Source organism: Lissotriton vulgaris, chromosome 1_1 (assembly GCF_964263255.1).
Source record: "Lissotriton vulgaris chromosome 1_1, aLisVul1.2, whole genome shotgun sequence".
Taxonomy (NCBI): Eukaryota; Metazoa; Chordata; class Amphibia; order Caudata; family Salamandridae; genus Lissotriton; species Lissotriton vulgaris.
The window spans coordinates 1,195,583,298-1,195,655,386 of record NC_141685.1 but is presented as its reverse complement, the minus strand read 5'-3'; the positions used below and the strand labels follow the sequence as shown (position 1 = coordinate 1,195,655,386).

At 47.0% G+C, this 72,089-nt stretch overlaps 1 protein-coding gene across 1 annotated transcript; it reads right to left on the bottom strand.

Annotated features, from left to right (window-relative positions):
• Positions 1–30,232: 30,232 nt before the first annotated feature.
• Positions 30,233–46,448, bottom strand: LOC147748897 (E-selectin-like). Its single transcript, XM_086964457.1, has 14 exons — positions 46,323–46,448; positions 45,326–45,404; positions 44,395–44,781; positions 43,608–43,715; positions 41,891–42,076; positions 41,598–41,783; positions 41,190–41,375; positions 40,708–40,893; positions 39,322–39,507; positions 38,377–38,562; positions 38,160–38,270; positions 37,139–37,160; positions 36,955–37,027; positions 30,233–31,426 (listed from the first exon to the last, which is right to left on the bottom strand). The coding sequence occupies exons 2-13, from the start codon at positions 45,360–45,362 to the stop codon at positions 36,970–36,972; spliced, it is 1,839 nt and encodes a 612-aa protein (XP_086820583.1). The 5' UTR covers positions 45,363–45,404; positions 46,323–46,448; the 3' UTR covers positions 30,233–31,426; positions 36,955–36,969.
• Between the last annotated feature and the right edge of the window lie 25,641 nt (positions 46,449–72,089).

Sequence of the window (72,089 nt, the reverse complement as noted above, 5' to 3'; positions counted from 1 at the left end):
CACCACCCCCTTTTCTGAATCGTGTTGTCCACCATAAGCGTGGAAGGGTATGCTCACATGTGAGTCCGTTGCTCACTGCACCATCAGGATTCAAGGAAGCCGGGCCGAAGAGGGCTGTAATGCCAGAAACCGGTCCCCGGAAGCTGGTTTCCTTTCCAGTAAAAGAATTGGCTTGGTAGTTTGGTCTGCCCTGTTCCCATGATGCACTGGGCCAGGGACAGACTAATTTGCATGTAGCCAGGTTCTGAGCTGGGATGGTGCAGTGAGCTAAAAAACGGTGATGGATCAATCCCTGATCTTTGGACTGGGTAGGAGTGTTCTGCTTAATTCAGATACTCTGTCCATCACCACCCCCTTTTCTGAATCGTTTTGTCCACGTTAGCGTGGAAGGGTATGCTCAGATGTGAGTCCCTTGCTCACTGCACCATCAGGATTCAAGCAAGCCGGGCCGAAGACGGCTGTAATGCCAGAAACCGGTCCCCGGAAGCTTGTTTCCTTTCCAGTAAAAGAATTTGCTTGGTAGTTTGGTCTGCCCTGTTCCCATGATGCACTGGGCCAGGGACAGACTAATTTGCATGTAGCCAGGTTCTGAGCTGGGATGGTGCAGTGAGCTAAAAAACGGTGATGGATCAAGCCCTGATCTTTGGACTGGGTAGGAGTGTTCTGCTTAATTCAGATACTCTGTCCATCACCACCCCCTTTTCTGAATTGTTTTGTCCACCATAAGCGTGGAAGGGTATGCTCAGATGTGAGTCCCTTGCTCATTGCACCATCAGGATTCAAGCAAGCCGGGCAGAAGACGGCTGTAATGCCAGAAACCGGTCCCCGGAAGCTTGTTTCCTTTCCAGTAAAAGAATTGGCTTGCTAGTTTGGTCTGCCCTGTTCCCATGATGCACTGGGCTAGGGACAGACTAATTTGCATGTAGCCAGGTTCTGAGCTGGGATGGTGCAGTGAGCTAAAAAACAGTGATGGATCAAGCCCTGATCTTTGGACTGGGTAGGAGTTTTCTGCTTCATTCAGATACTCTGTTCATCACCACCCCCTTTTCTGAATCGTTTTGTCCACCATAAGCGTGGAAGGGTATGCTCAGATGTGAGTCCCTTGCTCACTGCACCATCAGGATTCAAGCAAGCCGGGCCGAAGACGGCTGTAATGCCAGAAACCAGTCCCCGGAAGCTTGTTTCCTTTCCAGTAAAAGAATTGGCTTGGTAGTTTGGTCTGCCCTGTTCCCATGATGCACTGGGCCAGGGACAGACTCATTTGCATGTCTCCAGGTTCTGAGCTGGGATGGTGCAGTTAGCTAAAAAACGGTGATGGATCAAGCCCTGATCTTTGGACTGGGTAGGAGTGGTCTGCTGAATTCAGATACTCTGTCCATCACCACCCCCTTTTCTGAATCGTTTTGTCCACCATAAGCGTGGAAGGGTAAGCTCAGATGTGAGTCCCTTGCTAACTGCACCATCAGGATTCAAGCAAGCTGGGCCGAAGACGGCTGTAATGCCAGAAACCGGTCCCCGGAAGCTTGTTTCCTTTCCAGTAAAAGAATTGGCTTGGTAGTTTGGTCTGCCCTGTTCCCATGATGCACTGGGCCAGGGACAGACTAATGTGCATGTAGCCAGGTTCTGAGCTGGGATGGTGCAGTGAGCTAAAAACGGTGATGGATCAAGCCCTGATCTTTGGACTGGGTAGGAGTGTTCTGCTGAATTCAGATACTCTGTCCATCACCACCCCCTTTTCTGAATCGTTTTGTCCACCATAAGCGTGGAAGGGTATGCTCAGATGTGAGTCACTTGCTCACTGCACCATCAGGATTCAAGCAAGCCGGGCCGAAGGCGGCTGTAATGCCAGAAACCGGTCCCCGGAAGCTTGTTTCCTTTCCAGTAAAATAATTGGCTTGGTAGTTTGGTCTGCCCTGTTCCCATGATGCACTGGGCCAGGGACAGACTAATTTGCATGTAGCCAGGTTCTGAGCTGGGATTGTGCAGTGAGCTAAAAAACGGTGATGGATCAAGCCCTGATCTTTGGACTGGATAGGAGTGTTCTGCTTAATTCAGATACTCTGTCCATCACCACCCCCTTTTCTGAATCGTTTTGTCCACCATAAGTGTGGAAGGGTATGCTCAGATGTGAATCCCTTGCTCACTGCACCATCAGGATTCAAGCAAGCCGGGCCGAAGATGGCAGTAATGCCAGAAACCGGTCCCCGGAAGCTTGTTTCCTTTCCAGTAAAAAAATTGGCTTGGTAGATTGGTCTGCCCTGTTCCCATGATGTAGTGGGCCAGGGACAGACTAATTTGCATGTAGCCAGGTTCTGAGCTGGGATGGTGCAGTGAGCTAAAAAACGGTGATGGATCAAGCCCTGATCTTTGGACTGGGTAGGAGTGTTCTGCCTAATTCATATACTCTGTCCATCACCACCCCCTTTTCTGAATCGTTTTGTCCACCATAAGCGTGGAAGGGTATGCTCAGATGTGAGTCCCTTGCTCACTGCACCATCAGGATTCAAGCAAGCCGGGCCGAAGACGGCTGTAATGCCTGAAACCGGTCCCCGGAAGCTTGTTTCCTTTCCAGTAAAAGAATTGGCTTGGTAGTTTGGTCTGCCCTGTTCCCATAATGCACTGGGCCAGGGACAGACTAATTTGCATGTAGCCAGATTCTGAGCTGGGATGGTGCAGTGAGCTAAAAAACGGTGATGGATCAAGCCCTGATCTTTGGACTGGGTAGGTGTCAGGGCCCGCCTCGCAGGATTCAAATGATGAACAAAGGGGTCCATCTCCCGATGTTACCAACACCCTGAATGGACTCACAGGGGGTTCGAACCATCAGGCGAGGGATAATAACAGAGAAAGACTGGGGAAGGGAAAGGGTCAGCAGGGACAAGGGATCTGAAATGACAAAGCGTAAAACAATATATACGTTTTACTACAATCAAGGCTATTCTCAAGAATTCTCGCTAGAACTGTAATACCTTATAAGGCTGTACTCATTCCTCCAACCAATATAAGAGAGATATATTCCTGTTTCCTGTAACCAAAAACACACTGGTTAACCACTTCATACAACCACGAAATTCCTCTTTATCTCAACACCTCTACATGTACACACCATATAATGAGGAACTGGACTTTGTCATGACCCTTAAATATCCTGTAAGTTACTTCACTTAGACCATTGCATAGTTTATCCCCGAATTCCTTCACAACCTAATTTAGAGTTAGAGAGAAATCTCTCTGTCTTCACTCAGATCAGGTGTCTCTTGTTCCACTCTCAGGGCGCCCTGTATAGCTCCACCTCTTTGGAAGTCACCAATGTTTATATCCTCCCTTAATCCTTATAGTGAGAAAACAAGATATAATAAATCGGCAACGTGTGGTTGCGACCACCACTACGCTCCGCTTATCGTACAGAGCAATCAAAACCACCTATCCGGTAGCAGGTAGTTGCGTCCACCACACTGCTCCGGTTACAATCATTAGCATAGCACACGGTAACGTGTAGAGCCCTACAACGCTCCGCTGCTCTTGAGTCCCCAAAAATGCCTTTAGTATAAACAATAGATAAACGGCAACAAGCAGCGACCTGCCACTTAGTTCCGCGGGACACGCCACACTGCCCCAAATATAGTCAAGCATCAGCCGATGCTTTTCCTTCGATAAAGTCTTAGAATGTCTACCAAAATAAAGATACAAACCCGCAAGCTACGGCTCCCAGCGGAACTCCTGTGAGCAACAATACCTCTAAGTTGAGCGGGTATTTCTGCAGCCGAAGAATCTCCCCCGCGTTCAGCAGCGCGACGCTAACGGCAGCCAGCCCTTCCTCAATAGACATAAATGAAGGACTCAAAATTACGTGCAACTTCCCCCCTGTCTCTTACAATCTTATGCTTCCTGCAGCTAAGGCTCATGGAAGTTGTAGTCCTTTAAAGTTTAGGTAGGCGCGGCAAAGGCAAAACCTGACAGTATGCCCTCCCCCCTAGCGCCTCCTAGGCCCGGGTTTAGCAGGGAACCGCCGATGAAAGGACCGGACAGCAGCGGGTGCATGCACATTGAAGGAAGGCTGCCAGGAGTCGTCTTCAGCCGTATACCCCTTCCAAGCCACCAGATACCACAGCGCACCCCTACTACGCTTGGAGTCTTTAATGCAGCGAACCACATATTCCAAACCTCCATCACACAACACCGGAGGAGGTGTCCTCTGTCTAGCAGAAAAAGCAGGCTTCAACAAGCTAACATGGAAAACAGGATGGATACGAAGTGAAGCCGGAAGCCTCAGCTTATATGCCACAGGGTTTATTCGTTTCAAGACAACGTACGGACCGATGTATCTGGGGTGAAACACCGAACGGAGCTTAAAACGGATGTTCTTTGTGGACAGCCATACCCTGTCCCCCACCTGGTACGACGGATCGTCGCCCCGATGTGTATCCTCCCACTTCTTGTATGTAACCTTTGCCTGGATCAACTGCTTAGACACCTTTTTCTGTACCGAATGTAGATGGCGAACCTGACTCAGTACAGAGGGCTGACTACTCACTTCACCAGGGATGGTGATGGGCAAAACCCGGGCGTCATAACCGTAATTGGCAAAAAAGGGGGACACCCCCAATGAGCTGTGCCAAGCATTGCTATAAGCCTACTCCGCAAGCCATAACATTGATACCCAAGAGTCATGAGCCTCTGCAGCGTAACATCGCAGGTATTTTTTCAAAGTCTGATTGAGCCGTTCCGTTTGACCATCCGTTTGAGGATGGAAACTGGTTGACAACGAAGCTTTGATGTGCAATGCCAAACACCATGATTTCCAAAAACTAGCAATGAACTGAGGGCCCCTATCAGAAATGATAACTTCCGGTATCCCATGGTAACGGAAGACGTTAGACAAGAGCAACTGAGCAGTCTGACCCGCTGTGGGAAGGTTTCTGCACGGGATAAAGTGTCCCATTTTAGTGAGACTGTCCACCACTACAAGCACAGCCGTGTGTCCTTGATCTAAAGGTAATCCGGTAATGAAGTCCAAGCTGATGCTTTGCCATGGCTTCTTTGGTGTGGGCATGGGCATCAGTTTACCCTTACTCTGGCATTGTAGGTTTTTAGCCCGGGCACACACCTCACACTTCCCCACCCACAAAGACACGTCTCTGGACAAGGTGTTCCACCAGAATTGTCTCTGCACAAGACACACCGTTTTCCTGATTCCTTGATGACCAGACAAAGGTGAAGAATGGCACCATTCGAAAGCCTTTTTCCTACTTTCTGCAGACGGCAGAAACAGTTTGTTTTGAACAAAAGGCAGACCCTTCTTAAGTGAACGACTGGTGTCTCTGTCACACCAAATCCTCCATCCCGCTTCGGTCTTTTGGCTTTTGATTGATTCAAGGAACGTATTTGAATTAAGAGCACAAATCACCTTGCTCGGTTCTACAATGGCGTCCATTGGAATGTCTATCTTCTCCGTCACAGTGTCCCCCAAGCGAGACAAGGTGTCCGCCTTCCTGTTCTCAATGCCAGGACGGAAGGTGATAATAAAGTCTTATTCAGCAAAAAACAACATCCACCTCATCTGTTTCTGAGACAGATGTCTGGCTGTTCTCATATATTGCAAGTTGCGGTGGTCTGAATACACAGTTACAGGATGAGAGGCCCCCCACAAGTGTTGTCTCCATTCTTGAAAGGTCTTTTTTATAGCAAGTAGCTCTTTTTCCGCAATAGAATAATTCTTTTCAGCCTTACTCAGCTTTTTTGATAGATATGTCACTGGATGCAACTGTCCTGTCTGTGCATCTCTTTGGGACAAAATAGCCCCCACAGCGTCGTCTGAGGCGTCAGCTTCCACAATGAATGGTAAGGTAGGTTGTGGGTGCGCCAGTATGGGAGCAGACACGAACGCCCATTTCAAACAATCAAAAGCAACATCAGCTTCATGTGACCAACTAAACCCCACCCCTTTTCTAAGAAGGCGAGAAAGAGGAGCTGCAATACGAGAAAAACCATCAATGAATCACCTATAGTAGTTTGCAAAGCCCCAGGAAACATTGGACCTCTTTCACTGTCTTTGGTGCGGGCCAAGTCTGCACAGCTTGCACCTTTCTTTCGGCCATCTGTAAACCCTCAGGACAAAGCATAACTCCCAGAAACTCCACCTTCTCAACCCCAAACTCGCATTTACTGATCTTACAAAACAGTTTATTCTCTCTCAGCCTGTTTGACATTCTCCTGGTGGATAATAACATCTTCTGAATAGATGAGAATGTCGTCAATGTAGACTACCACACTAATATCCACAAAATCTCTCAGTACATCGTTCAGGAAGTATTGGAACGCTGCCGGGGCGTTACATAGCCCAAAGGACATGACTGTGTACTCATACAGACCGTAACGAGTTTTAAAAGCAGTTTTCCACTCATCCCCCTCTCTCATCCTCACCAGGTGATAGGCTCCTCGGAGGTCAAGCTTGGTGTACACGCTAGCATTCCTGACTTGGTCTAACAGTACCGGAATGAGGGGGAGAGGATATTTGTTACGGATAGTGTTCTTATTTAGCATCCTGTAATCCACACACACCCGTAACTCCCCATTCGCCTTAGAAATGAAAAATAAAGGAGAGGCAGCGGGCGATTTAGAAAGTCTGATGAAACCTATTGCCTGGTAATATTCCAGATAATCTTTCAAATGTTTTGTTTCTGGTATCGCTAGAGCATACACCCGACACGTGGGTAGGACTGCTCCCTCCGCTAGATCGATACAGCAATCATAGGTTCTATGCGGGGGTATTTCATTGGCCAATTGTTCACTAAATACGTCCTCAAAGGAGTGATACTCAGAGGGTAATACCACCTCTTTTTCTGCCGCAGTAGCAACTATATAAGGAGTAGACAACCCCGCAGCTTGGGTGACCCCACGCAGAGTCATATGTGATTTACATACTTCTGACTGGAAACGTATCGTTTTCTCTTTCCAATCTACCTCAGGATTGTGATAAGAAATCCAAGGCATGCCCAAAATGACCTCATATTGAGGTGCCTCAATTATGTTCAAAATCAGACTATCTTGATGTTCCCCTTCTGGTACCTCAACCGTTAGTAACACTTCTTCTGTCTGTTCAGTGATCAACCCTGACTTTAATGGTTTCCCATCCACAGCCCACACTTCCTCAGGATGTATTCTAGGTATGCGTTTTAATGACAACAAGGACACCAGACCGCTATCTATTAAATTGCCTGTGGCACCTGTATCAATCATTACCAACACCTGATGCATCACCTGTTGGCTCTCCAAACCCATGGACAAAACAATGTGCGAGACTGAATCCTGTATAACCTCGCAAACCAAGGAGGGAAGTTTCAAAGGTGCATGATCGTTTCTCTCTCCTGAATGCTCACTGCTGGGCTCGGTATTGGACACTGCCAATCTTTTCTTAACCCAACTTCCTGTGGTCTTGGGCTTCAAAGGACATTCCCTTACATAATGTCCTTTTTTCCCGCAGTACATGCACAAGCCTTGTGTTCTGCGGGTTTCCCTTTCTTCTCTGGTTAATGGAGCCCTCACCACTCCGATCTCCATGGGTTTGTGAGCTTCGGTAACCCCCTGTAGCCCTTTTCGTATCGCGTAATCTGGCCTGGAAAACCTTCTATCCCATTTCTTCCTGTCTCCACTTCGTTCTGTCATCCAACCTTAAAGAAAGGCTGACCATTCCTGCACAGGTAGTGGGCTGGGGATCTATTTGGGCAATTATATCCTTAAGTCCCTCTCTCAGACCTTGATAATATATGGACATTTGCTTTTCCTCAGGCCATGAAGACTCCGCCACTAACCTATTAAAGGTTGTCAAGTAAGTTACCAGCTCGTTCCGCCCTTGTCTCAATTCAAGCAGTTCTTTATCTGCACTAAATGTAGTAGCACGTCTATCGAATACTCTCTCGAACTCCGCTCTAAAAGCCCCCCAATCCGACAGTATAGCATCATCCTTCCTTACCAGAGGAACGGCCCAATTCACAGCATCTCCTATCATATATGAGATGGCAAATGCCACTCTAGAATGGTGATTGGGGAAAGACGCAGGTTTGCATGAAAAATGCATCATTATTTGAGTGAGAAACACCTGCGTCTTAGAGGGATCCCCGGAATATCTTTCAGGACTTGCCAGGGGTATAGGAGGAGGTACAGTGACCTGTATACGGGGATTTTGAGTAGCAGCATCAAAAGGGTTACCAGCCAACCTATCTACCCTATCCCTTAAGGCAGTGGTTTCTGCTCTAGAGGCTATCAATTCCTGTTGTACCAGCACAAGAGCCTGTAACACATCCTCAAGGGTAGCCATGTTTGTTCATCGAATTAAACCGGGCGAGGCTTTTAACTTGGGCGTGTAATTCTGTCAGGGCCCGCCTCGCAGGATTCAAATGATGAACAAAGGGGTCCACCTTCCGATGTTACCAACACCCTGAATGTACTCACAGGGGGTTCGAACCATCAGGCGAGGGATAATAACAGAGAAAGGCCGGGGAAGGGAAAGGGTCAGCAGGGACAAGGGATCTGAAATGACAAAGCGTAAAACATTATATACGTTGTATTACAATCAAGGCTACTTTCAAGAATTCTTGCTAGAACTGTAATACCTTATAAGGCTGTACTCATTCCTCCAACCAATATAAGAGAGATATATTCCTGTTTCCTGTAACCAAAAACACACTGGTTAACCACTTCATACACCCACGTAATTTCTCTTTATCTCAACACCTCTACATGTACACACCATATAATGAGGAACTGGACTTTGTCATGACCCTTATATATCCTGTAAGTTACTTCACTTAGACCATTGCATAGTTTATCCCCGAATTCCTTCACAACCTAATTTAGAGTTAGAGATAAATCTCTCTGTCTTCACTCAGATCAGGTGTCTCTAGTTCCACTCTCAGGGCGCCCTGTATAGCTCCACCTCTTTGGAAGTCACCAATGTTTATATCCTCCCTTAATCCTTATAGTGAGAAAACAAGATATGATAAATCGGCAACGTGTGGTTGCGACCACCACTATGCTCCGCTTATCGTACAGAGCAATCAAAACCACCTATCCGGTAGCAGGTAGTTGCGTCCACCACACTGCTCCGGTTACAATCATTAGCATAGCACACGGTAACGTGTAGAGCCCTACAACGCTCCGCTGCTCTTGAGTCCCCAAAAACGCCTTTAGTATAAACAATAGATAAACGGCAACAAGCAGCGATCTGCCGCTTAGTTCCGCGGGACACTCCACACTGCCCCAAATATAGTCAAGCATCAGCCGATGCTTTTCCCTTGATAAAGTCTTAAAATGTGTACCAAAATAAAGATACAAACCCGTGAGCTACGGCTCCCATCGGAACTCCTGTGAGCAACAATACCTCTAAGTTGAGCGGGTATTTCTGCAGCCGAAGAATCTCCCCCACGTTCAGCAGCGCGACGCTAACGGAAGCCAGCGCTTCCTCAATAGACATAAACGAAGGACTCAAAATTACGCGCAACTTCCCCCCTGTCTCTTACAATCTTATACTTCCTGCAGCTAGGGCTCATGGAAGTTGTAGTCCTTTAAAGTTTAGGTAGGCGCGGCAAAGGCAAAACCTGACAGTAGGAGTGTTCTGCTTAATTCAGATACTCTGTTCATCACCGCCCCCTTTTCTGAATCGTTTTGTCCACCATAAGCGTGGAAGGGTATGCTCAGATGTGAGTCCCTTGCTCACTGCACCATCAGGATTCAAGCAAGCCGGGCCGAAGACGGCTGTAATGCCAGAAACCGGTCCCCGGAAGCTTGTTTCCTTTCCAGTAAAAGAATTGGCTTGGTAGTTTGGTCTGCCCTGTTCCCATGATGCACTGGGCCAGGGACAGACTAATTTGCATGTAGCCAGGTTCTGAGCTGGGATTGTGCAGTGAGCTAAAAAACGGTGATGGATCAAGCCCTGATCTTTAGACTGGGTAGGAGTGTTCTGCTTAATTCAGATACTCTGTCCATCACCACCCCCTTTTCTGAATCGTTTTGTCCACCATAAGCGTGGAAGGGTATGCTCAGATGTGAGTCCCTTGCTCACTGCACCATCAGGATTCAAGCAAGCCGGGCCGCAGACGGCTGTAATGCCAGAAACCGGTCCCCGGAAGCTTGTTTCCTTTCCAGTAAAAGAATTGGCTTGGTCGTTTGGTCTGCCCTGTTCCCATGATGCACTGGGCCAGGGACAGACTAATTTGCATGTAGCCAGGTTCTGAGCTGGGATGGTGCAGTGAGCTAAAAAACGGTGATGGATCAAGCCCTGATCTTTGGACTGGGTAGGATTGTTCTGCCTAATTCATATACTCTGTCCATCACCACCCCATTTTCTGAATCAAAACAATTATGAAACACCAATTCTTCAACTAAGTACAATAAGAGATAGTACAGATTAACAGTGGGCTTGGGGTCAGCTCCCTCAAGACTCTGGATTTAGATGGAGAGGATACTGTCTTGAAAGGTTTCTTAAGAGCTATCAGGAGTTGTCTATCACCTGCTGGTTGAGTGCCAGCCGTCTTATTGTCATACACCTTAATGCATCTTACCCCACACAATGTGGGATTGTCACTAAAAGCAGGATGGGATACCAACCTGATATTCATCTTTGTCCTCCTATAAATGGTAAAAATAACACCCCCCTGTATGAAAATGTTAGTGGAGAGGTCCAATGCTCTCACATCCGACACTCTCTTGCATGAAATCAAGCATAGCAAGGTAGACAGCTGCATAAAAAGCTCTTCTCTGGACTGATACTGATTACCCTGAAAGAATTCACTGTGCAATAGGCCAGGCCCAATTGTGCCATTCTTTTCCAAAATATTAGGATATGAGCAAATTTTGCCCCCATGGGATCCAGATGCCTCTCCAAACATCAACAAGCCCATATTCTCCATGCCAATCGATACCTCTTAATGGTTCACTTAGCCCATGATTGTTGGATAAGGTTTTCAGCATCTTCTAAAAGTGGTTGTCTTTCCAGCATCACCAGCTATCCTCCATGCTATGAGATTGAGGTGGACCTGCAGGACTAGCAGATGGTGGCATCGTCTGGGGATCCCAGAGGATTGAAGAGAAGAAGGGCAACTCTATCGGGGGCTCCCAAGAAAGTTCCATCAGTATCTGGAACTATGCCTGCAACTTCCAAATCGGTGTCAATAACACCAGTGATGCTTTCTGTTGGCTGACTTGAGCCACTGCTCTGTGAATCATCATGAAAGGTGGTAAAAGCATAGGGTTGGCGGTTTGACCAGTCCTAGAAGAAAACTTCCACCTCTGCCGCTTCCAGATCTGAGGGTCAACTCATGTACAGGGGTAACTGAAAATTCACATTGGATGCAAGCATATCTAAGTTGCATGCACCCCATCTGTCCATCAAGGCCAGGAAGGCAACAGGCTAGGGGAGATGGCTTGGATTGACAATGATAGAAGTTCCCCAATCCTGGACAGCTAGCAGGGAGATATTCTGTCTTTCCTTTAGACTTTAATGAGTTCCTTCAGAACCTTGGAGATCTTCGGTTCTGGTAAGCTCAGGAAGCTGAGGTTGAGTCTCCGAGACACCCCAGGAGGGTCTGCATTTGGAATGGGTTTAATTCCAATTTCTGGCCTTTGATGACACATCCCAACTCCTCCACAAGCGCATTGGTCATGTTCAAATTTTGCATAAGCTGAATGTCGTCCAAGTATATGTCCAACCAGATTCCCCTTGTTCGGAGAACCTTCATTGCCGGACAAAGGAGCTAAGTGAAGCACCATGGAGATTATGAGAGGCCGAAAGAAGGGGCCCAGATCCCAAAAATCTGTCCCTTCCAACCGATTTTAAGGAATCATTGGTGAGGAAGAGAAATTAGGACTGTGAGGTACGCATCCTTGAAATCTAGTACCACCATCAAGTCCCCCGTCGGAAGGATAACTCATAAAAGATGGATACCTTCCATACTCTGCCAACTCCATCATTGGGGCCAGAATCCCCATCTAGAGAATTAGATGCGTTAGACTCCAGGTGCCTTGGTCAGCCCGATTTTCGCTTCTCATCTGGGAGACGTCCCCATCAGAATCATTCTCCCATTTATCGGGGGACCCAGTATGAGGGTCATAAATTGGTATGACTATGTCGCAGCTTCCCCGGGAATCTCTTACTCCCGGAGGGGTGTCTGCGTTAATGTCTGCGCACTCTTACGGAAGACTTCACACAATCTATTGGAGCCTTCCAGGTGCCCCGTGCCACATTTAGAAGCCTTTTTAGCCCAAGAAGAAGAAAGTTTGCTAGGACCTGCGCCTAAAGCCTTAGGATTGCTAAAAACACCTGGGATCTAGGCTGACAGTTGATCAATGTGGTCCTGAAGGGGGCGTGAGCCTTACTAATCATCTGGGTCAGTATCTGTTAGACCTCGCACCATTGGCGTGGGTCTCCCTTCCATTTTTGCTGTTGCCTCATGTGTTTTTCTGGTGTTAGATGCTTTGGACACTGTGCCACTGCTGTCCAGTGCCACAGTGCAAGTGCTCCCTACTGTAAATTGATGTATTGATTAATGATTCAATGATTGGATATTTGGTTTACTTGTCAGACCCTAGTACAGTGCAGTGAGTGTGCCCAGGGCGTGTAAATCCAAATGCTGCTAGTGGGCTTGCAGCACTGGTTGTGCCACCCACAGAAGCAGCCTTGTAAAATGTGTCTAAGGTCTGCCATTAGAGAGCCTGCATGCAGTCTGGTACTGTCATGCTGACTGGGCCAGTGCACCCACTTGCCAGTCCCTAAACCTTCCCTTGTCTTCATATCAGTCACCCCTATGGTAGGCCCAAGGGCGGGGTGCATTGTAAGTGTAAGGTAGGACAAGCCCTTATGTGTGTGTCATGTCCTAATAGTGAATTACAGCCATTTTCATTTTTCACTATTGCAAGGCTACCTGTTCCCCATAGGATAGAATGGTCTGCTGGATTGTTACATGTTTATAATCCTAGCAGACTCAGGGAACATGGTAGAAATTCGAGTTTAGTATGCCTTGTCTCAGAATAATAAAATACATCTTTTAGTAAAGTTTATTTTAATATTCTATGTTTGCAAATACCACTTTTAGAAAGTAGGTATTTGCTTGCCTAACCATTTGAGCCCGCCTGTGCTAGGTTGTGCATTCCTTGTCTGGGTTTATGTGTGACAGGACTGGGGAATTCCAGGAGACAGGCTGGGGCTGCCCGGTGGTGAATAGGGAGATCTGCATCCAAGATGGGAGGGAGGAGTTTCACCTGGGACCTGAATAGGGCTGGGCCTTCCCTCTACAATGCTAGCTCCACCCCCTGTGGTGTGTCTGATGTCTCTGCCCTGCACACTGAAAGAAGAGAAGAAAGACTGTGAACAAAGTGCTCCTGGCCTGTACTTGCCTTCCACAATGCTGACTCCACCTCCTGTGGGGCGTCTGATGTGCCTGCCCTGTGCTGTGAAAGGAAAGGAGAAGTCTGGTAAACAGAGTGCTTCAGATCTGGCTTGAACTGGGCACAGGCCCTCTCCCCTCAGAGAACAAAGGATTTTGGGGTATAAGTATTGGTAACCTGTGCCCATGAAATTAGATCACTCCTGGAACTGACAAGAATAAACCTCTGCTGAGGAGAAGGAACCTGAAGAAACTGAGGAGAGACTATTCCCAAGCTGGAGTTCTGCTTTGGGGATTGGCCTGCAGTGGTTTCCTGGCTGTCAAAGAGGAGAAAGGACTTTGTGGATTTTACCTTTGCTTTCAACTTGTGCTAAAAAGATCTCCAAGGGCTTGGAAGAGAGCTTGCCCCCTGACCGAAGTATAGCAGCATTTTGGGGCGGCATTACGCCCCAACCCAAAGGCATAGCGTGCAGCTACTTTGTAACTTTGTCATTTAAACCCTGTTTGTCAACGTTTATACCATGTAATCATTCACTTATTCCATTTTATCATGTTCATCCAGTTTGATCCACACGCACGGAGTCATGCCATTTTTCCAGGTTTCTCACGTTATTGATGTGTGCATCCGGACCTCTTTTTATAAACGCGTACAGACGCAGTTGTTCATCCAAAAGCAGCATTTATTAAGAACCCAATGCATTTCGGGCCTCTGGGGCCCTTCGTCAGGGGTCACTACAAACAACAGATAAAAAAATGTGTTGTTCAACCATTGTATATGCTCAATACAGTGTGCAAAAAATGTTTAATCAGCTTCTAATTAGTTACACCCCACCTCATAATTACCACATTCCAAAAAATCTAGTGTCTAACTCGTTATCAAATCCAGCAACCCCCTCTAACACAAAATACTCTTTTCCCCTCAGTCATTTGTAAAACAAACATGTTCCTCTACCGATGGTACCCTTTCAAATGTAACTTCACTCTGAACACCTCCTTCTTTAAACTGAATCGCCGAACCTGTCAAACCTGACTGTTCACACCAAATTTACTCCCAGTTCAATCACCCTTCGACACTACTATTCCCACAGTGCAGTAATATAAACCCATTTGACGTCGCAATACACGTTTTGACAATGAAAATAATTATTATCAATTTGTAGGATGAACCGCTGTAAATAATTGTATTAGCCTAGTAGATCACTGCTGTATATCACGCTGCTGAGCAAAATGTCCTTTTCTGAATTGCTTGTCCCCTTCATGAAAACATGCTACTAGGACGTGGTGTTCCGCCGTGCTACAAATTGATAATAATTATTTTCATTGTCAAAACGTTTATTGCAACGTCAAATTGGTTTATATTACTGCACTGTGGGAATTGTAGTGTCGATTGATTGAAGGCAGGGCGCCTGAATCAAAGAAACAGATCAGGTGGTTAATCAAATCACTGACAACGAGGGAGGGGTCAGAGCACATGGGTAGGTTTAAATCGGAAGGTAGAAAGAGATGAGTAACACTTCGTAAAGCTTGAGGAAGATGGATTGAATATGGCAGGTACGTGAGGAAATGTGCATCTCAGTCATTTGTTAGGAACAGTAACAGGGGGGAAATCAGGCGCATTCAACAAGTTTAAAAGTGTTAAAAATGGTGTTTAGGTTATTTAACAGCCAGTAGTTGTCAGTGGTGGCATGGAGGTGCGTAATATATGGAGTAGACTTAGAATGTGAGAAAATGACGAAGAAGAGTGGGGGGAGTTAGTGCGCTTGAGAAGGGTGATTGAACTGGGAGTACATTTGGTGTGAACAGTCAGGTTTGACAGGTTCAGCGAATCAGTTTAAAGAAGGAGAAGGAGGTGTTCAGAGTGAAGTTACATTTGAAAGGGTACCATCGGTAGAGGAACATGTTTGTTTTACAAATGATTGAGGGAAAAGAGTATTTTGTGGTAGAGGGGGTTTCTGGATTTGATAACGAGTTAGACACTAGCAGCCTGATTCATGAAGTAAAATTGCGCCCGCAATCGCTGCAAAAATGCAAATGCGGGCGCAATTTCCGTAATCGGCATTCAACATCAAAATAGCGAATTCGCAAACACAGATTTGCGAATTCGCTAATATATTCGCAGAATCCCGGCAGGTGAGCATTAGCGAATCGGAAATAGCGACACACCACTGATTCTGCAAAAATAATAGCGAATTCGCTATATAATCGCAATCGGTATTCAAGAAAAATCGCAATTAGCGAAAAACCCAAAAATCGCTTTTTGCACCGCGCAAAATAAGGACAACTCAAAGCAGGTGGTAACCATGAAAGCCATGCAAAAAAAACATTCAAAAAAACGTTGTCCTATCACCAACAGGTACTGGCCTGACCAATCACACATAAGGACCATCATCATCAGCAGCATTAGGAGTCCCACAATGCCAGGAATGTACATGGTGGTGAGGCGTCGAAGGCTAGAGCGATTAGCACGGAGGAGACGCAGGATCCAGGACAGGATATTCCGCCAGCGGGTCACCTTGCTGGGCCAAACCAGAGAGCAGATATATGCTAAATACAGGCTGAATGGGGAAATGATAATGCAGCTAATACAGGACCTTGACCCCCTGATGCAGCACCCAACAAGCCGTACCAATGCTGTGCCTACACATGTGCAGGTATTGTGTAGCCTGCACCTCCTGGCCTCCGGGAGTTTCCAGGGGATAGTAGCGGCTGCTGGGGGGATATCCAAGCCCACCATGTCACGCTGCCTCCACACTTTTGTTGACGCCATGCTCACCCAGCTACACCGTCACATCAAATTCCCCGCCAGCCAACAGGAATTGGACATGACCAAGCTACAATTCTACAATGTAGCCCATTTTCCACATGTGCTCGGATGCATAGACTGTACCCACGTCGCCATCTGCCCACCAGCTGGCATGGAGTATATGTTCCGCAATAGAAAGTCCTACCACTCCCTCAACATCCAGATGGTCTGCAATGCTAAGACATACATCACTGACATTGTCGCACAGTACCCAGGGAGTACCCATGACTCCTTCATTTTCCGGCACAGCGGCCTCCACACACGACTGGTCAGGGGAGAGTTTGGGGAAGGACACCTACTTGGTAAGTACACTTTGTTGGAAATGTCACATTGCTAAGATGTAACAGCGCAGCACAGGCAATCACCATCTGCTCCTCTCATTCAGGTGACAGTGGCTACGCCCTCCGTGAATACCTCCTGACCCCATACCTCAACCCTGCTACACCCCAGCAACGGCGCTACAATATTGCACACATACGGAAAAGGAATTGCATAGAAAGGACATTTGGCCTGCTCAAGAGCAGGTTCCGCATACTGCACAAGACAGGTGGGGCCATGTATTACAGTCCTGAAAAGTGCTGCCGCATTGTGGCTGTCTGCGCAATACTACATAACATTGCAACCAAGCGCCGGATACCTGTTGACATCTCTGGCAGTGAATCTGAGGGGGACAACCGGCCACCTGCACATGCGCGCCATGCACATGGGGAGAACCCAGCAGAAGGGCACAGACATCGCAACCACATCACAGTGAACAGTTTCTAGTACAACCACTTCCATCACCCCACAAATCACCAATGCATGCAAAATGTAATGATGACACAACGCTAATGTGTGTAGCAAAATAAATGTATTTGTTCAATTCACAAGAATAAAAATAAGGTTCCAGTCCAAATAACTACAACAAACAGTATTACGGCATACTGCTGTGTATCACTACATGGCAGGCTTAACGTCAGCCTGTGCCATTGATAGTCTGAAGTTCTCAGGAGCGCCTACTGCGCGTTGCGCCATAGCGCCTCTGAGGGGCATCCTCCTCCGGGGCTTCAGGCAATGGCGTGGGCCTGGTGCTGCGGCTGTGTGGTGGGACCTGTGAGGCAGAGTGAGAGCTGACGCTGGACGCCCCCTCACTAGCATCATCACCCCCCACAGTGGATGGAATTGCTGGAGGGTGAAGTGCAATGACGGCCGTGGTGAGGTGCTCCAGCACCCTAGTCATGTCCTCGCTGCACTGTATTAGTTGGTGCTGCTGGGTCAGGGAGCGCCGCGCCAACAGAGAAGTAGCATTTGCTGCTACATAACTTGCCCTGCTGTAAGAGGCCAGCCGGGTCATAAGTTGGCGGTGGCGGTGGCGCTGGCGTGCTCCACTGCGCTGTCTCGACATGGCAGCGGTGTTGGCCTCCATGGCTGCAGCCATGCGGGCCATTCCCTCACCCACACCTGCCATGGCTGCAGTCATGTTGTCTAATCGTTCTCCCACACCTGCCATGGCTGCCCTCATGCCGTCCATGTGGCCTGCAACTGTGGCCACATTGCGCCCTATCATATGGAGCTGCAGCTGTATAGCTCCTTGCTGCTGTGCCTGGCGCTGGTGAATCCGAAGCATGCGTCTCTCAACGCTGAGCCGCACCAGTCCCTGATCATTGGCCCGCCTGCTTGCTGGAGTGGAGTGCTGGCGTGACCTGCCACACCTGCCCTGCTGGCCGCTGTGTGGAAACTGGCGCAGCCCCGGATGTAGAGGCCACAGCTGCTGGGGGTATGACCGCAGGTGTTGCAGGTACGCCAGATGCAGGGGGTGTGACTGCTGGTGTGGCTGGTGTAGAAGATGCAGGGGGCACAGTGGTGACTGCCCTGGCTGCGGCTCTAGGTGGAGCAGCGGTAGCAGGAGGCACAATTGTGGCTGGCCTGGCAGCGGCTGTGGGTGCTGCACCAGTCGCAGGGGGGACACTGCAGGTGGTTCTTGCTGCTGGTGTTGATGCAGCGGCAGGGGCTGGTGCCTGGGTTGGTGGTGGCACCTCCTCCTCCTGGACCCCCTCATCGATTTGCAGCCTTTCGCTGTCGCTGCTATCGCCACCTGTGGGGGTAAGTGGTGGATAATTAGTTGCATGTATCTGGCAGACGTGCAGTTGCTACATGCATGCTGGGTGACATTCCCTGAATGGCAGTGGCTTTGTGTGCTTTGGGACCTGTCTGGCTGCATTGTGGTACTACAACATTGTGGCCAGACTACATCTCCCACAATGCTTCAGGACATTTCTTGATGTGCAACTATGGCATGCCTATGGGACATTGGGGGAGCCTATTTGGTCATGGACATCCATAGGGGGCAGGGTCGCAGTCGCATGCCACTTACCTTGGGTGTCTTGGGTGGTTCGGGATGAGTCTAGTTGTGTAAATCCTACACAGGCCTCCTTCTCCAGGGTGTCCTCCACCTGGTCCTCCATGGCAGTATTGGGTGGGACAGTTGGTCCTCCTCCTCCAGTGCCCGAGGACTCCCCAAGGCGCGCTGCCACCTTCTCCTTGGCACGGCCTCGGAGGTCGTACCAGTGCTTCTTTAACTCCTCGAGGGACCTGTCCGCCACTCCCATGGAGTTCACAGTCGAGGCTATCCCCTGCCATATCCTGCGCTTCTCCTGTTCAGGGACCCTCCTTGAATCTTTGCCAAACAGTCTCTCATGGTTTGCCACCACCCCCTCTATCAGGTGTTCTAGCTCCTGCTCCGAAAATTTTAATTTTCTTTTGCGCCCAGACGAGCTGCTGGTGCCAGGTGCAGGTTCCTCAGCCATTGTAGCAGGGTTGTTGTTCTGTGGTTTTCTCCTGAATAGCTGCAGCTCTCCAAATTGCTCCCTCTCTGTCAGCCTCACTGTGGAGAATGGTGGTGGGAACCGGCAGCTTCCTGGTTGTGATGTCATCACTGTGCTCGAAATGCGACTTCCCGTTTTCCCGATCTCGCGAGTTTGTGATCTCGCAAATAGCGATATCGCAAATAGCGATATCGCTATTTGCGAGCTCGCAGTCCAGGCGCGGGTAGCCGAAAATAGCGATTATTCTGCGATTATCGGTCATCGCTAACGGAAATTGCGATCGCGTGCGAATCGCTTTTTTTTATCGCAATTCTTCATGAATTCGGATTTGCGATTTCTGAATAGCGATTCGCTTTTTTTCGCTATTACAGAATCGCAAATTCCGATTTTCATGAATATGGTGGTAGATCCTTTGGAATGTGGTAATTATGAGGTGGGGTGTAACTAATTACATGCTGATTAAACATTTTTTGCACACTGTATTGAGCATATACAATGGTTGAACAACAATTTTTTTTATCTGTTGTTTGTTGTGACCCCTGACGAAGGGCCCCAGAGGCCCGAAATACATTGGGTTTTTAATAAATGCCGCCTTTGGATGAATAACTGCGTCTGTACGCGTTTTTGAAAAGAGGTCCGGATGGACACATCAATAACATGAGAAACCTGGAAAATGGCATGACTCCGTGCGTGTGGATCTAACTGGATGAACATGATAAAATGGAATAAGTGAATGATTACATGGTATAAACGTTGACAAACAGGGTTTAAATGACAAAGTTACAAAGTAGCTACACGCTGTGCCTTTGGGTTGGGGCGTAATGCCGCCCCAAAAATGCTGCTATTCTAATCTCAAGTGCCGCCTGGGCAAGGCGCTTTTCCGAGGAGCACGCAAGAGTAAAGTATCTGGATTAACATTGGCTGATATTCAAAATCAAAGGTGTGCATTCCCTATCTCTAAAAAATGCAACATTTACCCCTGACCGAAGTCCCAGGACCAGTGGACTTCACCAGCCTTTGTGAATTGCTGCTGTTATAGTGGCTACAGAGGCAGGGAGCTGTGACCGACTCTCACGACCGGCCCAGTGTGCTGTTGGCACAGCACTGAGCAACGTCCGCCTCAAACAACGCAAGCTCTGCGCTCACCGACTCTGTCTTGCTGCTGTCAACGAGCCGTAGCCTGCACCGCAACTGGAAGGCCACCACAACGTGCAACACCTTGCTACACCAACTCGAACTGGTCTGACCGACGCGTCACTGCTGCTGACTTCGAGTCCTGTGACCGCACCGAAGTTGGGCACCGCCTCAAACACTTCGTGACGCACCGCCCAACTCGTACCGCTGTCCAGACTGACAGACGCCAAGTCCCGAAGTCCGGCTCGAATGCCGCACCATAAAGCTGGTAGCACCGCAAAGAGCAACGTCTGCCCCGAACAACGCCAGATCTGAGCTCACGACAGCGTCAACGAGACGTAGCCTGCACCATGACAGAAGGGACACCGTGACCTCCAACGCTTTCTTTTTGTACACCGCGACAATCCCCGGAACCGGCTCGCACATCCGTGCCGGCCGCCTCAAGGAAAAGGTACTGTGTTTGAGTCTGTTGACATTTGAGTGGGCCCGGACCGTCGCGGTCCGCTGGATTTGTTAGACTCTGTAATCTTTCAGCACGCCGTAGCCGGACAAGGCTACCGACTCGCACTGAACTTTGATTTACACCTTTTTAACGAGAACTCTTGGAATGTAATAGTACTGTGGATTCTTTTTGTCGTTTATTGGTCTTGTGATAATTCTATATAAAGTATACCTATTTTTTTATATAAAACCTTGTGTGGAGTCCATTTGTAGTGTTGTCACTGGGTTACTGTATGTGGTCACAAATGCTTAACTTACATCGCCACTGAACTAGCCTTGACTACTCGCGCCATGCCGCATAGAGGGTGAGCAGGGATTATTTTAAGAGGGTAATTCCCTTGCCCTGACTAGAGGAGAGGGTCCCTGCTTGTCACAAGTACCTACCTGTGCCAATCAGAGACCCCCAATTCTAACAGTATCATATTCATCCCAGTAGGTAGGCGTTGTCCTTGAGAGGGCCATTCCTCTTCAGCCTCAAAAAATGAATAATATTCATGATCCTTGAAGGACTTCAAAATGCTGGGAGTGAGAGCATACTAACAATAAAAGGGCAATATAAAAAGGGCAGCCCCTTCACCGGTCCTCTAACTGTCAGTATCCCATGAAAAGGGTGCACTTACCCACTATCGTCACCAGATGGCATTGCCAGCCATTCAGGTGAAAAAATCACAGTATGGGAGTTGGGGGGATTAGACTGCTGTAGTGGTGTAGGAAGCAGCGAGGGTCGGCAGGAAAGCCCAGAGGGAATCCCACTGAGAAAAGCTCAACTTTTCTTTCCCAATGTGTGCACGAGCACAGGAGAGGGCAACAAGCTGCTCTGACAGGCTGTGACGCGCCTGACAGATTTCTTTGGCGGTTTTGGAATAGAGCCACCTCAGGGGCGTAACACAGGCCTCTGCAGTTCCTGCGGTGCGGGGGCCAAGCTCCATGGGGACCCTCAGCAGAGCAATCTGGCTGCAGAGCTCCTGATTGAGCCCAGACGGGACCCCTTCAAGTGTCTGCAGGGAGGCCCCCTCGAGTTTCATTACCTCCCTGAGCCACCTAGGGGACCTGCGCAGTGTGGAGGGAGCGCACTCAGGCTGAAGCCTACTGAGCGGGGAAATACATTAAAAAACTGTAAATCACACCACTCTTAACAAATGGTGAAATACACTATGTATCACGAGAATGATAACAGTTAAGAAGGCAATGACTTAACTGATGAGCAGTTCAGAAAGAGGAACAGTAAGAGACATCCCACATTTGACAGTGGACAGTTGCGTGATTGGACAATGGTTGATATGGACATATAGTCCCTAGTGGTTCATGGAAAACTTAGTTAATAATGTTTTAATGTTTTTATTAAGATATTCTTTGAAGGATGCTTGATTAATAAAGTGAAGAAAGATATGCAAAATCCTCACCTGCGGCCATGACATAGAATCCCAGTAACACCAGCTGATGTAAGTCTGCTTATCACAACTGTGTATTCATTTTTAAATATGTCATCCACCACTTAAATGTAAATGTAAATTTGATACTTGTATAGTGCACTACTCACCCGCAAGGGTCTCAAGGCGCTTGTACAAATACCGCTGTGGAACCCATCCTGGCTTTCCCTGTGAGGCATCAACTCCTGGGCACCCCCAAGGTGGAGGCCAGGCATCCTTAGCGTTGTGGGGGCCGTTATGGAGATTAAGCAAGCTATTGACCAGAGTTGCAGAGTGGGACTCCATGATTGGAATAGGCACCGAGGCGAGCATTATCAGGTCCGTGGAATTTTGAGCCCAAGACCCGCCGAGGCGGGGAATTGAACCCTGGTCCCAGGCTAGACCTCTGCATCAGGGTCTGCCGCTCTAACCATTGAGCCACACTGCTCCACCCAAAAAATTATACTTCCAGGTGGATTAGTTTTCTTCTCCTAGATGTCTCAAAGTTACAGGAAACTTCCGAAAATGCTCCATCTATTCTTGTTACAACAAGAGAAAAGAAAAACAGAAAAATATGTAAAGGCTTTGTCTGCAAAGACAAATAGTAAACCTGTTCCTAGAAGGCCCCCTATACATGCAGTACATTTTTTTCGATGGGCAGTAGAGCTTGTTTCAATATTTGAATCTGTTCCAAGATGGCCGCCCACACATGTGTTATATTTTCTATGGGCAATAGAGCTTGTCTCAATAAGTGAGCAAGTTCTAAGATGGCTGCCAATACATTTGTTATTCTTTCTATGGGCAGTTGAGCTTGTCTCAATAAGTAAGTGTTAGGCTTGGCACCATTGGCGTGGGTCTCCCTGCCATATTTTGCTGTTGCGTCCTGTGTTTTTGCTTTATGTTTTGCTGGTCTAGATGCTTTGGGCACTGTGCCACTGCTATCCAGTGCCACAGTGCAAGTGCTCCCTATGTTAAAGTGATGTAATGGATTAGTGACTCCATGATTGGCTTATTTGGTTTACTTATCAGACCCTAGTACAATGCAACATGTGTGTTCAGAGCTTGTAAATCAAATGCTGCTGGTGGGCTTGTAGCACTGATTGTGCCACCCACCGGAACATCTTGTAACCTATGGCTCAGGCCTGCCATTGCATAGCCTGTGTGCAGCCTAATGCTGCCGTGTTGACTTGGTAAGTGCACCAACTTACCAGTCCCTAAACCTTCCCTTTTCTACATGTTAGCCACCCCTAAGTTAGGCCCTATGGCAGGGTGCATTGTATGTGAAAGCTAGGACATACCGTGATGTGTGTGACTTGTCCTGATAGTGAATTACATCCATTTTCATTTTTCACTATTGCAAAGCTACCTGCCCCCATAATCCAGAATGGCTAGTTTGATTATATCACCTTATAATCCTAACTGACACGGGAACATGGTAGAAAAACAAATTTAGTATGCCTGAACTCAGAATGATAAAATACATCTTTTAGTAAAGTTGGTTTTAACATTCTGTGTTTGAATATACCACTTTTAGAAAGTAGGTATTTTCCTACCTAACCATCCAAGCCTGCCTCTGCTAGGCTGTGTATTCCATGTCTGGTTTGTGAGTAACAGGGGATGGGGTGGCTCCAGGAGACAGGGTGAGTCAGCACAAGGCTGAATAGACCTATCTGCATTAGGAGTGGTGGGAAGAGTAGCACCAGGGCCTAAATAGGACTGTGCCTGCCTTCTACAATGCTGGCTCCACCTCCTGTGGTGCGTCTGATGACCCTAGCCCACACTGACAAAGGAAGAAGTTGTGCACTGGCAGAATGCACTTAGAATTGGTGTGGACTAGGTACAGACGCTCTCTTACTTCAGAGACAAAGAATTTGTGGGTATAAAAAGGGGGACCTTCCTACCTCAAGTGAAATCACACTCGATCACTGTGCACTGTTGCTGGAATAACTTTCCAATTTTATTTTCAAACAAAAAATCTTTTTTCTCTTTATCTTTTTCAAAAAATTAAACAGAAATTCTTCATACAGAAACTTTCATGACATTTATACAATCACTCTTCAAAAAATTTACATTTACATTGATAATTTGTCATGAACAACCATCAATCGGCATTTAAATTAACAAAGCAGTAGATTTTGCAATAATGAACATTTTGTCCAAATTTCATTGAGTGCTCAAAGCATTTCGGGCCGGGGAGGGCCTTGTTCAGGGGCCTGAAATCTAAACAAATAAAAACCATTTTAAAAGTTTGACACAGTTTAAACTAAATCTTTTTAGGGTGAGAAAACTCACCCTGGGTGAGTTTTCTCGAGTGTTCAGCATGGGAACTTTCACATGGTGGAGGGAGCATTGAGTTTTTTTTCTCACAGGTTTTGTTCTTTAATTAACATTTATAACGGTGCAAAAAGAGGTGCAATACAATGTGCTAGTTTTGTAAAACATGTAATGGCCCCATGTTTATATGTGTGTCTTGGCATAAACTGTGTCAAACTTTTAAAATGGTTTTATTTGTTTAGATTTCAGGTCCCTGAAGAAGGCCCCCCCCCCTGGCCCAAAATGCATTGGGCACTCAATGAAATTTGGACAAAATGTTCATTATTGCAAAATCTACTGCTTTGTTAATTTAAATGCCGATTGATGGTTGTTCATGACAAATTATCAATGTAAATGTACATTTATTGAAGAGGGATTGTATAAATGTCATGCAAGTTTCTGTATGAAGAAATTCTGTTTAATTTTTTGAAAAAGATAAAGAGAAAAAAGATTTTTTGTTTGAAAATAAAATTGGAAAGTTATTCCAGCAACAGTGCACAGTGGTCGAGTGTGATTTCACTTGAGGTAGGAAGGTTCAGAGGAAGGCACGGTGAAGGACAAACATGCTACCACTGTAGCACACTTTGAATATAAAGTTAAAAAGATTTAGTTTAAACTGAGTTTAAGTAGTGAAGAAAAGGGAGTGCTTCTCCACAATATACATTTTATAAAAAGGGGGACCCAGACCCCAAATCTTTAGATCACTTCTGTGAATCAAGACAAACCTGTGCTAAAGAGATGAAGCAGGAAGCTGAATAAGGAGACTACCCATGGGCTGTGTGTTTGGTGGTTGGCCTGCAGTGGTTGCTTCATTGCCAAAGAAAGGAGAAGTGGACTAAGTGTGCTTTTCATCACCTTGTAGAACATCTCCAAGGGCTTAAACTTGAGCTTGCCTCCTGCCTGAAGTCTTAGGGATACAAGACTTCACCACCAGCACCACCTTGAATTCCCTTGCTGGGAATTGAAGTGCCTGCTGTTGTGCTGGGCCTTCTGAGAGACTGCGTGTCGCTGGGAGCTGGAAGCGCGACTCAACGACGAGAAGCGCGTCACCGCCGCAGAAGTTGCTGTCGCATCACCGAGTAAGCGTGTTTTGCGTTACGCATCCAAGGTATTTTGAGAGTAAAATGTTGCATTTGCTATTTAAAGTGAACAAAGCTATTTCCTACCATTTTAACACCTTCTGCGCTGCGCACATTTTCGCCCTGCGCAGGCGATTTAAATAGTGGACGGGATTCGTAAGGCCCTCGGCCGTCCTCCACATACGCCCACCGTGACACATGACGGCCGGGGGCCGTCATGCGCACCCAAGGGGTTAAATTCTATTTTTTATTAGAGTATTGTGGATTTTTGTTGTTTGATCTTGTGTTAAGTCTAGTAAAGATAACTCTTTTTTGTAAACCTGTGTGGAGACCATTTGTAGTGTTTTCACAGTCTTACTGTATAGGTTCACAAATGCTTTACACACTGCCTCTGAGATAAGCCTGCCTGCTCGTGCAAAGCTACCAAGGGGAGAGCAGGGGTTATTTTAGGAGTGTAGACCCTTATGCTGACTAGACGCAAGGGTCCCTATTTGGACAACGGTGCAAACCATTGCCAACTAGAGATCCCCAAAGCTAACAGTGAGCCTGACCCAAGATGGCTGCACTCATCACTGAGACCTATTTCTAAATGAAGGAGTTGTAGTCACTGCACTAGGCCGCCTCTGCTGTAGCCAAAATCTAACTTTAATTGTAGGGGGCATAATAATCACACGTGTAGAGCGCACATGTATATAATCCTTTGTTGTATTAAATTGAAGTGTTCAAATTTCAAAGTGTTATCACATTAAATGTGATGCATTTAGGCCATTAAATAGTAACATGGAGAATAAACGTAGAAAGTGAATGTAACTAGCAGCAACATTATCGTTCAGAGTTTATGTTGTGCAACTGACAGTCATTCATTTATTAAATGTGTTTATTATTTTTTTCATTTACATTTAGGTAAAAACATTAATTGAATGTGCCTTATTTTTCTATGCAAACTCCTAAAGCTCATATGCCATTTATTATGTTATCTAAATCTTGTAGGCCTTAAATACATTCTACCTGGAAGCTCTTGCATTGGAGCTAACAAGCTGAATTTCCTGTGGAATTTGTTCTTTCTCACGTTTTGTGTTGCAGGTGAAAGAAGCGCCTTTGTTAGCTGGAGTAATGTCTTTGTTTATTAGTCAGGCAAGGAGAGGAAAAGTTAAATTGCATGGTTTGAATCGATAAGGGAAGGCTGCTGCGCTTCCACAGGAGAAGGCTTGGGAACCAAGGACAAAATATATTGAGAAGAAGAACACAGTTGTGGCGTTTGAAGTTTTAAAGTTTAAGGACCCTTCTAAGTGGACTTCGAAGAAACTCCGTAAAAGTTAGGAGGTTGGAGAGTCACCCTCCTCCGTGGATACTGTAGTACAAGAGTTACCTATCCAAGGGCAGCCGGGTGAATAGGTCTGAAGTAGTGTCGGAAACCACTGTTGATCCCTATGGAGAACTTCGAAAAGGAGCCACTGCTAAGAAGAAGAAAAGTGGCCATTGGAATCCAAAGGTGGATTCTTGGTGAAGAGTACCTGAAAGTAGAGAGGACAGAGTCTGGGTCATTCAGGGGTGACCAGGGGCTCTGTAGAAAAATGCCCAATGATGCTGAGTGCTTCAGGTGCGTTGAGGGAGTTCTTTACTCTGCAGCCACCGGGACCAGGAGACATTGAGGACAACTAGGAGCCAAATACGAGCTGTCCCACAAAGGGCATCGAGTACTAAGGGGTTGGTGTCTGGCTGGAGCAGCAACAAGCCTTGGCAACAACAACCCACGCTGAAGGTCAAAGAAAGTTACGGTTCAGACCAGCAAGATCTAGGCAACTCACCAACCACAGGGGAGTCGGGGCAGGCCTGGGGTAATCAGGAGAGCCCAAGAAAAGTAGTGTTGACCCTCAAGAGAACCCGCAGGCTGGAGGCACAGGAGTCGCCAGGAGACCTCAAGCAGTTTCACAAAGTAACAGCCCACGTGGCACTCGGTGCAAGGAAGCCAGAGTTCTTTGGTGGAAATGGTGCCAGAGGTTATGGCTACTTGGAGCCCAGTGCACCTGTTTTGGACATGTAAACAAGCATATGCACTTGCAAAAGTATGCAGTGCACAGGAATACGGGTATTGCAGCCCCCACGAGGGATTCTAGCATCAAACTTAGTAAGAGGGCAGCTCAGACCTTGAGGAGCTTGGAAATCTACCTCCGGTTTTGCTGGAGCCTTCGGGGTCCATAGGAGCTCAGGAGCAGCAGACCGGTCAGTTGAGATGTGGTGCCTGCGGTTGCAGAGGAGTGGCTCCTTCACTCCAAGGTAGATATCTTCAGTTGTCCTTGATGCTCCACAGGTCCTGCAAAAAGCCTGTATGGTGCACGGGCATAGACAATGCTTTGGTGGCGAGGGAGACTAAGTCTGGCCCAAACAGATTCCAGTGAAGTCCAAAGTGTCCAGATGGTTGAGAGTCAGTGGTTTCTTGATCAAAAACATGTCCATTTCGAATCTAGGGTCCTACAGCCAGGTAAGCCCTTAACCCCTTCGCTGCTCATGACGAGCTCAGCTCGTCATGCAGTACACTGGTCGTGTGCTCATGACGAGCTGAGCTCGTCATGAACAATGGGGATCCTGGAGTAACAGCACTCCAGGGGAATTCCCTTAGCACTGATGTGGTTAAGTACCCACGGGAGAGGGTTGGACAGATTCAGGGGACCCTCCCAGGGGAGGGTCTGGACAGTGGGAATGTTACTCCCATTTCCTTTGTCCAGTTTCGCGCCAGAGTAAGAGCCAACGACTCCCATGACTGGTTTGAACTGGACTATGCACAGGGACAACAGATGTGCCCCTCATGCACTTTCGGTCGCTGGCAGGCGCTCCCACCCAGGCCAAATACACCAAATCATGTCTGGTAGGTGGTCACACCTCCTTGTGACAGGATGCCTATTGTTCTGCCTTCCCCTGCTCGAGCTTGGCTCAGCAGCAAGAGGGCAGAAATGTGTCTCTGGTCAGCAGCAACCATTTTGGGCTGCCCAGGACTAGAAGGCTGGTACCAGGAACACCTGGGACCTCACAAAGCTCCTTTCTGAGGGATGGAATCATACCACCGACTCTAGTTACCGGTGTGGGGGTATGATTCCACAATGTTTGACACTAAACACAATAGGGTTACTTTCAGCCGTTTTAGAGTTGGTCATTATGAAGTCGCATAATGCCAATTTATGTGTCGTAAATGGCAGCAGCACTAACAACCCAGGAGAATGGACTCTGTAGGCTGCAGGGGTGTCCTGCTTATGCAGTGGCACCCTCTCACTGAGAACCAACCACCTGCCTACAGGTTTGTCAAGGCCTGCTATAGGGGTGACTTATAGGTTTTAAGTGTAGTGACCCTTAGATATAGTAAAACCTATACCCTAAGTAAGTGGTTCATGTACCAACTTACACAGGCTGCAATGGCAGGCCTGTAGTTCCATTTTGCATGGCCTCTCATGTGTGGCATAATACATGCTTCAGCCCAGGGTAGGCCTCTGGGGTACGTATGCCCTGGGTACATGGGTACCATATACTAGGGACTTACAAGGGTACCCCAGTATCCAATCTGGAGTGTACCTAAGTACATAACATAACAGTTTAGGAAGAAAGCAGATAGACTGGGGTCCTGGTTAGCAGGATTCCAGCCAGACTAGTCAAAAACAGTAGTACCTGATGCAAAAAGTAGGGGTAACCACAAGAAGCAGATCCTTTTTTCCTACATAATGTCATTGTGTACTATGGTAGCACGTGAAAACAATACTGCAAAAACGATTTGCCAAAACACAGTATTCCAAGATCTCGACCTTACATAAATGTCTCCTGGCAAACGTTTCGATCTGCACCTTATCCCATATTATAGCCTCTAAATATGCTACCAACAGAGTTTAAAAAGCATGTGAAATGAATTCTAAAGTATATGTGAAGTTGTATTTGTGGATTTAGACATTAAGGGACTTATTGCGAGTTTGGCAGTACACATGACCTCTGTACTTGTGGTGAAGGTCTGACCACCGCCACACTTTTGGCTCAGCCAGAGTATTCTGCGTGTGGCGGTCAGACCACCACAAGACCACCGCCTCTGCTTGGATCTAGTATCCTGCGGTGGTGGAGCAGCGGTCAGGAGCAGTAATATGCTGGATCACCAAGCATATTATGAGTTGCTAGTTGACTGCCCATTTCATGGCGCCCACATGAAAAGGGTAGCAGAGAGACAACTAAGAGAACCCTAACAGGGTCCCTTGCCTCTACTGGGCCTTGGGGTGCATGCAGGGTGGCACATGTTGTGCCCCCTGGATTACCCCCCGATTCCTGCACTCTATGGTCTGCTCGACATGGTGCATGCCACACCGTGCTGCAGACACTGTCAAGGCGGCAGTCTGCTGTTAGGGCTCTCCTGTGAACCTTAACCATCTGCCACCGTGGGACTGCCGCAGCACCACCTGCCTGACCTGGAATCAACTCTGAATCTGGCGGGCGGGCGCACCGTGGTCTTGGCGATCCTCCTGCAGACGGAGCGGTGGTGATGCTGTAGGAGAAGTGTGAAAGTCATAATAAGGCTCTAATTTTGGGTGAACACTGAAGAAGGGAAATATTTATGTAAGATTAAGATCCTGGCAGTCTTATAGTTTGTAGTCTTTTTATTGGCAAAATATGTTGTTGCTATCTTTGATTGTACATTGAAAGTGTCCTACATGTTTTGCACAGGATTTAATGGATGTGTAGTAATATATATTGCCCTTTTATTATTAATTAAATGAATGGATTTTTTATTTTACATGTTTTCGTTTTAATTTTGTCCAGAAAAATACTTCAACCAGCACTTTAAATATTAATGTTTATTACTGAAAGAAACATAAGATCATCTTTGCTACATACACAATATATATAAAGTATTTATAACTTAAAGAAATATTTTAATAAATTAAATGCATAAAACATATATATATATAATATATACATATAAATAGTACAATAAACATCATTATTTTTACAGTTTCACCATGTATTTAGATATGTAGTCCGTCAATTTCAAAGCACCATTTACATGAGCCTAATGCAGTACCTTTAACAATATAAATCTATTTTGAGACCAAATCCCATAGGGATAAATTAATGTTGACTCTTCGAAAAAAAATTCCATTGCTTACTCTCAGCAAAATATTTGCATTTTTTCTGTCACTAATGTGGGTTATTTTTCATCCAATGAAATACATTATTCTACCAGATCAAACAGTGCTTCAAGAACTGTTGTGGTCAATATCTTAAAATAGTTGAGTTATGAAAATAATCTGATGCCTTACAGTTGGATTGATGGTCGAGTAAAGGTCCTCAGACATGCAAAAGCACAAAGTGGGAGGCGTATGCGCAAATGTCATAAATTGCATCTGCCAAAAATCCCGTGCACAAATCAGTCCATGTTCCACCATCAAATGTTCATGATGCAACCTTTAGATGCACCTTGTTTATGTCCTCAAAACCAGACACTCATTTGTGTGGTGTGAGCACAAACTCCACTCAAAGCTCATTCCATTTCAGCTCCAATTTACAGAAATATTTGGTCGTAGTTCAAACTCTCACCAGATGAAAAGCACAGGCATGTGTGAAAGGAAGACAGAACTCTGTCTTTAGTGCAGTGTCCATCTTATTCTTCTGTTGGTCACCTGAGAAGGATAATTATCTGACCGTTCATAAAATATTTAACTGATAGTCTGAAACTACACTACGCTTCTACCAAGCTCTGCAGGCTTCGGGGAAAGCCTAATGGTGTAGCTGAAGAACAAGTGGTTAAGGTTGTGCTATTTTAGCAGTTTACTTTTATGATGGAGTTCCATCTGTGATTGTGTTACAACGTTTCGTACCATGTCCCACGTTGATATTCATTGTGATATTGAGATTCACTGGTCTTGACCATATATGTGAAGATGCCTCCGTGAGCAGCATGTTGTGTTCTCTGCTGATCCCCATGTTTCTGAGACTGCTGAGACACCAATAAACACTCCTGGTCCTTTTTCCACCCCTGTGAATGCAATATTGAAATATTTAAAAATGATAAAATGTAATCCTCTTCATACAAGGCTGCTTTTGCCAGTTCAACGCATATTTGATGCCCATGACTTGAGGCCTCATGTAGCCTCTATTATTGTCTTCCACAGTGGATGGAGAGTCAATAGGGCAAGCACTCCCACATATATTCAGAGGTCAGTCAATCAAAAAAGTTTTATTCAGCGCAAATTGTCTGGGCCATAATAGCACAAAATAGGACAATATTTTATTACAGTGTAATTAAAAACATGAGTCTCTTAAAAACAAAACTCACATGGTGCCAAGACAGTTAAAATAAAACAGAATTAAATAAAAACGTCATGCATAAATACATCAAAGCAAATTATAACCATATGGTTAAAATTGAGTTCTACGGGCCGGTTTACATTTAACCATGAAGCTCTAATGGCATCACCAAGATAACAAAACAAGGAATTAGAATTTTGCACATTAACCCATATCAAGCTTTCAGGTTTCCTGAAACATCTAAGAAAGTTCTAATGTGGATTACTCTGGAAAGAAACAGGGCAACCCTACAGCATAGTCTTGTGTCCCCTAGTTCAGACGGAAATTTAAAAGCCACTTGGTGTAAAATAATTCTCTCTTGTACAAAATAATAGTTTAAGAAGAGATTTTCCAGAGATCACGTAACATTTACAGAAAAGTTCTATGTGCTGAGTGGACTGTTCCAATCAGATCTCACAAGGACTTTTCTGGTAATTTTTCCCAGCTCTAATTTTTAGGTCTCGACTAGCATAGGCTGCGCACATGCGCAGTCTCGCTGGTGAGATTTAATGACTTGGAGTAGCGAGGTTAAGCCCCACCCCTCTTATCCAATGGCTGGCCTCCTAAACGGTGGCCAGCCATTGGAGAAGAGATCCCAGTGACGTTCTTCTTTGAATCTAAGCCCCGTCCTTTTCGGATTGGGGTGCGTGTTTTTGACTTTCTTTCTAGGCTGTAAACAACAGTCAAAAACATGCCCCCCAGTCTGAAAAAGACGGGGCTTAAAGAAAACAAGCGTCATGCCTGCCGCAGTCCAGATGCGACGCCAGGAAAAGCCTCCCTCCCCCAGCTGTGGCCGCCGGTGCTGCGATGCTGCCTCCTTTCTGAAACCCCTGACACCATTTTGAACGTGTCCCCTGAGCTGTTGCATCTACAGCGCGGTGAGTGCTAACCTCCCTCTGTACCCCGCCCGGTCTCCCCGATCTGAGGTAGTACCCAGGGCTGGATGGCCCGGCTACGGCTGTGGCCCAGGGTGGAGGGAGTTTTTTAGCAGCCCTCAGCGTCGAGGGTGGTGGAGTTAGAGGCTCTCCCCCTATGGTTTAGGGGGGGGTGAGGCTGGTCCCTAGCCGGCAGTGCTTGCCTTATAGGGGGTATGGGGTCTCTGCCCACACGGTAAAGGCCCCGAGGCTGCCGCACGGCTCAGGACAGGACCTGAGCCGGGGGCGAGAAGGGCAGTGAGAGTAGCCTGGCTCCGAGCGGCTTGGAGCAGGAGCACTTTACACGCGGTGGGGGAGTAGCGCGATGTGCTCGCATCCCCTCCACCTCCAGTAGCCTGCCACCAGTGGGCCTGGAGGGGTGGGGATAGAGATCCGCGTGACTCTCACCTCCGTTGTACCACCATGCCAGCCACGCTGTTACCGGGCCATGCGAGGTAATATTTTCCCCAGCACGGCCACCTCACACGCGAGGTAGTGGGCCCCGCCCACAATGCACCACGTAGCATCAGGTGTGATTGTTTGGCGCATGGGGGGAGAGAACATCCTACCCCGGCAGCAGCGCCGGGAGTCGGGGTATTCGTATCGGAGCCAGGCCAGTGGGCTTGTTGGACACCCGATGTGTGGTGGGGTGGGGGGCGGGTAGTCGCGTTGCCCTGGGGACCCAGCTGTTGGCTGCGAGCAGGCGAGCCCCCTCAGTTAATGCAATGGTGAATGGCAGCCGACCCCCGATATTATAGTGGAGCCAGGCTCACCGGGTGTGTTGTGGAGTGGGGGAGCGGTGAGTCTCGTGTCTCCCCACTCCCCACATTGTGTGCAGTCGGCACTGTTTGCAATGGCAGGGGACCCTGACTTGTGGGCTGGGATCCGGCCCCGCAGCTGCTCGGTGGGGGTTATCAGCATCGGGGGATGGCCGAATGTCAGTCATCACGCTCGCTTCACTGCCTGCAGGGTTTCCTGCTCAGCCGGAGCGAGGGCCAATGCTGCTTACCACGGCAGGGACCCTGGCACGTGGGCCTGTTTTCAGGGGAGGGGGGCTAGCGAGCATCACTATGCCGATCCTCCGCAATCACTGCAGCCCAGGTGGTTGCTTGGTGGGGGGGCAGCGAGGTTGCTTGGTATTTCACACGTATTGGATACTAGCGAGTGGCATAGCCAACCAGGAGCGCCGACCGCATGCACCACAGCCCCCTCTCTACCCAGTGGGGACGGGCAGTCAGCAAATAGCGGGCCGTTCACCTCCCACTGTTTCCCAGCACTGGCACTGGTCCACAATGAGTTGCTCCAGTCTCCGAATACATTGGTCCTACTCCCTCTGCAGCAAGTTATTTCAGCTACAAATAGAAATGCAGCTGCTTACGTGTACACGTTGCTGCTCGCACATGGGCTACCACAATCTTGTAGAGGCAGGCATTGTCATCAAACCCCCTTGGGTTGGCGGCAGTGGAACCATTGCTATGATAGGTGGCGAGCAGCAAAATATTTCCAGCTTTTGTCCACTCTGAAATGCTCCCGAGTTTCCTTGGGCAGTGGGGGTGCAAGAAAGCTTGGAGTTGTTTTCTGTGTGTGTGGGGCTCTGTGTGTGTGGGGGTCTGTGTATGTGTGGGGGGGCTCTGTGTATGTGTGGGGCTCTGTGTGTGTGGGGCTCTGTGTGTGTGTGGGGCTGTGTGTGTGTGGTGGGGCTCTGTGTGTGTGGGGGGGCTCTGTGTGTGGGGGGGGCTCTGTGTGTGGGGGGGGCTCTGTGTGTGTTGTGCTGTGTGTGTGGGGCTCTGTGTGTGTGGGGGGGCTCTGTTTGTGTGTGTGTGGTGCTCTGTGTGTGTGGTGCTCTGTGTGTGTATGTGTGGTGCTCTGAGTGTATGTGTGGGGGGCTCTGTGTGTGTGGGGGGGCTCTGTGTGTGTGGGGGGGTGCTTTGTGTGTGTGGGGGGTGCTCTGTGTGTGTGGGGCTCTGTGTGTGTGTGTGTGCAAATGCAATAGGTCTCGCATTTGTGAGAGATTAAGCTATTGGCATTGTAAATGACAATGCCATTTATTTATCTGTTTTCAAAACCAACACATAAATAAAAATGTTGTCATTGAAAAAGCTCTAACTTTTGCAAAGGCGGACCGTTGCATTGTAAATACTTGTTAGGAATGCAGTCAAATAATGGAAAATTAGAAGGTGTAAGCAAATTAAAAGATACCTGTGCTGTGCATTGTTGACTATCTTATTGTACAGTGTACATCTTGGCTGCACATTCCATACTATGTACCACCCCACTATATCCTTAGGAAGGCCTACCTGTTCCCTCTTCCCATGGCAGGCCTCCACCACACGCTCTGTAATTTCTTTTTTTTAATACCTTAAGGTATCCTCTGAATGAGACCTCAAATCCCTCTCCGCTTGGTCCAAGCCCGACAGAGCCTGTTTCATGTTCCTTAGAACAAAATTCTAATTATCATATCTAGGCCCATACAGTCCTTAAAATTGAACTTGGTTAACCTTGTTTGGATCAAACTGATTGCCACAATAGTAGGGCTTTAGGTTCAAGGATATCCAAGAGGAAATGAACACCTAACTCCCAATGCCCAATAAAGCCGGGGTAGAGCGGGGTACTGACAGCAGCAGCCTCCTTAAAAAGGTAATTTTAGTCTTTGGAAAACAATTTTCTTCCCTATAGCCCAGCTCACTGCGCCATACTCCGCTGCCAGTCCAGTATAGATGTAAACTAGATCCCCAGGTAGCTGAAAGTGGTGGTATGTTGTAACTTACTGCCTTTCTTAAAAAAAGATCTGCTGTTTCCCTCCTGCTTGACTCCAACTCATTGTATAGGGTTTAGCAATGTTGATTTTCATACTACTCTTTCCCTTAAAATCTGTAAAAGAATTTATTAAAAGTTGCAGGCTTTTTAGGGTCCGCGCTAAAACAAACACATCATCGGTATCCAGAAGTATCAAGACCTGCTGCCTACCAATCTTGGGGTTATTTGTACCCACTGTTTGGAGTGTTTCTTCCACATCATTAATGTATAAAGAGAAAAGGAAGGGACCCAATGCACACCCCTGTCAAACCGCTCTCCTTGTTTTAAAAGCTTCACCCATGTTCCGAATCTAACTTGTGCCTCTAAATGTTTTTTATAAATGGGCTAAGCATAGAATAATCTCATTGGGGGCCCTCCTTTTTGTCTAAACATTTTCAGATAAATCGAAGGCCCTACTAAGATCAATGAAACAAATATACAGTGATCCATCCATACACAGAGGTATAGGTGATGTTTCCCAAAGTTGCTTAAACCACCTTACAACTGCAGCTTTAAGCTGATCCCATTTTCATGAGAGCTCAGTTGTTCTGACCAAAAATAACAGAATAAAAAGGTATGGTCTTTTCACTGAACCTAAAGAGGAATAAGTGAGCACTTAGGGGCCCATTAGGATGGCGGGAGGATTGCCCCCGCCGGGCCGGCAGTGGTCACCGCCGGCCCGGCGGGGGAAATCCGCCGGCGATCCCTCTAAGAAAGACCCCCAGCCATATTATTATGCCAGGGGGGTCCGCGGTGGGCGGAAAGACTGTCCGCCGCATTTCTGCCCTGGTCACCTTGCGACTGGGCGGAAAAGGCTGCAATATGGTGGTGGGGTCTGTGACACTGCCAGCCATATTGCAATGTGCTGTTTTGAATGCCTTTCCGTGGCGGCATTGCTGCCATGGAAAGGCATGCGGAGTCTGCTTTGGGGGCCCGTTGCGGGCCCCCAAGGACTCCGGGGGGTGCACATAGGGGGTACCTATGGTACCCCCCCTGCAGTTACATGCACAACATGGCAGGCACCGCGCGGTACCTGCCATATTGCGCATGGAAGTGCACAACATGCCTTCCTAACATTGTTGCGGGTGGTGCTGAGTGCACCGCCCGCCACAATGTTAAGGAGGCAGGATGCGCCCGCCACTGTGGCGGGCGCATCCTAATAGCTGGCACAGGACCCCCTCCCTTATGGCGGACGGTCCCTCTGTATGACGGGACCGCCCGTCTCCAGTTTGACCCTGACTTAAGTTTCACAACTTGCCTCCACTATCATTTGTCATTGCCTTTTTTTTTGTTTTTTCCACTTATGTTAGACCCCATTCCCATCATACTGAGGAAGATTCTGGGATTATCAGAGCATTCTAGGCAGAGCAGATCTTGCTCTCACCCACAATGCAATGCCGCTGTCCCCTCTCATATTCACTGATTATGCTGTTGCTCTGTCAGTAAACCGTTGGAAGCAGACACATAAATAACTCTACCAATAATGGCTAAACCTAACATTGCTTACCTCATCACTCAGCTCTCAGACTTGCTCCACGGTGCTTTGATAAACCCCGGAAGATTCAAGACTCTGGCAGCTACTAAAATACACAAAAAAATAACAACACTTACAACTCCTGGTTTTAAAAACTAAGGACGTCGAAAAGTAAAATGAAGAAGTGCTTTATTCAGCAGAACGGCTCTGAGCTTACCTTGAGGGACGAAACTTCTTTGCTGTTAACAGAACAAAAAGATGAAAAGTTAGCCATTGTCTATCAAATACCTACAATTATCATCAAACTGTCACAATTTACTATTTGTACAAAACTTGAAACTAGCTATTAGTCTGTTCACGGATTCCATAAAACCAGCTCCAGATATGATGCTAATGTCAAAAATAAAACCATCTTCAATGTCTCCGAATGGGCCATGTGTGAGAGAGAGACTCTCTCTCTCTCTCTCTCTTTACATATATATACATACATACATACACATACATACATACATACATACATACATACATACATACATACATACACACACATACACACATACACACACACACACACACACACACACACACACACACACACACACACTCTGGGATGCCCGAGCCGGGAAACAGTTAGTGCTTCCAGTGAGTGGCCTATCCCAAGTCCCTGAGTGATTCTGACAGGGATCCTAGTAATGGGAGGCACTGGCCCATCTGGACTGGGATCTGGCTCAGGGAACCCGCTGTAAATCTGCAGATTGTGTGCGTTTCACTCGGAGACTCTATGGGTGAAATGCCAGGGAGTGGTGGAATATAAACAGGGTCATTAGTACCAGAATCACCGATTCCCCCACTAATAACCACAACCATAGTAGCTGATGCCCCAGTCGCAATTACCTGGGGTGATGGTGGTGGTGTGGGGGGGGGGGGGGGGGGGGAATATGGCTCGTGATAAGGCTCTTAATCTACATGAAAATAATTTTGGATTTGATTTTTGCTTTATAGTAATACAAGTGTGAATGGGGGTTTATGTGTTCCTAATCTCAAGTGTTATTGGCCCATATTTGTTTTAAAATGGAATGTTACCTAATTTATAATATCGGTTAGGACGCATGTATTTGGGGGCATTAATATGAACATCGGCTTTTCTGTTGAAGCATGAACTGATCTGAATACCATAAAGAGACAATAAGATTCTGACTAAAACCCAGCACTCGACATAGCTCAATAACACGCCTCACCTGTCTTCCGCAGCCGCTTAATGAGAAAAATGACGAGGGATGCCATGGACAGCAGGGACGCCCCAGTTGCTGCTATTCCAACCGCTACATAAACGTCTGGATCCTCGGCTTCTGGAAGAGAAGTGTGCACTGTGAGATGGCACGGCCTGCATTTCGTTGATAGTTAACAGTGAGCATGAAAAGCTACACAAGCTGCCGACTGGGTGACATATCGTACCTCTGCACTGCGGAGGTGACGCGGTCCAGTTCCCGGAAGCACTGCATTCCAGAGTGCTGAAGCCCTCTAACGTCTTCCCATTGGTGCATTCATACTTGCATACTGTCTTGTACTGAAAGTCACCAAAGGGGCGGGAGCAGTTCATGACCCCGTCGTGCGGCTCTGCCAGGATCTCACACTGTGCAGCTGTCGTGGAGAAGACACGAACCAGTTACTAACATCACACAAGCACACTTCCGACATCTGCCACCTTCTCACAAAGCAGTTGCACAACACTATCAATGAATTTGCAAAAAAGAAAACATTTATTACATTGTGACAACTTCCAATTGGTCAATATATCCTCTGCCTCACTACAATGAAAGGCTGAGATATGGTTACCAGAATCTCTTCCAGACATGAATGGGTGAAAGGGTGACAGTGTTCCATAATTATATTCATGCGACAAAGATGAACAGGTGAATACTGAATCACCTTTGGGCTCTTTCAAGCCGTGAAATATCGCCCCGTTTTTTCCCAAAATATATAGGAATGATTACTGACACGTGTGCGTGTGTATTTTTTAAGAAATGAGGTAAAGGCAAATAAAGTGAGTTGCAGAGGTTCAAGAAAATTGATTTTAAGCCTAAAAGTTAAGAAGAGAATCAAAGTCTCTTCTCCCAAATTTAGAAGGTAGGTCTTTAACTACTCTCACATTGAATCTGGCTCTCATGGTACCCAAGCTCTCAAGGACGAACGTCTCTCAATCTGCATGCTCCCATGTTACACTCCTGGAAATGATGAAGATATCATGTATCTAATGAACCCTTTCCTGCATAATAAATGTACCTCTTGGGGGATAGTGCTGTACAGTTGAGGGCAATTATTCGCTCTCGTGCATTTCTTACATGCTTGCATGGCATAGAATACATGTTGCTCTTCTAACGCTCAAAGATCCTTCCATACCTTGGCAGGTCGGTGCCTTCTCTGTCCACAGTCCTGAAGACGAGCATCTAAGGCTTGGCTCTCCTATTAATTCAAATCCCTCCTCGCAGTGGAAGGAGCAGCTGGAGTCAAAAGCAAACTCGCCGCCGGCACTGATGCATCTCATCCCGCCATGCTCAGGCCTTTTCAGAGCCGCACAGGTTAAAGCTGGAAAGGAAACAGAGCGCCACAGGAGGGTCAGCCAAAGGCTAATGAACTCTCGCTCTTATACCCATTCAGCAAACTTTAAGACGGCCTCATTTTTCAAAATGGCGGCATGATGGTAAGAGGGAATTAACCCACATATGTTAGGAGGTCTACACTGTGCGAGGGCGCAGCTACAGTTGTGTGACTATGTGTGGAGCAGCATCGGCACCTGGCTACCCTGGATTTTTGTGGCAAGGATGAATGATATACATATTGGAGACTCTAGGATGATATGTTTTTAAACAATTTTTCCACAGTTTTATTGTTAAACCGTTGCTGTAAACACCATTATTTTCATTTAAACTTGGAAAGTAATAGGGTACTCTGTCCAGCGAAAGGGTGCATCCCAGTGTGATAGCTGCCCGCTATCATCAGAAGTATGAACAACTAAAAAATCTTAATGGAGGAGGCACCCCAACATCATTCTTCAAATCCAGGTTCTTTGAATACCTAATCTCAGATTTAGTATTCATATTCATACAGAAAATGGATAATATACGTCTATCATCATGTTTTATCACAACAATACATTCACTTTGTTCTGAGTTTATATTATTGACACCCTAACCCGATTCAAAGACATCGATTATAGATAAACATTGCATAAGAATTATTCCATCAACATATAGAAACGCCAACAACTGGTTCCTCGTTAGGAACAGTTCACAAGTACAAATAACCAGTAGCAGAGACTTCAACTCTGAGTCACACATGCATAAAACAGAACTGATGCCAGCCGACACGATGGGGTGGGGGGCACTTGTGTATAGGTGCTGGCGTGTTATACCCAGATCTTATCCCAGAAGAGGAGAATCATATATCCTTCCAAAGCTCTGACATGGTAGATGGAAGCAGCATTTGAGGGCTCCCTTTGATTCCAAGGCAGGGGCTTGGAAAAGACACATTTTAAAGGCACACACAGAGACAGTACCAAAACGTCCTAAACCCCCATGAATATGTTCATGTTTTCGGGTATCTCATTGTGCTGTGGCTGGCACACTCTGAGGTTTGGAAAACTAGATATGACCACTCCAAACACCATCGAGGGCTTGGTTAATAAAAAAAAGCTCTTTGGACAGTGTTTTTTAGCAGTTCGGTTTTGTCTTGCGACTTTTAGTGAATAACTGTATTTTCGTGGTTGTCATAACAGAAGACTCTTACCTTCGCACTTGGGGGGCTCTCCCGTCCACTTGCCCTGATCTGTGCACTGCAGAGACGAGGACCCGCTCAATGTGTAACCTTCGGCGCACGCGAAGTCACAGACCGAGCTGTAGGCGAAGTCTCCGTGCGGCCCTGTGCAGGCCACGGAACCGTGTTCAGAGCCGGCCACCTCTCCACAACTTACAGCTGAGAAGACAGAAATCAATGCAAACCCTGCATGAGTCACGCACCAAAGGAAGAGTGCGCAGAGGCGCTTCTAAGCTCTCTAGAGAGCAGAGTCAGAAACGTCTGGAAACATGAGGGCAGCTCGAAAGGAGCTGGCCATGCTTGGTGGCTCCTCTACATCAAACAAGCGAATTTCAGAATTGAACTACGAGTTATTATACTACTTTACTACAGGTGTTTTTACACATCAAATTGCACACTATAACAACGAGGGTTTACAAAGCGAATTTTCAGGCTGCTGACACAATGTATCCTACCTTGGCACTTGGGAGCGTCCCCTGTCCAGTGACCCTGTGCAGTGCACTGCAGGCTGGAGGGCCCGTCCAGTGCGAACCCATCGGCGCACGCGAAGTCACAGGTCGACTTGTAGGAGAAATCGCCATGTGGACTGGTACAGGACACGGTTCCGTGTTCAACCTCCTTCATTTCACCACACTTTACAGCTAAAAAAACATCATTGCAACATTAAAAGGGATGGCGCCCACCAAACACGGAATGAACACAGCTGCCGACGTAAGATGTGGATAGAAGAGGAGAGTCCTTGGATAGAGAGAAAGGAGCGGGGTGTGGACAACAGAGAGACAGATCGAACCACCCCGGTTAAAAGATTTCCAGCGAGAAGTCTGTTGTGGATTAGAGCGTGCCATCGAGGAAATATGATTTACCTTTGCACTGGGGGTGGTCTGTATCCCACTCTCCAGACGCCTCACACACCAGCTTGTCTGATCCCTCCATAACAAATCCATCCTCACAGGCAACGTTGCAGGTGGAGTTGTACTTGAAGTCCCCAAGCGGGTGGGAGCAGGACATTACCCCATTGGCTGGATTCACAAGGGCGTCACATGCCACGGCTAAAGTAGAAGAAAGCAGCATTGGTGTTCACGGTTCAGATCAAAGCATCTCCAAGAGCCAACTGCGGCTCGGAAAAAGAGCCTGACTTCAAATCAACAGACTTTACCTTGACACTCCGGAAGAGCAGCCGTCCAGTGCCCGGAAGATGCGCAGCGCACCGTGTCAATTCCATCCGGGGCATAGCCTTCCTCACAGGACACCTGGCAGGAAGTCATGTAGCTGAACTCTAAGACCGGGTGAGTGCAGTTTAATAAACCGTTCCCCGGGGCATCCAGGGGGTCACATGCCACCACTGCAAGACAAAGGACACGTGTCACCAGTGCAAGATAGAGGACAAAGGCCATCACTACTAGACATAGGACACAGAGCACCACTGCGAGCCATAGGACACAGGCCATCGCTACAAGACGTAGGACACAGGTCACCACTCCAAGACATAGGCCACAGGTCACCAGTGTCAGGTAAAGTACACATGCCATCGCTACAAGACATAGGACACAGGTCACCACTCCAAGACATAGGACACAGGTCACCACTCCAAGCCATAGGACACAGGTCACCAGTGTAAGATAAAGGACACAAGCCATCGCTACAAGACATAGGACACAGGTCACCACTCCAAGACATAGGACACAGGTCACCACTACAAGCCATAGGACACAGGTCACCAGTGTAAGATAAAGGACACAAGCCATCGCTACAAGACATAGGACACAGAGCACCACTGCGAGCCATAGGACACAGGCCATCGCTACAAGACATAGCACACAGGTCACCAGTGTAAGATAAAGGACACAGGCCATTGCTACAAGACATAGGACACAGGTCACCAGTGTAAGATAAAGGACACAGGCCATTGCTACAAGACATAGGACACAGGTCACCAGTGTCAGGTTAAGTACACAGGCCATCTCTACAAGACATAGGACACAGGTCCCAGTGTAAGATAAAGGACACAAGCCATCGCTACAAGAGATAGGACACAGGCCATCGCTACAAGACATAGGACACAGGTCACCAGTGTAAGATAAAGGACACAGGCCATTGCTACAAGACATAGGACACAGGTCACCAGTGTCAGGTTAAGTACACAGGCCATCTCTACAAGACATAGGCCACAGGTCACCAGTGTCAGGTAAAGTACACAGGCCATCGCTACAAAACATAGGACACAGGTCACCAGTGTAAGATAAAGGACACAAACCATCGCTACAAGACATAGGACGCAGAGCACCACTGTGAGCCATAGGACACAGGCCATCGCTACAAAACGTAGGACACAGGCCACCAGTGTACGGTAAAGTACACAGGCCATCGCTACAAGACATAGGACACAGGTCACCACTCCAAGACGTAGGACACAGGCCACCAGAGTACGGTAAAGTACACAGGCCATCGCTACAAGACGTAGGACACAGGTCACCAGTGTATGGTAAAGGACACAATCCATTGTTCCAAGACATAGGACACAGGCCATCAGTGTAAGATAAAGGACACAAGCCATCGCTACAAGACATAGGACAAAGGCCATCCTTGAAAGATAGAAGACATGCATTCATCGCAACCATATCCTCATTAATAGACATAGGGCATCTTCATTTTTAAAGCAAAATACGTAGGGCATCATCGTAAAATAAAAGACACAATCAACCAGGACACTAATCACTGCTTTAGGACAGGGAACATACGCGACTACCGCAAACAACTGACTGCACAGAAAGAAGAGGCCATAACAGGGCGCCTGGTTACATTTCTGGAGCGGTTCTCTGTGCCCGGTCCGATAACCTCGATCCCTTTAGAGTGACAAACAGAAGCAATCTTACCATGCTCACATTCCGGGCCATAAAAGCCCTCGTTGCACTTGCACGTGTAGTTATTGATGGTTTCCACACATTCCCCGTTCCCGTTACAAGAGGCTGGGTGACAGGCGGCTGCAGAAAGAACAAGCAGACATTAAATGTTTAGCTTTGATCCATTTTATCAGCTTTTAACAATTGCAATTCTCCCCGCTTATTCAAGTAGGCTCTACCCGTGTCACAAGGAACAACAAATGTAGGTAGTCAGAGGGTGGCATACCAGAGGAGCTATACAAACATTTAGACGTCTGGTGATGTGGCCAAAGCGCCTTTATAAGGTCAACAACCTCGGAGGTAACCTGTCAATTACTACCAATGCCACAGGAAACTCCTTAAAGGACACTTAGGTAACATTATAGGTAATGGAGGAACATTATACAACAATTGGGTTGTTTATTGGAAATATGTGATTAATATTACCATTCTCATTGCTAAAGTCAAAACTAACAATTACATTTGTATTAATTTTTTTACTCTGGAATTATACTTTTTTTAATGGATCTCATGTCTGTGTTTCTTTTCAAAAAAGGCAAATCTGTAAATCCAATTGGAATTGTTGCTCTATATTTAATGAAACCCAAGCCAATATATATTGTTTTGTACAAAACAAATGTGCTGTAATGGAGCATCTTTGACATTCAAAACCATACTGACAGTCGGGTGTGATTTAAAATGCAGAATTATATATTTTGAAAGACAAATATATAAAAAAACATATATTAACTACGAAACGAGTGAAAATATGTGGCTTTACCTGTGTAGCATAAGGCCACCTTCTTTTTCCGGCAGGATTCATCATTCCAGCTGCCCTGGTCCTGGCGCCTCTTGATGTAGATCTCCACGCAGTCCTCGTTGTTCCTTTTGTTGTTTGGTTCATTGGTGGCCCAGTTGGTTGCCTCCTCCGTCAGGATCTTGTTGGTTCCAACCCAGGTCCACTGGCCCTGGATCTTCCTGATGCCAATCCAGTAGTAAGTGGCAGCAAATGGGAGGAGCTCGTTGAGATGCTGGTTCTCCGCCTGGTTCTGGATGGCCACCATGTCGGTATAATGGGCCCGGCACCAGCGACGAGCTTGCGTATAGTTCATGGTGTTGCTGGAGTAGTGATAGGTCCAGCTCTCTACTCCAGGGAGCATCAGAAGTCCTGAAACATTACAGGTATCTTTAGTTAGTGGGCGCTCATTTTGACCTTTTGGCACTTCTGTGCGCTGGGCGCCCTACTCGGCTTGTTGCCTAAACTTACTTTTGAGCTTGACACTCAACTGAGTGTAGGCAGAAGGTGTGTGTGTTTGGGTGTGTGCATGTGTGTGTGTGCATGTGCGTGCACGTCTGTCTGTGTTGGTCTGTCTTTGTGCCTGTTTATGTGTGTACCAACATATATACAGTACACGTGAAAAATGGTACTGTGTTGTTGACAATGAGTACCATATTGTATACTCATAACTGCGATTGCATCTGTGCCTGAAACTGATTCGTTCCCGAAAGTTTCCCCTTTTTTCTACACGTTTTAGCTACAATCTATCTCACCATCACACCTTTAGTTGGAACGCACTGAATACCACTTGTACATTTTTTTTACAAGGGAATGTCAAATAGCACAGCTATGCTGGAGAATTCATGCTATGTGCAAATGTGTGAGACTGTGTATTTACTCAAAATGCCAGAATCCGCTGCAGTTCATAGCTTACCATAATTGATAACGGAGAGGATCCACAGGCCAATCATGTTTCCGGTGGTCTGCTGAGGTCTGGACTTGAGGGCAAGCAGCTGTAGGAGGAAACAGGTAGTGTCAGTCCCCTCCACAGGTTATCACAGTGCACTTTATCCCATCAGCCAGAACACCAATACCAGGCATTCAATGATTCTCGATGGGCCAGCCAAACTTGCTGGACTATCTATAAAGATGACCATTCACAAGGAGTTGGTGGTTATTTGTCATAAAGGACGCTTATAAGACTCTTAACATACTTAATCACCCACCCGAATTTAACTCGAGTTTCACTTCAAAAGGCTGGGTTCGAACCTGTCAACACACAAAAGCCTGCACACTTCCCAGAGAGGCTGATTCGACTTGGCCAGTTTCCCCAGCTCAGATTACCTGGATGAAATGTCTACTTTGTAAAGTATCTTAAAAAAACCTACTTGAAAAGGCTACAGCTACAGCCAATTAAAACCATACCCTCTTTCACATAAATGTTATTTAAAATAAAATTAAATACTAGGTAGACACATCCTGTTGAAAGAACTCAAGCAGAGAGATCTTTTGTGACTTGAGAGGCAATACATCACATAGTATCAGCACTTCCAAAATAACACTATCATTGACCACAGCACTCTCTTACAAGTGTGTGAAGCAGGACACATTGGGGAAAATGGGCGGGGCAAAAAATACCAATATAAGACATAAAAAAAGAGTATTTTCATGACAGCACAGGAACATACATACAAAATTCTCAACAAGATCAAGCGAGGTTCTGATGCACCAAAACGTGCAGTACAGTAGAAATTGACAAGTGATCAATTTCCTGGCCCCTCCTGCAAACCTACTTAATATTAGTGTTCGTAATTAATACTAACATAAGAACAATCGAGTTTGTGCCATCCAAGCACTGTAAATCAAGTGTTTCCCTTCCCAGCACTGTCCACATAAGGTAGCATTTGGGTCTTCCCTCTGCGGCTCTTTACCTGCAATTTGGAAGAGGTAACTCTTTGATTCCTTCTTAGATGTGGGCAAGAGTAGCGCTGTGCTTCGTTTTATTCCTCTCCTTTGTGGTCCGATGTCAACTCTTGCACACGCAGCTAGGCTCTCCTGTGCTTTGTCCTGCTGCTGAATCCAGCAGCCCCCTTTATATCCTGAACAACCGGCTTCGGTTTCCTTGAAATTCCCATGACTCAGTAGCGGATCTGCATTCAATGGAAGGATGCAGACAGGAGAATTTCCCCAAGAAAAAGATTCCCAGAACTCTCCGTGATGCCAAATTACACAATGACATATTGACACTTTCTTTTTCGCATGTGGTAGTGTCGAGATTAATGTAGCATGTATACATTGGTATACAAATATAGACAGACAGGCAGGCAGACAGACAGACAGACAGACAGACAGACAGGCAGGTATGTAGGTCTGGGTGGGTGGATGGATGGGTGTATAGATAGATAGACAGACAGACAGACAGACAGACAGACAGACAGACAGACACAGGCAGGCAGGTAGGTATGTAGGTCTGGGTGGGTGGATGGATGGGTGTATAGATAGATAGACAGACAGACAGACAGACAGAGACAGGCAGGTAGGTATGTAGGTCTGGGTGGGTGGATGGATGGGTGTATAGATAGACAGACAGATAGATAGATAGATAGATAGATAGATAGATAGATAGATAGATAGATAGATAGATAGATAGATAGATAGATAGATAGATAGACGGACGGATGGATGGATGGGTAGGTAGGTAGGTAGGTAGGTTGGTAGGTAGGTAGGTAGGTTGGTAGGTAGGTAGGTAGGTAGGTAGGTAGGTCTGGGTGGGTGGATGGATGGGTGTATAGATAGATAGATAGGCAGACAGGTAGATAGATAGATAGATAGATAGATAGATAGATAGATAGATAGATAGATAGATCGAGCTGGGTAGGTGGATGGATGGGTGTATAGATAGATAGATAGACAGATGGATGGATGGATGGATGGGTAGGTGGATGGGTAGGTAGGTTGGTAGGTAGGTAGGTAGGTAGGTCTGGGTGGGTGGATGGATGGGTGTATAGATAGATAGATAGACAGGCATACAGGTAGATAGATAGATAGATAGATAGATAGATAGATAGATAGATAGATAGATAGATAGGTAGATAGATAGATAGATAGATCTGGCTAACAAGGGAACACTGTATTACACATTTGAATTTCACATCCTAGCGTGCGACCAAGTGGAATTGCAGGGTGTGGTGTTTTTATTAAAGATCACTATGTCTGTCTTATTGGTGTTAAGCTGAGGCAGCTGTACCTCATCCAGGTAGCAACGTCGGTCATGTAGGCAGTAAGCCTGCTCCTTGTCTTGAGGGTTTGTTTGAGAGAGACAGAATGAAGTGAATGTGTCATGTGTATAAAACAAAGTTAATATTGTGGTTGCAGATAGCGTTGGCTAGGGATCTCATATATATGCTGACTAGGGTGGGGCTGAGGAATGAGCCTTTTGGCACTCCGTAGATGAATTTACAGGGTTCTGAGGTGTATGGTGTGAGGGTGACAGTTTGAGTTTGTTCTGATAGGAAAGAGTAGGCCCAGCAGAGAGCTGGTCCTTGAATGCCAATTTCCACGGAGGTGCCTGATGAGTGTGGTGTGTGAGACCATGTCGAAGGCCGCTGAGAGGTCCAAGAGAATGAGGGCTATGATCAATCCTCTCTCCAGGATCATGTGGATGTTGTCTGTGGGATGATGAGTGCAGTTTCTGTACGTACTGTGGTTAGGTCTGAATCCTTACTGAGTGGCGTCTAGGACATGGTGCTCGATGAGGTGGTTGGAAAGGCATCTGTCTATGGTAGGAGGAAGATTGGGCTGTAATTTGTGAGCTTGGTAGGGTCTGCCAAAGGTTTCTTGAGTTACTGTGGCATGTTTCCAGGAAGGTGTCAGAGTTGATGGAGGCATAAAGGATGAAAGAGAGGGCTCCGCTGATGGGGATGAGGCCATTGTTGAAGGCGTGGTGAGGGTATGGGCCTTATGGGGCTCTGGAGTGGATGGACCTTATGGTGTCAACGGTTTCGTTTATGGAGATGATGGGCCACCGGTCAGAGTCAGTTCCAACTTGCTGTGAGTGCCAAGGGGTCCATCTGAGACTCCAAGTGGTTCTACATGAATGCAATGATGGCAAGCAATACCTTGCTGTAGCCGGTGTTCATGCTGAAAATCATTGCCAATGTGGAAGTTGCCAAAAACGTAAGTGACACCTCAGTGGCAAATTGCCCTCACTGCTAGACGTGAGCCGGGCACCTGATCTGGAGAGTATCTTTTTCTTTATTAATTTGTAGAGTACACTGCCACTTTAGGTATTATACTGCTAGGTAGCCAAGAGTCGATAGACAGGCTAAAAGTAGAAAGACAAAGCAGGGACCAACATGCTATCGCATGAGTAGAAGAAGACTTCAGCTCTTTCCTGAATCAACTATGGGAAGAAAGGAGGTGAATGGCCAAAGGTGGTCCATTCCACAGCAGAGGACCTGACAGAGAGAAAGCTTCCTCCATGCTCTAGCCCTACTAGGGCAGGAAATCTGAAGTAGGGCCTGCGAGGTAGCTCACAGAAGTCTGTGAGCCACTAACTAGTCAGAGTGTAAAGTGGGGGTATTTTGCTAACGGCTATGTGAAAAAGACGGTTGTTTGATCAAGAGTATTTGGACGACCTAATCGATTAATTCCTTAGGGTTAGAGCTAATATTGGCAATGGGGGTGCCAACAGTACAGAATGGAGAGAAACTGAATGGCAATTTCTCAAATTCCATTTTAGGAGCAGCCTGGTGGACATCACTCTCAAGCCAAACCCCAGAGGAATCTATGGTTGGAGTACAAATACAGCAGGACTTAGAAGTAGATGGAAATCAGGCTTGTCCTGCAAGCAGAATTGTGTAGAACATTTTGGATTTCTACAAAGAAGAATCCCAGATGAATTAGTGGCAAACAATAAAATTGAAATGGGTGGTGTTAGTCTGTTGAAGACATAGAGGGGAAAGATGTGTGTAGAGATTTGTCAAATGGTTTACTGAAGTGCATTCAAACAGTGCTCAATTTGTGGTTAAAATGTGGAATCGTACTTATTTTTGGGGACAGATATACATTTTCATCCTCAGACGTTGACCAGAGCAGGCGAGAGAAGAGGAGAAAAGAGAGGAAGGAAGAGGAAAACATAGATAGGAAATCAGTTACGAAGGTAGAATGCAGGGATGAAAAAGAATAAATCATGTGCTCTCCTTACGGTGCTATTTGACTGTGTTTACAGCTGTTTTCCTTTACTGGTAATACATTATAAACAAACTAGCTTACCCGTCGCGCATTGCTGCGATCTCAGAAGAAAGGAAATTTAAGGAAACTTGTTATGATAACATTCAATTTACATTGTGCCATTTTTATTGAAATGTATTCATTTTAATATGGAAAACATTTTAAAGTGTTGTTTTAATTTTGTTTATTTATTCAAGTGCTTGTGGATACACAGTATTTTTTGTTTTTCCGTCTGGTGCGTATACGAATAAATCAGAAGGTTTTCCGCAGTTAAAAAAATAGTGAGCTAAAATAGGAGGAAGAGAAGGATGATGGAAGAAAGATGCACCAGGAGGATTCAAATCCATTCAGACTTGGTATTCAGCTGATCTGTCAAATGAGAGTGCCACTGGCAGACTCCTAAACTAAATTCTGTTTCCCTTCACTTATATTTGTTTAAATAAGCATGAGATTTGAGGTCTGGGTTAAGCTGACACAGTGTCCCACTCAAGTTACCGTAATGGGGAGGGAGAGGGAGGGAGAGTGGGAGGGAGAGAGAGGGGGGAGGGAGAGGGAGTGGGAGAGGGAGAGGGAGAGGGGGAGGGAGAGCGAGAGAGAGAGAGAGAGAGAGAGAGAGAGAGAGAGAGAGAAATCAACGTTGGTGCAAAGCAGGTTGTTTTACAGTAAAAAAAAAACTAGGGGGCATATTTTAAATGCCCCTGCACCACTTTTATGCTGCCGGAGCATCACTTTTGTGATACTCAGGTGTCGCAGTGCGTTGGCCCTTATTAACAAGGCCACGTGAAGACACCCTGCGTAGTTTTTCATGGCCTCCCAGATTTACAAGGTTTCATAAACCTGGGAATGTGTCAGATTCTAATGCCTCCCCAGGGGAGGCGTTGAAGTGGCGGTTTTCGCTCTGTGTGCTATAGCTCAAATAGAAGTAGGAAAATGCCATCAATTATTGTTTTTGAGCAGGAAGGTGTCCCTGTCTGCACAAATCAATGCTCCCTGCAATGCAGGCACCCTTTCACCATGGTGTAAAGGTGCCTGCATAGATGTTAGGCAGCTAATTGTGCGCCAGCGCAGGAGAAAGCAAAGGGATGAATCCTATTGCTATAGGTACGATGCATTCCTGCAATTTCCTAATGACTCAGCTCGGTTCAGCAAGACGGCTTGCAGTGCCGTGCTGCATAACTTTCTAGTAAATATGCCCCTAAGAGCTCATTTCCAACTCACTCCAATCTGGGACAATTTGGAAAGAATACTTCAAACATCAAAGTGAGTGCTAAGTCAAGCTTCACTTGTACCAGTGAACAGAGCTCTACCAGGAGCATTAGCAGCAACGGACGGCGGAGGACTAGGAATGCTAGGAGAGGCCACGTTAATGCTGCTATGGCTGCTGTACGGTGTTTCTCTCCTACTGTCAATCTGAGTCTTGAATTATTAGTAGTTGTGTATCTCTCAATCTGACCTAAGCTAAACATTGCTTTCTGGATAGTCCACCAGTCATTTATCAATTCAATCATCACGGGTGGTAATTCACCAAAATACCAGGGGTAGTGGAAGTGACATCATGCACACTTTAACATTAATGACATCACAGGATTGATATATGACCTTTGACCTTGAATCTTCCGAGGAAGGGTTGCCACATGACCATAACTCTGATGACATCACAGTAAATAACATTTCAGAAGTTCCATAATAACTGCATGATCAACAACACAACACGGGCACATGTATACTTTAGATATATCATCTATGTTTATGTGCTGCATGATATTTCAAGGAAACATTTACCTGGCTTGTAGTAAGAAACAAAGTGAGTTAGTCTGACATCTTTTGGGGGACACATGGTGGTCAGCAAGGGGTTTGAAAAAATGGGCACTAATTGTGCATTTTAAATAACAATTTCCACATAAAGCTATAGGCCTGAAAAGACACTCATTAACCCCTTCACTGCGGCGGCTATTCCGCCGCAGTGCTAAGGGGGCGGGGCGGAAATGTGGCGGGCACATGCTGGTGACGGAACCGCTCCGTCACCAGCGTCGGTTTCGCTGTGCTTAAGACGGAGCGGCTCCGTCATGGCCCCGCCCGCTCAATAAAACACTCAGCGCAGGCGCGGAATTCACGCCGCGCAGGAGCGTCGGGCGGGCCATGACGGAACCGCTCGTTCATCAGCACAGCGCCACCGCAGCTGATGACGGGGTGGTTCCGTCATCAGCAGGGGAGGGGTTAAATAGTCAAGTCTTTTCATGGTGCGCCGAACTAATGAAACGTCACAGTCCCCTTGAGTTAACCCCATTTTTTTGTAATGCCTCCATATGTCAAAAACTATCTTTACTTTTAGGGCCCCCGGACAGATGCCACAGTTTGCCGTCCTTATACCAAAAATGTCCTCCTGCATGCCATTGCCTGCATTTTTTCCGTGGGTAACCCATACCAAGAGTTACCCCTAGTGTGCCAGTGCCAGAATTTTGCCGTGGGTGCCTCTATAACCAAGAACCATGTGAGATCACACAGCAGTCTTGCCAACATAACAACACATTTTCACTCATGCTCACTCGCACTCCCTTACTCACACTCCCTCTCATTCAATCACATTCACTATTGCTCACTCATTCAGACTCATTTGTCTTCATTCATTTTCGCTCACTCTTACCCTGACTCACTCATTTTTACGCTACTGCTCACTTTTACTCTGCCTCATACTTTTACTTTTGCACGCAATTTTCACATATGTGCAATCCCACATACAAACTGCATGCTGATACACACAAGTTCTCTCATCCAAACTTACACGCACACGTGCATGCACACAGAATACATTTAAAATCATTTCATTTTGCTGATCTAAGATGCCAATAAAGTTCCTATTCTAGATCTTACTACTCCAAATGTTATCACACTAAGTGTGAATGACACACTATTATTCACTATTAATTTTATAAAAATGAACAGAAAAGAAGAATGTTGGAGCCTGATGCTGATAATGTGAGCTACTGATATGTTCCCGTCACTGAGTGTGCCACCTATGCGGTCAGGGGTTGCAAAGGCAGTGTCAGGGGTTGCAGCTCTGACACTGGTTTCCCTAAATCATGTCCATGTCAATCATCTTTCAAGTTCCCACGTCACACTTGAGAGGCTCATGATTCAACCTTACCTAACATTGTTCTTTTTGATCTAATGATGGCTACATTTACTACATTGTAAAGAAAAAAAACACAAGAATGTACTGATTACACCTGTCAAGGGAGAACTTGAACGTTGAATGACTGAATGCAAGACTGAATTTTTAAAGGCGTAACACACCAAGGGCCATATGTATCAAGCCTTTATCGAATCGCAAAGGCCGAAATTCTCAGAATTTCGGCCTTTGCGAATCGCAAACAGCCTTTTTGCATATTTTAGGATGTATGAAATATTCGCAAAATAAGGAATCGCAAAGTGTTGCGATTCCTTATTTTGTCATAGCATTTAAGGAATCGCAATTTTGCGATTTCCTAAATGCTATGTATGTAGCATTTTTGGGTAGCGAATTTTTGTTAAGAATTCGCAAATTACCACCAACTTGTAGTTGATGGTAACTTGCGAATTCTTCAAAAAAATGCACATTTTGGCATTTTTTAAGGTGGCATGTTATGCACACACATGCCCATAGGCATGTATGTGCGCCATTTGCACACACATGTACATTTCAGGGGTGCAGCAGGGTGTCTTTGAGACACCCCTGCACCCTTGAAATAATTCTCAAATTGCGATTAGCAAATTGCGAATTCGCAATTTGAGAATTATTTCGCAATCATTCCTATGGGCCTCCTGGCCCATAGGAATGCATTGGAAATTATTCCTTAATTGCGAATTCGCAATTTGCTAATCGCAATTTGAGAATGTCGACATAACATTACACGAAACGAAGCGGTGATCGCAGAGACGCCACGCCGAGCAGCTCCGGGAAAGACAGCCGTGTGCCCACAATAGCCACGTGTATGATACTACCCGGCTGCGTAAAAGAAACCCCACTTCGGAAATTTGTTCCAAAACCATCGCATAACAAAGCACCACGAGTGAATGGGAGTATCCAATTAAGTATGCCCCTTTGCGAAACACGCAAGGAACGTTAAAAGTCCATCATTGAGCAAGCTCTTAAACAGACTTGAGTTGAAATAAAGGTGCTTCTTTATACATCGAGATAGGAGTGTGGAAGCCTGAAACCATTATAGGCGATCATCAGAGGAATACTACGCATTTGGTAGATTCCCCCTGGAAATACAACCATTACGGCTTGATACTGACCTGTGGAGAATACATATAGAACCCTGTCCTGAGGAAGGAAGCCTTTATCATTTTAACGCTTCCGAAACGCGTCGACGCCAATTGTCAAGTCATATTCGGCGTTGTCAATGATCAATTTGGTCCAAAGGAATATTATTCCCTCCATTGTTGACAAACGAGGGCCCGAAATGATATAAAAAAGACAGATACTAGTGTCTTACTTGATTAAATTCTCCACACCCACACTAGGTGGTTTTAACTGTGCATTTTATTTGTGTATTTCATGTTTTTAATTGATGATTCATTGATGCCTTTGTATTATTATTTTCAATAAATCGTATATATATTTTTTAAATTAGACTAGGTGTGTCCTTTCTGGTAAGTGTTCTCCCGCTCCACTAAATGAATGGTGTGATTGGTGTTTGTCAGTTTGAGTCCTGATTTAGGAGCAGGAAATAATACCTCCCATAGGGAAAACTCTTTGTTTTACTTTTCAGTATATTGGTGCTCTATTTCCCTATGGGTTATTAAGAGCCCCTCTCTTCCTTTTATACCTATCGCTAAAAAATAGCCATTTTCTTCATACATACCATTTTGCGATTCCTAAATAGCGATTCCTTAGAAAACGCTATTTAGGAATCGCAAAAGAGTTTGTTGATACATATGGCCCCAAGTAACAGATTGACAGGAAAAAAAGAAACTCATTCATTTGTTCTCACTTGACATCGGAGATCATAAGGAATGTATGATTGAATGCAGGTTGAATTTGTAATGGTGAAAGTCAAAACTTCATGTACCAGACTGCAAGGAAAGCAAGGAGTGGCAAAGCCAATAGATCTCAGCTATGAAACCTATAGACTTTGACAATGTTTTTTCACTAAATGGCTGCCACAAATGCATGCGCATCTGAATCAGAAATCTTTGATTGGTATTTCTTTAAATATTACACAATATATTAAAAGATGCCCACTACTTATCATCATGCAACTATGGTGGCCATCTTTCAATGCATTTTGTAATGTTTTAACAGATCTGAATCCAAGATGGCCACTGTGAATGTGCAAGCATCTACCATGGCCATCTTGAATAGGATTTGGTCAAATGCAACACATTACATTAAAAGATGTGGGATGGGCAGGAGAGTGAAAATGGAGAAAATAGTATCTCCTATGACTTACAATGCAAGATCTGTCATCAACAGTGGAAGGGTGCATCATCCAATCAGAGCATTGTGAGAAGAGATGCTCCTGTGCAGTATAAACACAGGAATAAGGAGAACAGCCAATTAATCAGGAGCAGGAAGGTGAGATAGACAGCAAAGACAAACAATCACGAGCAAGAACCTAACCCAAAGCCCACTATAAGTATATGTAGGGTAAGAGCAATAAAAGGTCTCTGATTAAGGGCGTCTGTTGCCGGGACCTAAAAACAGCACTTCATTAACTGCTCACAACTGTCCTATGAGAACCTTAGAAGATTAATGATTGAAATAGTGTTTTTTTTAATTAAGTAATATAATCTGCAAACGTTATAGCTTCCAGACACTTGTTGCATATGAGTAGTCAGGGCGACTGAGGGTTCGGGAATGATGATCGCTGTTTCTGATGCTTTGATGCGGAGGGGCTGAAGCAGGGAGTTCCATAGACGGAGCCCTTGCACTGCGGAGCACCCGTTTCTTATAGAAAGGGAAGCGTTCATGGGAATCTACAGCGCTTTCTTGCAATCTTCACCCAGGGAGGCTACTGGACACTGTGCTGTATTCCGCTGCTGAGCAGTGCTTCATTTGTGAATAAAGCAGTGGAGCAGCCTAAGTATTTCTCCGGACCCAGCTCGCATGCCACCAAACACCGGACAGCCCACAATCACGGCTTCCCAGTCTGTACTGCACCTCACGTCTCTTCTTCCACAGTAGACTTCTTGTCACTCTTCCAGGTTCTTTTTTTCATTCTCCCTTTGTCACTGTGTGCCTCTTTATTCTTTATGGTCCTTTTCTGCCTTGCTCTTTCTTACTCTGAGTCTAGGTCTGATGATAAACAATAAATCCTGTTTTCTGAATAAATGAAGGTCGGTGACCTGGCCTTATTAAGAACTGGCTAAGTGTCAAGACCGGGCAGGGGTACTTTTTTCCGAAATTCGAAGGAGTTGCCTTTGTCGCGTGTTTACAGGCGGCGTGCTGCTCTGGGGCCACCGAGTCAGGGAAAGTGAACGTTTACAAGAAGGAAGGAAGGAAGCAGATGATGACTTAGATTGAAGTCCTCGCACTGCTATTTCCTGCCCGCCAGCAGACTAATGAATCTGCCGCCAGCTCCAACGCGAGAAAAATCCCATTGGTTTGAACTCTCTCCGGGTGTTTTCTTTGGCCGCTCTCGCTACCTGTTTTGCAAATGGATGGAAGTTCCAAGCAATAAGGGTAGTTAGTGCCCTGTGTGCGTGTGAAGAACTATAAATGGAGTGTTTCCCATAACATGACATTCTCCAGCTGCTGAGCCCACTATGTAGTGGAATCTTGAGTTGTCTCAAGTGAATACACGGGAAGGAGGTTCAGATCAAATGGGTGTATTTTTGGTTTCATCAAACATATTGAACCCTACGAGGTAATGCTTCTTCAGCCCAACTGTCATTTTAAGGATTTATGAGGCCCGGGCAAGATAAATGACGAGGACCTTGATGCCAAACAATATTAAATGGTATTTAAAAATGGGGTCCTACAAGACTAGGAGAACTATGTGTTGCATGGGGTCCCAAAAGTCATTAGTATGACACTGTCTAGAGAGATAAGGAATTAGAGATAAAGGGAGACAGAGAGAGGGTGAGTGGTTGAGATAAAGAAACACAGGTGAGGCGAAGAGAGAAAATCACGCTCCCATGAGTCCCGTGGAACGTGAGGGCCCTGGGCAAATACCCACTTTGCCCATGCCTTAAAATGTCTTTGCACAGCCCCATAATCACCTTCTACACAATGCAAAATGGGAGTGCTGAACTATTTCTTCATATTATTGACAAATAAATAACTACTGTTATTCTGATTGAAATGTGTCCCTGTTCACACAATTCCTTGCTCCCTCTGGCATTCATCGCCTATCCAAGCTCAGGCTTGCTGGTCCCAATTCTGACACCGCTCTTGTGTCCCTCTTTGACCATTTTTTGGCCACATAGGAACCATTGTTCTCAAAAACATTACTTTAACCCAGGTTCTAGTATTGGGGTGCCCTTTTTTTTCTTACTGCATGTGCAGAGCTAAGGGCAGGAATGTGGGTCATGTACCGTTAAGCATCACATAAATGCAAGTTACACTGCCCAGTTACATGTTGCACAGTTCACTCCAGTTCTGTCATGTTTCTCCCTTCCATGTGTGAAGTGTTGCACCAGTCCACGGTCACCTCTGTACACAGCCACTTGTAGTCGGTAGTAGTGGTTTTATCGACCACACATCTTATGTTCAGTGCAAAAATTGTTAGAAAATATCAGGATGTATCTGATTGGTGCTATGTTGGTACAGTGGCACCCTACTACCATGGCATGGATGCTTGAAACACATTAGTACAAGTACTTCTGTGTGAACATGAAGAACCTATAGCACCAAAGCACTCACAAAGCAGTCAAAAAGAACAGTTTCAAGTCTTCACAATAATTCGTATTCACATGATTGTTGATTCTAAATTGAAGACAGAAGGCAGATGGTTGTAGACCGTAAACGTGTATCAAAACCAGGAAAAACAGCCAACACATGTTTCTTCACAAGGTGACTTCTTCAAGGCCAAATTCACAGTTGATTGGTCGTAAGTTGTGAGAAATTATTTAAGAAATAAGATTTATTGTTAAGGAGTTGTTACATTGCAGAGTATTCCTTGTTCGAAATATTCTGATTGGGTTGAAAATGTCCAAACTGGTCTTACTTCTATTTTAGATCGGTGGCGTCCCATCCTGTTACTGACCACAAAAGGTCTGAAAGAGCAAGATTGGTCGTCTATGAAGTTGATCACTCCCGACTAGTCCAATCAAAGAGAACCCTGATAAAACATTTATCCCTACAATGCAGGCACCCTTGCTCCATAGTGTGAGGGTGCCTGCAATGGTGCAAGCGTGCATGCATTGGTGGATGGCAAACAATGTTGCCCCGGTGATGTGGAAGAGGACAGGAATGAGCAGTATCTCATAGATACTGGACGTTCATGCCCTTTCCTTTTTGTGTAGGGTAGTGCAGCTGGAAGGCTTACAATGCTCAACATTAAACTTTTCCATTCTTGAGAATGAAACACCAACTCTTGATCAGCTGCATGTCATGGAAATAGATCCTGCGGCGGATAATAGATTGACAACCCTCAACCAAGACACCCTTCAGCAAACTCTGGACTCCATCCAAAAACCATCCCCGGTCATGGGAAGGGCTGACAGCATTGCAGGGTCTTCATATGATCTTCTTCTCATCCACCAAATTTCACCTGCCATCTCATCCCCAGCCCAGGACTCAGAGGACCCTCTAATAGTCTTCCAATATTGGCAGGAGCTGGTAGATGAGGTGTTTGTGGAGACCATGACATGCACCCTAGAGGGACTCTGTAGTTGCCTCGGTCCCAATAAGGACAGCTCAGAGGGTGTAAGAGGCACCGAACTTCCGCTCCATGGCTTGGACTGGTCCCTGGCTGACATCGCTGGTGTCATGAGGCAGAGGCATGAGCAAATGCCCTGCCAAAGCGGCAACAGCAAGGTTTCAAATCAGCTGGGGCAATACACATCATACTGGAGTCCGTGGAGCAGAAGTAGGACTCCTACATGGCAACAATGGGTGCTTACCACCCCAATGTTGCTGCTGTGCTGGCAAACTATCAGTTTATTCTCAGTGCTTTGCTGCCCTACTTGTTGGCACAGGGAAATGCTGCTGGGACGGGAGGTCCACATCTTCAGCCCCTGATGTGTGTTTGCCTCCATTGGCTCCAGGACCTTCAACACCATCGTCACATGAGCCACTACACACATCAGAGTCCGAAGATGTGGACTGCAGCTCTTTGCAGAGGAAATCTGCCCAATACCATATCTCTGTGTGACATTGCCAGTTTCTCCAATGCCCTGTGCCTATGCCCATGCCAGGGTACCCCTCAACGCATACTATCCTCCATTTGCATGCCTCCCTGTTGATCTCATCCATGTATGGACTGTATACACGGACTTTATTTCCTAATGGCAATTTGATACTCCTCCTCACTGGAACACTCCTCTCCTCAACATGTCACATGATACGTACCCCCCATGGATTCTGCCTGAACATCCAATGGTTCACTAACTATGTTGGGGTTGTTTTCTCAAGAATTTTCACTTGTTCCTTGCCCCTTGGTTGATGTGTGAATCAAACTACTTTCCAGAAATAGCATGTTGTATTCCTGGTCATGATTGCAGTAAGTAGACCATGTTGGATGTGCAAACTCTTTAGACACTACATAAAATCTAAAGGATAATGTGTTTCCACGAGACAGAGTTAAATATGCACAGTGCATACTAAATAGTGTTTGTGATCCCTATTTGCTAATAAACTAGCAATTCATACCCAACGTCACATGCATGAAGTGCAACAATTGTCAAACAGTCAATGGTAAGACTGAAGATTGTTTCTGCGCAGGTAGGTGATGCTTCTATGCATCCTAGCTGGCAACCAAACGTGATGCAATTACTAAATGGAGCTAGAGAGAGTTTATAAGTGGCTGCCATTCATGTGGTACCAAGCACATCCTAGATTAGTCACAATTGTTTGACTCTATCATACATCAATACATAAGGCATCACATACGCACAAAGTGCTACGTTCTAGTAATACCTGTTTTGGGCTGTGTGTCCAGTCACAGTAAGTGTGCCACTTACAGTGACCAATCAGGTTAGAAGATCCCTTATGCGACTCCATTGCGAACTTGAAATGCTCTACTCCTTAGGGGCTCCACCTAGTAACACATATATACAAACACTGGAAGGAACTCATACAGCATGTCCTTACTCCAACCTAAATAGATGTCCCAACCAGCAAGCTGGAAATAAGTAAGCAGTAGTGAAAGTTTAAAACAGATTCTATTTTACACACACTACCAATGTCAACATCTAAAAACTAGAAACCAAGCTAATTATATCTGTCTAAACTATACCTAAACTAACCTATTGTAACATATCTACACTATACTACCTTAAAACAAACCTAACCTCCCTAACCGTAACTTAGCCTAGTCTACACATATAACACAACAGACAGGTTTAATATCCCCCCTTAAAACACATTTGCACATGAGACTTACATAAACTGCTGCTTTACAAAACTAGCTAAACTCTAAAATCAAAAGAAATATATATTTTGGGGTATTTTTGAAAGATTCTTTTTATAACACATACTAAATATTAACCCCCACCCACTTAACATATGTCCACATAAAAACAGATAATTAGTAAAACTGAGAAAACACTAAAATGTTCTACCCTACTACTAGGTAAACACCTTTCCTAACCTGTGCTAAAGTATTAAACTATAAAAACTATGAAGAAGAACATGATATGTCGAGAAATTTGAAGGGAGGGCCTGCATATTGTACTCAGTCCGGTCCATAGTCTTCTGTAAGGTCTCCACCATTTTCATCAGGGTTGCCAACTTCAAGGCATTCTCTTGCTGCCCTTCAGCAGCTGTCTCTCAATTTCTGTTGGCTGCTTTGAGGTTGTGACAACAGGCTGTGGTGCCACTGCTAATGGGGCTGTGTTGAGTCCTGGAACTGGGGCTGTGGAGGGTCCTGTAACTGGGGCTTCTGGGGCTGTGGATGGTCCTGCTACTGGTGCTGTGGAGGGTCATCCTACTAGTCCTGGAACCCCACCATGGAAATGCTCCACTTGACGGATGCTGCTTGCCGTGTTGGTAGCTTCATGTTCCTGAGTTGGTGACATCTGGGTCCCTGCTGCCCTAGCTCACTCAAAATTGTGCCACATGCGCCTGTAGACCTTTGCAATGTTGCGAATGTGCCTGCACCTCTCTAGGCAGCTCCAATAAGCCTTTTCCTCCACTGGGAACATGTTGACTGTTGGAGAGGAAGGACATATGAATCAGACCAAGATTTATTTGTTACAATTGACAACATTTACATGCATCAATTACTATTCATAGCGGAAGTGGCATGCCTGCCAACATCAATTACATTTATGTAACGTATAATGACCAACCATCATGAGAAGCATTTACTTCCCCTGTGATAACAATGGTAAATAACCCTGGATTTGGCCTTGTAGGTACAGGAAATGCCAGTGTCTGGCCTCATTATCATGTACCCATGTGCATATGAAGACAGAATTGGATATGTGCACATGGAGTGGAGTACATGGCCCATCCATGTGCTCTATGGAGACTGACAACCATCATGCCCAAGGAAGGATACATTCTATGGCCAATCAGCTATGTGAAATGAGTGATGTGTTGCAAGCACATATATTGTGCCTCAGCAATGCTTCATTATAATGGCATAAAAACAAGGCCACATTAAATTAGCAAACAGTGACTCAATGCCAGGTAGTTGAAACAGACCTGTAGAATAATTTTAGAAGATTATTACATGGACATAGCTGGACACTATAACGTAGACTACCCACTAAAAATCAGACAGGAGCATGTTCAGCTTGACAAACCCAATAATCTGTCCCAACCGTCCTGTATTGATTGTTACCTAGAAGCATATCAACTGATACTTAGTCCCAGTGATGAGTGTGTACATGCAGGCTGTACAGTACAGATTTGTGAGTGTATAAAGCTGTATTTTTCAGGTAATTAGAGAGAAAGTGTTCAAAGGAGAAAAATCCTAGGGATAAGATATGGTCAACTGCAGCAATTGGAGGAATGTGGAAGGGCCTGTATACTGACAACATAGTGCATATATGCCTGTGGTACTTTACACAATGGCATTATGTCTTACAAAACACTACAAAGTTATGGAAATGTGTTCATTACAGGCCATTGGATCTATGTGGCCGGAGTCAGGCATGTTAAATCATTGGCATATGTAGACTGTTGATATGTCCCTCATACATTCATACCTATTCTGTCTGCACTGGTGTAGGATTCATCACAGCCTGTGTGTACCTGACACACAAAAGAGTTCCCTACATTATCATGTATATGCATACAGTAGCAATGTGAGCATACAGGCAGTTAGAAGTTCATCCCTCCAATGCCATGTTTGCATTGAGTTTAATCACAACTTCCATTGTACCACCATGCCATATTGGTGATCTATACTTTGTCACCCTGTAGGAAGCTGACTCTGTATATACTATAACAAAGGGAGGTATAGTGTGCACAGAGCCCAGTTGAACCCCAAAGGTAGGCAGAGGTACAAGTAGATAGCACCTTACTCCTTAATTGTGGTAGTGTGGTCGAGTAGTAAGGCTGTATCCGGGAGTAGTGTTAAGCATTTGTTGTACACACTCAATCAGCAAATGATATCACACACTCAAAGACTGAACTTCAGACCTATTGGTTTTGTATTTTATTTTCTAGAACCAAGCAAGCCGGGCATAGGTAAGCAATAAGTGTTTTACAATAGTAATGCAGTTTGTAAACAGTTTGAATTGCAATTGTATATGCACTTTGATTTTGATTACAGTAGAGCTACTAGTAATTCAATGCTGAACAAAAGTCCGCCTGACAGACACTATTCCCTTTCAGTTTAAGCAGCCAAGAGACACACATGCGCATTTAGAGCTGGCTCCTGGCTGCCTGAAATGAACTTTGCTGGGCTGAGAAAGTCACAGCTCCATTGGGCGTGACTTTCTCAGCTCCGCAAAGGTTGCTGAGGCCCTCCCCTCAGTGACGAGGGATAGCGTCACTGATTGCCTTGTACCTGGGCGCTTCAGTTTTAAGCCCTGAAGGGCCCAGGGTCGAGTGTCAATCAGTGACATTTCAACACAGAGTGGGGTGGGGTCAGTAGTCTCCCTGACCCCATTCCACTTTGTGATGACGATAGGACTGCTGCCTTCCCTCATTGGCTGACCTTAGGTCAGCCAATGAGGGAAGGCAGCTGTCCCAAGCCTCCTGGAACCTCCGAGGCAGAGCAGAGCTGGCTGATGGTAAGTGTGATTTTTTTCTTCATACATTGTTTGGTGCTTGCATGTATGAAAATTTAGGAAAGGGTGTTGTGAATGAATGTGTTTGTGTGTGTGTGTGTGCGCGCGCCTGGTTATGAGTTCTATGTGCACGTGAGCGTGTGTATCCCGTCTTCCCCCTCCCCCCAGACTTACCGACCGCCACTGCGGTACTTATACTTTGTATTGGCTTTTTAGTAGAATGTCAAGTAGATTACTTTACAGACTACTTTTCTTACACTTTACAGTATACCTGGATACTGCACTGGGACATTTCCTGTAAAAAGGTAAGTAGAAGCGTTTTTGTTATTTAGTTACAGTTTTAAAAGGTTTCATAGATTTTCCAACTCCACACTTAGGAACTTTTCACATGTGGGAGTTGGTATTCTGGGGGTAGACTCAGGGGTCCCCCAAGTTCAAGGATGCACTCTTGTTACACCCTCAGCGGCAACAGGGCTGCCAGGTCCAGAGTGCTTAGGTCCAATGTTATCCAATGGGGATAGGGGGCCTCCGGTTAGTGGCTGCTGACGAGCAGGCCACTGGATTGTGGGGAAAAAGCTCCTGGACTTAAGCTCAGGGCAAATGGGGGTTCAAGCCAGCACAAAAGGTGCACCCTCAGTGGCACTGGGGCGGCTGGATCCAGAGTGCTGTTTTTGCGTCAGGTGCCCTGTAGCTTTCAATGGGGAGCCTCCGGTATGCAAACACACTGCAGGCTCAGGGACGAAGGTCTTCTGTGTGCGACCACCATTTGGAGAGGTAAGTTGAGATGTTGGGGGTTGGTTAGGCACCATTGGTTGGGCCAACCAAGGCCGTGGGGTGTCGGGTGCAGGCGTGCCTTTTAGGGTCGGATCTTCTTACCAGCTCTTGGTCGAGGTTGGGGGGACATTCCGGTTTGAGGCTGCAGGCGTCAGCTGGAGTCTTGAGGCAGGTCAGGGGATGCCTTACTCAGGTCAGGATCGCTGGGGAGACCTCCTCTTGGTGTTAGGCCACTCAAACTCGGGCCACGGGCGTCATGTGCAAAGTGGTGCAGACTCACAGAGTTTGTCAGACCTGGAGTCTGTTGGTGAACAAATCCGGTGTTCACAGGAGACTGAGTCTTTTCTTTTGAAGGCAGAGCAGGTCCTTGGTGTTCTTGAGGCTGCTGGCTGCAGGACACACCAGAGCTTCGCTACTGCAGGTTCGAGGTAGGGACAGGCCGGTAGGGCTGGGGCAAAGTCAGTGGGCATTCTCCTCTTGTTAGCTTGACACAGCTGTTCGGTCTGTCTTCTTTTCTTCTTCTGGTTTCTTGTCTGAGGAAGCAAGGTTCAGGGGTGCCCTTAACTACTAGATTTAGGGCCGTTACAGGTAGGTATAAAGGTTGGGGCCAATGGGTCCCTTCCCTGGGGTGGGTACACCCCCCTATTATGCCACCATCCTGTGGGAGGGGGGGCATATTCTTCACTCTGGTTGGCTGGGTCCCCGCATCTGCAAGATGGCGGGGACTGAGGATTGGGCTTGACCTCGCCTCCCCCACCTGAGGGGTAGAGTTGGCAGAGGTGGGCACACTTCTCTTCCTCACTTGGATTTCCCCCCAGTTCTCCCGCCCAAAGTGGTCAGAACCAGTGGGGACCAGTTGCTGAATCAGCAATTGGACTGGGGAAGTTCACAAAGGCGGCAAGCATTTGAAGCGTCCCCTTCGTGGACCCTATCCATCCTGGGGGAGGAGACTTGGTACCTTGTCCCAGGATGTGCATTGTTGCAGGCCTCCGAAAGCAGCAGGCTCTTGACCCAGGGGTCTAGAAACATGTCTGGTAGTGGCAGCTGAAAGCAGCCATTAAGCCGGCCGGCTGCCACCATCGACGGAGTTCCGATGCAGGCCAAGTAGGTTTGACACACGGGTCGCGTGCTTTGACGAAGTAAGTGGGGATGCCGGGGGGGCTTTTTGCTTCAGTCTCTGACCACAGAGGTCTTTCCCGAAATCATAATACTGCATAAGTGATGTTTGGTATATTTGTCTTCTTTCTTTTTACACCACCAGTGTGTGACTAAAAGCCGGGCCCCCTCCCGGAACTCATGGGCTTTTTCTCTGACAATACCAGAGTAAGAATTTATATGTTTTATGCATCTTTTTGAACAATTGCCACTCTAGTGAATTAATGCACTGTTCGCTATTGATTTCTGGGCACAGTAGCGCATATTGTTCAAATGACCGTTATGCATCACACACCGTCACATACCGCATCTCACTACCGCTCTTATCTCGGTTAAAGAAAGGGCACAACAGTATGGAGTCACATAACTTAAATGTGCCTTATTTGAAGTTAATCACCATATATGTGTGTTTGTTTGTTTTATGTGTTTTTTACCCATTACAAGTACAAAACCGCTAGAGGAAACCATCCTCTAATATATATCGCACCTTAGCGAATGCGTCACATAGCTGGTCACACATATTCTGCAGACCACCTTTTTAATTCACTTTTCACATAAGGTCCTGATGAAAGACAGATTTAACAAGAGGCCTGGCTGAAACATGTTGACCACACTGGATGTGGGAGTCCTTAGTCACCTCCATTCACATCCGCTGCCTTTATTTTAACACTGCCAAGGGCCCACCATTAAAATAGTCTGTGTGGATATTGGGCCCCCTAGGACAGTTTTTAACCTACACTCTCAAAACCATCACTGCACACTCACTTAACAAAACCCGCTCCGCTGCAGTCAGGCGTCGCAGCACACCCAAGGCACACTCGGTGCCCGAGGTGGGGCCCGATGATGAAGCATGCCACCAACTAGGTTGATGGGTGAGGGCCTACATAAAAAACAAATGTTTTTTCCTTACTCTTGAACACACATCTTGAGCTTCTATCCACTGGCGAGTTCGTTTTGATTCTCATACATATACAAGGGGAAGTGAACTAGCCACTTTCCCTTCCTCTCTTTCCCATTGATACTCATTGTCTGACTTTTAGCATAAAGCACAGTTGGAATGCCCTCATGATGGACATATGTATGCCATGTTGCAGTGTATTCAGATGATAGCAGGCACAACACATATAAGATGCACAGAGTGCAGACAAGGTATGAGACCAGCCTAGCTTGCAACACGATGCATGGGTGTCAGGCTGTGATGCCTCTGTGAACAGTCCAAATTGATTGACCACACTCTGCATATTTAACAATCTTGGGTCCTTCTCAAGTTCATACGTGTACTTTACCATGCTACAAACATCAGACATAATCAAACTTGTTCGTCTCCTTCACTTACCTCCTTACATGTGACCAGTGACTTGGGTCGGGTGATGAATTTACTCCGCTGGCGGAGGTTGTATAGTTTTGACCACTCCATCTCCCATGCAGAACGCGAGTTCTGCAAAATTCTACAAAGTGACGCGGAGCGGAGTTTTCTCTCTCGAGCGGCTCACCAACGTTGAATTGGTAAGCCTTGCCAGACAAACATTGAGCGCTAGACCTCCTCCGAGCGTGATTTCTCAATGTGGGCAGTAGCAGCAGGTCACAAACGCTCTTGTTGAGAAATCTGCTGCTCGCTTTGAGGATGCTGCTGCTCGAGCAGAAGGTCTACTCGAGTGGTAGAATGAAGCTGCGCCATCTTGTGCTGCACATAGTGCTGTTGGTGCTCATTCTTTTTTTGTTAATCAACTTTATTAGGTTTACAAGAACAGAGAAAATTCATTGGTTGCAGTTCATTAAGCACGAAAGGGAACGTGACAGGATTAATTCATGACAGAAATAGGGTCGGTCCATCAGAGTCTAACACAACAGACTGTACAGACAGTGGATACAGTGTGCCATGGAGTAACAGGAAAACAGATCGTCATGGTGGCAGCATATTAAACCATTTACCCCATACTTTGTGTAATAAATCAGGACATCCCCGAGCTTCAAATAGGGCCTCCTACTGGATCCCACACCAGGCCACTCCCCTCCTCCATCCCTGTACAGTAGGTGCCTTAGCCTGTGACCAATGTGCTGCTATGTCCATCTTGACCACTGCCACAGCTGTCCCCAAGAGGCGCTTGTCCATACTAGAATCATCCAGGCCATCAAAGACCCCCAACAGCATATGCAGTGGATCGTGTGGAACCTCCCACCCCAAGGCCTGCATAAGTTCAAGCTCCACCCCCTCCAAAACGGCGCCAGCGCCGGGCAACTCCACACCATGTGATAAAAATCGGCAGGGCTGAGGCACATCGCGCGCATGCCGGGAGGGCTGCAATCGGGCCCGGAACAGACGTGCAGGGGTGAGGTATGCCGCATGGAGGTAGTATAATTGGACATGGCGCAGCTTGGAAGACGTGGTCGAGGTTTTAGGCGCCATGAGGGCATCCCTCCAGTCTGCCTCTTCTAGGGGGCCCAGCCAACCCTCTCAGCGGGTCCTGAGCCGATCGAGGAAAGTGGGACCATTATTCACCAGGGATCGGTATATGTGGGACACTCCCCCTCTGCCCATGTTCCCCATCATCACCTGGACCTCCAATGGGCTAAACTCTGGAAGGGAGACAGGCGGCGAGACATGCGAGTTGAGGGCGTGCCTGAGTTGCAAGTACTGATAGAGTTGGGAGGGAGGAAGAGCGTGGCGTTGCTGCAGGTCTGCGAAGGAACAGATGTGGTCACCCACCCAGACATCTCCGAGCACCGATACTCCAATTAGGCCCCACCTGCTGAATCCATGCAGGGACGAGACCTCCCGCATCCAGGACCCATGCCAAAGTGGCGTCTGCCGAGTGAGTTTTCGGTCCCACCCCACGTGTGGATTGGGCCGGTCGCCAGGCCAGAAACATCGTCCTGGTGACCGGGGCCATCGCCTGTGGCACTGGACTACCATACAGAAACGCCTGGACCTATGCGAAGTCCCACACAGTGAGTTCCACACAATAGGCAGGGTCGGACCCGCCGCCCGCATACTAGTCGTGGATGATGATAAGTTTCGTGGCCAGGTAGTAGAGGTGAAGATTGGTCACTCCCATACCCCCGTCAAAGGGGGGAATGCAACAGTGCGCGAGGGATAAGCGCGGTCTCCCGCCTTCCCAAAGAAACCGGGTGAGGAGGCCATCAAGCTCCCGAAAGCAACTACCTAGAAGGTGGACCGTGATGTTCTGCATTATGTAAAGGAAACAGGGGAGGACCATAATTTTGAAAAGCGCACTTCTGCCCAGGGGGTTTAGGGGAAGGGTCTGCCACTTCTTGAGGTCCGCCTTCATCCTGACGACCAAGGGCGTAACGTTCAGGGCCCATTTAAGCTCCGGTAGAAGAGCTACCCAGACACCGAGGTATTTGACAGAGTGTCTCCTAAGGGGGATAACCGACTGCCAGTCGTAGAACTCTCTGGAGGGATGAAGTGGGACCAGAGTGCACTTTGCGGCATTGAGACGGAGTCCAGAGACCTTCTCAAAATCTAAGAGGACCTTCAAGCACCTAGGGCCAGAACTTTCAGGGTCTGCCAGATAGAGCAGCACGTTGTCCGCATATAGGGCTATCTTGTCCACTTGGCTCGAGTCCCAGGCCCAACTCCAAATAAGTGGGTCCTGTTGGATAAGCGCCGCCAGGGGCTCCATTGCCAACATAAACAGGAGTGGCAAGAGAGGGCACCCCTGACGCGTGCCCCTCTGGATCGGGAAGGCCTCAGAGAGCTCTCTGTTAATGAGTACATGGGCTCGGGGGTTGGTGTAGAGGACTTTAATGAGATGGCGAAACGAGGGACTGAAACCCATCCTGTCCAGCACATCCTGCAGGTAATCCCAATTCACAGTGTCAAAGGCCTTTTCAAAGTCTATGAAAAGGAGGGCTAGGTATGGGATTAGCCGATCCAGGTGGGCCAGGGCCAGGTGGAGGCGTCGAATGCAGTGGTGGGTGCCTCTAGCCGGCATGAACCCGCATTGGTCTGGGTGGACCAAGTCCTGCAGGAGGGGTCGGAGTCTCTGAGCCAAGACGGTGGTGAAGAGCTTGATCTCCGTGTTGATTAGCGAGATCGGGTGGTAGTCCACGCAAATCAGGGATGGCAGCTGCGTTTTCGGAATAACCACTATCGTGACTACATCCGACTCAGGTGGGAATGTGCCAGTCTCCGCCACATGGCGGAAGAGATCTAGCAGGTGGGGGGCCAAATTATCTCGAAAGACCGCGTAGTACTCCTGAGGGTACCTGTCGGGACCAGACGTTTTACCAGGGTGTAGGAGTGAAATGGCGTCCTGGACATCCTCCAGAGTGAAGGGGCGGTCCAGAATGTCCACAGTCTCTTGGGAGAGAGAAGGCAGCCGGGTACCAGTTCCGTCCAGAAGAGCGGCCAGAGGAGCGCCCGAGGGTCGAGCAGCGTAGAGGTGCGCGTAGAAGGTAGCAAAAGTTTGTGCTATGGCAGCGGAAGACACTTGTCTGACCAGACCTCAGGAATAATACGGGTAACTTTGGGGTAAGACACAAGGTTGAGGAGGAGCTTGCCATTCTTATCCCCCATCCATAAATGCGAGCCACCGACCATCGCCAGAGCATTTTGGCCGATTCCAGCGAGATCCGGTGGATCTCCTCGCGAACCGCTGCTAGTTGCCGAGAAGAATCCCCCTGACCACCAGAGAGATGGGCAGCCTCCAGCCGTGTCACCCGTGATTCCAGCTGTGCAAACTGGGCCGTCTGTTCCGACCGCTTCACGTAGATCAATCCTCTGGCCACTCCTTGGACAAAGGCCTTGCCTGCCTCCCACAGCGTCCATGGTGAGGGAACCGAGCCCGCATTGGTGGAAAAATAGTGTCAGAGTTCCTGGCTGAGCGATTCCACCAGCTCTGAGTCCTACAAGAACCAGGCGTTCAGCCGCCAGACCGCTCGTTGGCCCGTCGGAAAAAACCCCAGCTGGAGGGAGACGGGAGAATGATCCGAAATCCCTCTGGGCAGGATCGCGGCACCAGAGACCAGCTGGCAGTCGGTGGCCGGCATCAAGAGAAGGTTAATGCGGGAGTGAGTATGGTGGGATGCCGACGTGTGGGTGTACTGATCCTTGCGGCGGTTCCAAACCCGCCACACGTCACAGAGACCCAGGGCCGAGGTCTAGCTTGACAGGGACTTAGCGGAGGTGACACGGGCCTCGGGCAGGGTCCCCGTCGTATCACGCAGGGGCTGCAGAACGGCATTGAAGTCTCCCCCAACTACATTAAGACCCTGCGGGAGGGAGGAAATCACTTGTGTAAGGTGGCGGAGTGTTGGAGGCATGAGGGCAGGGGGAATGTAAAGGCTCAAGAGGTTTTAGGGGCGTCCTTCACTAGTACCCGAGACGACCACATAACGGCCCTGCATATCTGTCTCGGCGACAGCCAGGGTGAAGGGAAAGCCCTTCCTAAGTAAGATGGCCACCCCCGGGAGCCCCGTGTGAAGCCGGAGTGCCAGACCCTGTCAAAGCCGTAACGGGCTAGGAAGGTACATTGTGTACCCAGGAGGTGCGTCTCTTGGAGGAAGAGAAAGTCTGGTGTGTGGCGGTGGGCAGCGCGGAGGACAGTCGTACATTTGATGCGGTCTAAGAGGTCATTGACATTCCAGGAAAGGATGTGGATGGGTCATGTGTAGAGTGTATGTCATCGGAAGGGATGGGATGGGGAGGGACGGATAACCACAAGGGACCACACCCAGCTGGAGGAGGGTATCCACCCAGATGTAGGCTCAGAGAGGGGGCAATGGAAATAGTGGTCTGCTCGTCAATGGCAAGGGCCCAAAGAGGAGAGGGGGGAACGCCTGCCAGTAGCCGTTCCCAAGGGCAGACCGTAGGCGGCCAAAAATAACAAACTGGTGGAGACAATGAGCTGCATGTCAGCAGTGCACCCGCCCGTGAGATAAGACTACTTAGGAGAACTGCAACCAGCGGCCCATGGGCAGCGCTAACAGCGGCCCACAGGCGGTCGAAAATAACATTAGTGTGGTCTAAGAGGCCATTACCATTCCAGGAAGGGATGTGGATAGGTCTAGTGAGAGTGTACGTCATCGGCGGAGATGGAACTTGGAGGAACAGATATCTACAGTGGACCCCACCCAGCCGGAGAAGGGTACCCATACAAATGCAGGCTCAGGAAAGGGGCCATGGAAGTGGGTGATCTGCTTGTCAATTGTGAAAGCCCAGGAAGGGGGGCACACAACTGTTAACGGCCATCCCCGCTGGCGGTCCCTAGGCGGCCAAAAATAACAAACTGGTGGAAGATGTGTTCTGCGTGTCAACTGTGGACCTATCTGCCAAGCATGGCTACCAAGGAGAACTGCAACCAGCGGCCTGTAGGCGGCTAAACAAAACAAACTGTTGAGGAACAACGGTCCCCCTTCCCTTCCAGCTCCCCCACCCTACACTTCTGAAGTGGAAGCATCTGTCGCCCCAATGCCTCAACTTCTAACTACCCCCCTAAGAGGTGATGAGCTACTCTAAAACGATTAGCAACAGTCAACCAGGAGCATGGCTGAGTTGGACCCCCCTCCATGTATACAGATGTATGCCCACAATAACAAAACATGAAGTGGAAAACAAAGAAGTCACAAAAGGTACAGCTTCAGGATGGCAATAAGAAAATAATCCCAGGCCGGGTCATCCAGAAGAGCCAGGGAGGAGCCCCGTCCGCGGGGTCTGGGACGGCCCATTACACCAGGCGTCGAGGGATGGATTGGAAGTAGGCAACCCGCAAGACGGATCACACCCCCTCCTCCCCACCCGAGCCACGGATCTTGGGGCTCCCAGACAAGCCCGAGTCTGACATGGCCCTCCGTCGAGTGCCGTCCGGTCGTGGGACGCTGTCCATGACGATAAGTGAAGACACCAGGGCAGAGAAAGAGGCCCTCTGGCTGGAGGACCGAATCGGGGAGTGGCGGGATCGTGTCCCCGGCGACTGTGAGTTCCCCCCTTGGCGAAGGCCTCTTATTCTGGATCCAGTTTGGGGCCGCTGCGCCTTGGGTGTCTCTTGGCCGGGTTGGATTGTTGTTTTCCAGACAGGGGAGGGGGCCGTACGAGGTAAGAGGGGCCTCTCCTCCGTGAACCAGGCCCATGCCGCCTGCGGGATGTAAAAGAAGAAGGTCTTGTCCTGGAAAAACACCCTAAGGCGAGCCGGAAAAAGAAGTCCATAGCGGAGGCCCTTGGCCCTTAGTTTCTGTTTGACCTC

Excerpts from the sequence above, each read along its gene's own strand:
- LOC147748897 (XM_086964457.1), bottom strand. The coding sequence starts at position 45,362 with ATGATTGGCCTGTGGATCCTCTCCGTTATCAATTATG. Across the intron at positions 43,716-44,394 it reads GGTGGCCTTATGCTACACAG|CCGCCTGTCACCCAGCCTCT; the intron begins GTAAAGCCACAT and ends TTCTTTCTGCAG. Across the intron at positions 37,028-37,138 it reads AAGAAGTTTCGTCCCTCAAG|TAGCTGCCAGAGTCTTGAAT; the intron begins GTAAGCTCAGAG and ends TGTGTATTTTAG.